The 70678-nt window shown below is 50.7% G+C and overlaps 1 protein-coding gene across 2 annotated transcripts; it reads left to right on the top strand.

The window, feature by feature from the left end:
• Positions 1 to 34512: 34512 nt before the first annotated feature.
• On the top strand, positions 34513 to 52322 carry MEOX1 (mesenchyme homeobox 1). Of its 2 annotated transcripts, XM_032615487.1 has the most exons (3): positions 34513 to 34981; positions 49233 to 49405; positions 50573 to 52322. In XM_032615487.1, exons 1-3 carry the CDS (start codon positions 34513 to 34515, stop codon positions 50693 to 50695), a joined length of 765 nt encoding a protein of 254 aa, XP_032471378.1. In that variant the 3' UTR covers positions 50696 to 52322. The 2 variants fall into 2 exon arrangements, with proteins under 2 accessions (XP_032471378.1, XP_032471379.1); XM_032615488.1 differs by lacking the exon at positions 49233 to 49405.
• Positions 52323 to 70678: the final 18356 nt, after the last annotated feature.

Genomic DNA, 70678 nt, shown 5'->3' with positions numbered 1-70678 from the left:
GCTTAGGGGCTCCCCTTTCCCACGATTGGGGCCTGGGGGAGGGGGGTTGGGGGACGATTGGGATTTCTAGCAGCCCATGGGAGAAGCAGCGAGAGTCAAGGACGGGGTTCTTAGAAACGGGGGCCGACAGGGCTGAGAAGGCTCTGGGGGTTTAATTCATACTTTTAGCAGAGGGACACCCTCCCTCCTCCCACTCCATGCGCTCAGAGGCTTCTGGATATCATTTTATTTTATTTTTAAAATTTTTTCAGATTTTTTTGACGTGGACCATTTTTTAAAGTCTTTATTGAATTTGTTACAATATTGCTTCTGTTTTATGTTTTGGTTTTTTTTGGCCGCAAGTCATGTGGGATCTTAGCTCCCCGACCAGGGATCAAACCCGCACCCCCTGCATTGGAACACAAAGTCTTCACCACTGGTACCGCCAGGGAAGTCCCCTGGATATAATTTTAGACTCCCAGGTTTTCCTCGTAACTTCTCTGATGGCAGGTGTAAATGGTACACTGAGCAAGCCGTAACTTTATTTTTGTCCCCCACCTTCTTTTAAATTTTCTTCCGTGAGAGAATCTCCCCTGTTTCTGAATGAAAACCCCCGCAGGCCCGATGAATTTTCTGTCCCTTCTTTATGTAAAAGAGAGTTCTGAGGTCACTTTAAGTCACTGACATGGTCTCAGTTCAGACACTGGAGTTTCTGGGTTCTGTGCGATATTACTGTAGCAGGAATGGTCCCCGGGAGTAACAATAACTAAAATAAGACGATGTCTACCTTTGTCTTCTGACACAATTCTCATTTACTCACTCATTCTGCAAGCTCTGATCCAAGGTCCATATGTGGTTGACACTGGCTGGGAATGTTCCAGAAACACAGAAGACAGCCTTGTCTGGGTGTTCAAAGACCTGCTCTCGGTCATGCACTCACAATGACCAGAAGTTCAATGACACCCCGAGTGAGGGAGAGCCATTTCTGTCCTGCTGAGGCAACAATCGGGAACCATGGTGCTCCTACAGTCTAGAGAATACTTTGAAAGACCACATCTCCTTTAACCTTCAGCAGTACCCATTTTACTGATGGGGAACTGAGCCTCAGAGAGATTAACTAATGTCCGTGATAATGCTGTTAGTAAATGGCAAGTTTAGACTCTAACCAAAGTCTTCTAGTCCCAAACTTGTGGACTCTCTGTGCTTCACCACCAACCTCTGGAGCATTTAGGGCCATGATCTGACTCTCTCATTTGTTACCTGTGTGGGAGAAGAGTGAGGCAGGGCATCTGCTGTCTGAGAACTAACCAGGGAGGAAGGGCAGGCAGGCTAAATCCTTCCCCACCAATCAGCAGAAAGCAAGCAGGGTTCAGATCGTCACTGTGGCCAGGGAAGCTAGAAGTCAAAGTCAAGCTTTTTTTTTTTTTTTTTTTTTTTTTTCCGTACGCGGGCCTCTCACTGTTGTGGCCTCTCCCGTTGCGGAGCACAGGCTCCGGACGCGCAGCTCAGCGGCCATGGCTCACGGGCCCAGCCGCTCCGCGGCATGTGGGATCCTCCCGGACGGGGCCGAACCCGTGTCCCCTGCATCGGCAGGCGAACTCCCAACCACTGCACCACCAGGGAAGCCCCAAAGTCAGCTTTTAACTCCATAAATTTGAGAAACACGTAAGCCCTTGAGTGCGTAATATTACTGGTGAAAGGAAGAAAGCAGGGAAAAATTAAGATTTGGAATTGTTCAAGGAGTGGAAACTCTCCAGAAGTTGAGGGAACAGTGGCTGTGGGAAGCTCCTGGCTCACATTCATTCTCCCAGGCACCCCATCGTTAGGAGAGGTTTTCTTTTCCGAAGAGTTCAGAGAGAGGTCCCAGAATAGATCCTCATTGGCTCTGGTGAGTTATGTGTCCCTCCCTACACCGACCACTATGGCTGGAGGATTTGGTGACCTGATTGGACGGGGCCCTGGTCACATGATTTGTCTGAGCCGTGGCCAGGCGGGGTCAGCTCCGCTGAACTCCGGTAAGGCAAGTAGGGAAAGGCTATTACCAGAAGAGGGAAAGAGGAAATGGGAAATTAGACAGGAAAGAGGGCTTTGTGTGACAGATTAGGATTTCTACTTTATAAATGGCAGTAAGAGCTAATGGATGGTATTACACAAGGGAAAAGACATTATCAGCTTGGGGTTCAGGAGGTGAGTCAGACAGCAGTGAAACTGTTGCTAGTCATGACTTTTAAACCATTAGGTGTCAATTTTAAAAATATAGTATCTATTAATGTAAATTACTTAGCAACATGGCATCCTGGGGAAGGGATTAAAACCTGGTTTTGTCACTACCATGACCTGGAGGAAGTTAAGTTCTCTATGCCTCAGTTTCCTCATTGGCAAAAGGGGTATAGTAACAATAGCTCTCTATGTTGTTGTGCCGATTTAAACGGATTTATACATGAAGCAGGAGGAGTGTTTGCTGAAGTACCAGGAAGCCGGGACGCCTCAGGTTCTGGGGGGGAACCTCTGGCTCTCACGGCACAGCCAGCCCGAGCAGTGACCCACTTGCTCACTGCCCTCCGCAGCCTCTCTTGGCTGACAAACAGGAAGGTGGCGGGGCTGCCTGGGTGCCCCACCGCCCCTCACAGCCCTGTGTCTGGCCCCAACCCTCCGCCTCTACCCGACGCTGCGGTGAACTTGGATGGTGCCACTCTCACCACAAGCCACAGCCCATCGCAAATTGCCCTGTGGTGAGTTGCAAGCACATTTATAATTGATGAAGTCGGGGTGGTGGTGGTGGGGCTCATTGCTGAGGTGTTTAGTAAACAAAACTCTGGGCCCTTGGGTGGGGATGGGGATGCTGAGAGAAAATGAGGGGACAGAAAAAGGGGGGGGCAGCCCCTCCAAGAGCACTGGAAAGGCTCCACCTTTTGTTTTTATTATTAAAACGTATTCTGAAATTGTTCAGTCCTACAGAAAAGGTGCAAGGATAGTATAAACTTCCGAACGCCTGTCACCTAAAATTCACCCAGTCTTAGCATTTTGCCGTATTTGCTTTAGTTCTTTCTCTCTGTACATATGTATATCTAATATAACAAAATAACACACTATTCTTCTTAGCTTTTATCTTGCTAAACCATTTAAGAGTAAGTCGCAGAGATCACAACCCTTCCCGCTAAATATTTCAAGGACATTTTCCTACATACCTACAGGAAAATGATCATCTCAGGAAATTGAATAGCAACACAACACTACGATCTAATTCCAATCCATTTTCTATTCCACTGACTGTCTAATACCCTTCCTTATAGCAAACTTCCTGTTTCAGTCCAGCCCGACAAAGTCTTCAACAGTCAAGGTCCCAGGAAACAGACCCCCTTTGCCCCTCGCCCCCACGGCTGGCCAGGACTCTGCAGTCAGATAGGAGGAATAAAGCCGTGATCAGGTCAGAACACAAGGCCAAGCATGGGATGGCAAGTGGAGCCAGACATAAGATCTGGCTAAGCTTGGGGAGCCCTGGAAGTCTTCCTCCAGAGGGTCCCACGGGATGGAGTCCAGGTGAGGCAGGGGAAGGGGCACCACTGGTTCTCAAAGGTACTTGGAGCCCAATGTGAGACAGGAGGCTCCCATGCCTCCTGTTACAGCAGCCAATTCCTAGGCCCAGGTAGGTGGGGGCAGGAGAGCTGTGTCAGGGAGATGGGGAGACCACCAACCTTTCAGGCACAGGAGCTGGGAGGAGAGGGACAGCTTTGTCATCTGAATGCTAAGTGGCTAGTTTGTATATTCATATCAACAAACGTTTATTACACCCTTGCAATGTACTGAGTACTATTCTAGGTGCTGGGGATAAGGCTGGATAGGTCCCCAGCCCCAGCCCTGTAATGTTTATGTTCAGCTGGGGGGATGTGATAGTTTTGGATTGTGGTATGGAAATAGTCACTCGCCCACCCGCCCCCGCCCACCCCCCACATCCACATTCACACACCTGTTGTAAGAGGTGTATATTTCCCCACTCTGCTTATATTAGACTTGGCCGTGATGCTTCTTGTTTTGTTTTTTTTTTAATGGGTCTTTATTCGAATATAATTGCTTCACAATACTGTGTTAGTTTCTGTTTTACACCAAAGTGAATCAGCCATGTGCATACATATGTCTCCATATCCCCTCCCTCTTGAACCTCCCTCCCATCCTCCCTATCCCACCCCTGGAAAACAGTATGGAGGTTCCTCAAAAAACTAAAAGTAGAACTAACCATATGACCCAGCAGTCCCACTACTGGGCACATACCCTGAGGAAAACCATAATTCAGAAAGAGACAAGTGAGCTTCTTAGCCAGTAGAATGTTAGCGGTGTGTCATGAGCATCCTTAAATGTGCTGCGAGGTTCGGCTTGGCTTTTTAAGTTCCTGCCATTTCTCCATGGAAAGAGTAAGTCCCACTAGTCCAAGGAAAATGAAGAAATACTTGGAACAGACCTACACTGAAGCCACTGCCTGGAGCTGCACTGCCTCCACTGACCCACAAACTCATACTAAGAAAAAGAACTGCTGTTGTTTTAAGCCCTGGGGTGGTTTGTTACACAGCATTATTTTCAGTAGTAGCTGACTAAGAAGGGCAGAGACAGAACATAAACAAGCCAACTAGCAAATGCATGAACGTCAGGTGGTGAGAGAAACAGAAAGGCAAAGAAAGTTGGAGAAGAGGAAGAGAGCGGTGGGTGCCGCTGAGATAGGGCAGCCAGGGAAGGCTGTCTGATAAGGGAGCTGAGAGCTGAAGGAAGTGGGGAATGAGTCATGTGTTTATCTAGGGGAGGGAATTTCAGGCAGCGGAAACAGCAAGTGCAAAGGTCCTTGAGGCAGGAATGAGGTGTCTGGAGGAGCAGGACCTAGCGGAGGGCAGGGTGGGCGTGATGCGAGACGGCTCCGGGAGGGGGCTGGGGCCAGACCCTGTGAGAAGGATGTGGAATTTTATTCACATCATCTAGTATAGCTGTTTCCAGCTGTCTGATGAAAAGAGCCTGAGAATGTGTGAAAAGGCAGAGGGGGGTTGGGGAGGCCACTGGCTGAGCCCCCTGCTTTGGGATCTGTAAGGAGAGGCCAGTGTAAGCCACAGTCGGGCCAGTGTCCCGGTGCCTTTTTCCAGCTTCATCCTCCTGCTGGCGAGGCTTTCCCACCCCTTGCCTCGGTGACCCCTCCCTACACTCACTCCCCTCCCACCTTTCCAACAGCCCCAGTGCCTTCTCTGCTCCCCGAGCCCCTCACTGGGCCTGCCCCACGCTCAGCCCTCAGCTTCTTGGTCCTCTCAGTCAGCCTGTCTCGGCTCTCGAGGGTGGGGGCGACTCCCAGCTCTCCAGCCCCACCCTGTCCTCTGGGACCCTGGGGCATTCTGTCAAGAGCTCCCTGCTTGGCTGTGGCCCCGGGGTGGCCTCTCACACTGGACTTGGCTTACAGTGAGCCCCATCAACGGGGAGGGGCTCTCAGTGGACTGTCTGAAACCCAGGAGCTCCGGAGACCCCCCCCCACCCCCAGAGTCCATTCAAGTTCACAGCTCAGCACCCCTGGGCCACCGGCTCCATTTTCTTCAAACGCTGATCCCAAAGTGTCGCTCCTCAGCTGCTGTGTTGGTGGCTGCTCTCCCCCTGCGATGGGGGAGCCCTTCAGGGCCGGCACTGAAAGGCTTCTCCGGTTGGGTCACAGCTGGCCTTTGCTCCCAGAGTTGACCCTCCCCTCCAGCCTAGCAGGAACCCCCCACACTCCGCCCCTGCCCCGGCCTCCAGCACACTTTGCACCTGGTCCACGCCTTGCCTCAGGTATTTACTGAGGGCCTACGTGCACAAGGCACTGTCCAGAGTACTGAGGGCAGAGGAGGTACCCGCAGAGCCTACAGCTCCTAGAGCCCCCCAGGGTGCCCCCACTGCCCTCCCCTGCCCTCCTTCCCACCCCCTCCTTCCGTGGCGGGGCACTCAGGGCCTCAGGTGACCAATGCCCCTCCTGCCACTTGGCCTCTTGGCACTTAAGCATATCTTGCCTTGGGTCTGATTGTTGTTTTAGATGAAGATTTCCTTAAAAAAAAAAAAAATTGTATAGCCAGGACATGGAAGCAACCTAAGTGTCCATCGACAGATGAATGGATAAAGAAGATGTGGCACATATATACAGTGGAATACTACTCAGCCGTAAAAAGAAACGAAATTGAGTTATTTGTAGTGAGGTGGATGGACCTAGAGTCTGTCATACAGAGTGAAGTAAGTCAGAAAGAGAAAAAACAAATACCGTATGCTAAACACATATATATGGAATCTAAAAAAAAAAAAAAAAGGTCATGAAGAACCTAGGGGCAAGACAGGAATAAAGATGCAGACCTACTAGAGAATGGACTGTGAGACATGGGGAGGGGGAAGGGTAAGCTGGGACGAAGTGAGAGAGTGGCATGGACAATATACACTACCAAATGTAAAATAGATAGCTAGTGGGAAGCAGCCGCATAGCACAGGGAGATCAGCTCGGTGCTTTGCGACCGCCTAGAGGGCTGGGATAGGGAGGGTGGGAGGGAGACGCAAAGAGGGAGGAGATATGGGGATATATGTATAGTTGATTCACTTTGTTAGAAAGCAGAAACTAACATGCCATTGTAAAGCAATTATACTCCAATAAAAAAGTTAAAAAATTGTAGAAGTATTGTATGCTTATTGTGGAAATATGGAAGATACAGAAAAAGATTAGAAGAAAAAAATCGCATAATCTAAGAACAGTTAAGTCTTCCCTTAAAAAAAGGTGTCCTTCATCTGCTGGTCTTCCACACCCCTTCCTAGCAGAGAAGGGCAGCGTGGATTTCCCCGGCAGGAGATGGGGCCGGCACTCGGGGACCCCACAGTAATTTGGGCGTGAGCTACGGTACCAAGCGACCAAATCAAATCCTTTTCTGGGAACGGGAAGAGTTTTCCAGGGGTGGGAAGAGAAAGAAAGAGCGTTAAGAAAATTGAGTTCTTAATGGAAAGTTGGGAGGCCCCACAGAGGGGAGACCCAGAGTCCAGGAAGTCCAAGAGAGCATGGTAGGGGCTTCCTGGCGGCGCGGGTGGTTGAGAGTCTGCCTGCCAGTGCAGGGGACACGGGTTCGTGCCCCGGTCCGGGAAGATCCCACATGCCTCGGAGCGGCTGGGCCCGTGAGCCATGGCCGCTGAGCCTGCGCATCCCGGAGCCTGTGCCCCGCAACGGGAGAGGCCACAACAGTGGGAGGCCTGCGTACCGCAAAAAAAAAAAAAGAGAGAGAGAGAGAGCATGTTAAAATGGAGACCAGAGCCCCGAAAAACACCAGGAGGACCTGGCTCCTTCCCCACTTAACTGACCCTCAGCCTCTCTGAGATGCAGTGTTTCCCTTGAGAATGGGCATCACCACACTTCATAGGGAACAGCACGTGCCCCAAAATCCCTTTGTAAAACTGTAATGTCCAGTGCACACGGGAGGGTGTGCTGCTATCCTGTGCATGTCCAGCTGGTCTGTGTCCCATATTTCAAGGACAAAAAACCACATTTATTCATATTTCTCCTCTGTGTGCCTTCGTGCCAGCACCGGGGAGGATGGGAACACAAACGTTTATTATGCACCTGCTGTGTACTAGACACCCTGAAGGGGTCTCACATGGATGGGTAGAAGGAACCTTGGGGCTCAGATCCACCCTCTGCACAGAAGGGGAAATCAAGGCTCACAGTGGTGACTCGACACTCCCAGGTAGTGACGGAGCTGGCACCTCAGGCCCTGAGGAATGAGGGAGGGAGGGAGTGAATGGAGCATGAACGAGAGTGGATCCATAGTGAGTCTTAACCTTGCCTTTTGCTTAGTGACCATAGCACTACCGCTGTCTCTCCCGGGTGTGGATTGCGTCAGTGGGCCTTGCCATGGGCTGCCCAGCTTTGTCACCCTGCCTCCAGGAGCTCCAGCCTCTCCCTAGGGCGCAGGACACCACCCCGGCCACTCCGGCCCAATTTCTTACAGGCTGCTCTGGGATGGCAGCGTCCCAGCACTGCTATAAATAGCATCTCTCCTGGGCCCCAGACGGCCAGTGGCAAACACTGTAATTTGCTGAAAGTTTGGAATGTGTCTAAAAATGAAGAAGGCAAATGAGGACCAGCCTTGAGGGGGTGCAGCCAGCGTTATCCATTTCAGAGAAGCGCTGAGCTCCCCTCCTGCCCCTCACCGACGTCTTTGTGAGGACACCGAAGGCAAGGCTTCAGGGACGGGGGACAGATGTGAGTCTAGGAAGCAAGTATTATCGTTTCCACCGACAGCGGCCACCTCCTGTATTGGCCTCACCCCTGACCTTCCTGTCTGAAGAGGGAGAGGGCGCTGCCACCACTGGAAGGGGGTTGCCATGGCTTAACCCTTTCTTGGACTGTGCGTGCTAAATCAAAGGGGAATGTGGTGAGCACGTAAGGATTATGGGAGCCAGAAGGAAACCCCCCAAATAATTTTATCCAGCTCCCCAGTTTGCAAATGAAGAAATGATTGGATAAATGCCAAAACAGCAAATTGGAGCAGAACCAGATTTAGGCCGAGGTCTCTGGGATTATGGTTTTGGTGCCAAGTCTTGGACCCATGGCCTCCTGTGAGGGGCCACCTCTCTTAGGGAAGGGGGAGGGGTGCAGGGGAAGTGTCCGTGGGCTCTCTGATCACACTGAACATTGACGAGTCCTTTCTGATGTTCTGGTCGGACTCTCACTGCACTCCTGGAAGTCACAGCCCCTGTTCTTCTCATGGGCCCCGGGGATGGAGATTCATCCTCATCCAACAAGCCAGAGAAAGGTCAAAGGGGAACTCACCATCTGTCCTCAAGCCAGGATCAGGGTTTTTCCCAACTCTGCACAGAACTCACTGACTCAAAAGCCATCTTTTATTGTTCTTTGTGCTACCTTCTGGGGTTTTGATTTTCCCCTGAAGGAAGAATCAGAGCATTGAAGATAGTGGTAGAACCAAGAAGCAGGAACTCTGAGCTGGAGCCCCAGATCCAGCAGCGTCTCAACTGCATCACCTTGCGCAAGTCACTTCGCTTCACAGAGCCTCAGTGAAACCATATATAAACTTATAATGACAACGAAAGCTTCCATTGATGGAGGCCATAACCATGTGCTTTACGTGCATTCATCCTCTTTCTCCTCATAACAACCATACACACAAGATGTATTCTTATCCCATTTTACAGATGAAGAAAGTGAGGCTGAGAGAGTATAGAACTTGTCCAAGACCACACCATTTATTTAAAAGTTTGAAACCCACTGCACTAGATGTTCTGAGGTCCCTTTCGAACCTCATAATTCTGCTTTTGGTGGCTCTAAACAAAATGGGAACTAGTAATAGCTCAGTTGGTAGCTCCCAGCTCTTGTCTGCTGAGAGGCTTTGGGGCAGGGGCAGCCAGGAGTTGGGACAGTTCACATCTGTGGAGAGGCTATACATAGCGAAGGAACCGGGATTACGAAGGCTTGGTCCTTCAGCAAAGGCCATGTCTCTGCAGGGTCACATAGTGGGGAATCGTGGCCGAAAAGCTACATCTCGTGGCCAGTTTTAGAACTGCACCCCAGCAGAACTCCCTTCTTAATTTCCAGGCGGGTCTAGAGGACAATGAAGAAGCAGGGGAAATAGTATATTATAAATATTATAGCCTAGGATGGTCATCTAAATTCTTTGTAGAGTTTTTTAAAACACAGGCTTCAGGGCCTCACCCCAGGCCTAGAGAACCAGAACTTCAAGATAAGGGAGCGGGGAGTCTGGTTTTTTCGGCTCAGGTGATTCTGCTCAGCCTAGCTGAGAACCCCAAGTACAGAGCAGTTAAGGGGGGTGCCACAGTGCTGGTCAGAAGACCTTCTCAGTTGCAGTGGTCCAACCTGTATTTCACTCCTTTCTGAGCCACTGGAATTTTCTAGGCTGCTGACAAAACTAATCCATTAGGTATTATTTACAAAAGGAAGTCTAGCTGCACCTTAAATGTGACTTGTGCTATACTAGGAAATAAAATGGCAGATAATAAAGAAAATGTTCATATGGAAATGGAAATCGGTCATTTTAGATCAACTTCAATGAATTTAGTCCATAGGCAGCAGATACAGAAGTCTTTCTTTCTTTCTGTCCTTTTTAATGTAGTGGTTCCTCAACTGGCAAGGGGTGGCTCGATGAGTCCTTCAAACACTAGCCACAACAGAACTCGCATTGTGGTTTATACTTTTTATTTATTTATTTATTTTTTGTGGTACATGGGCCTCTCACTGTTGTGGCCTCTCCCGTTGCGGAGCACAGGCTCCAGACGCGCAGTCTCAGCAGTTGTGGCTCACGGGTCCAGCCGCTCCGCGGCACGTGGGATCCTCCCAGACCGGGGCACGAACCCGTGTCCCCTGCATCGGCAGGCGGACTCTCAACCACTGCGCCACCAGGAAGCCCCGTGGTTTATACTTTTCAAAGCACTTTTCATGTACTTTACCTAATTGATTCTTCCCAATCGTCATGACCTCCCGTTAAACGCATAAGCCTGAGTTGAGGCTCGGGGCAGTTACGACCACCTCAAGCCACAGAGTAAGCTAACGGGAGCATCTGTTTTCTCATGTGACCTGCTGCCTCTCAGTTCCTCCCTCACCCCCGGTTGGATTGTCATCCCGCCCTTCCCTGCTCAGGAAGCTGCCCTGTCTACCCCAGCGATCAAGTCCTAGTGCATAGGCCTGGTTCAAGGCCCACACAGCCTGGAACGACCTTCTCTCCACCTGTATTTCCTGACTTTTCCCAGCTGGGCTCCTCCCCCTCCCCCCTCCCCCCCCTCCCCCCCACTGCTGATATTCAAGCTGTTCCCTTGTAGAGCACCCCTTGGAGGGAAAGATGACACGGAGAGGAATAGAGGGAGTGCTCTGCGGGGTCGGGGAGGGGGGGGATGCTGGCAGTGGGTCCCCTTCACAACACTCTCCAAATCCCCATGCATCACTTCTTTAGCCCCTACCAGTCCCTCCTCCTCCAGGAAGCCCTCGTGGCCCTGGTTGAATAACCACTGCCCAGCAGGGCATCACAGCTGCTCACGGCCTCCTATCTGCTCTCCCCCACGTGTATGTCACACATACAACCGCCATTTGCCCTTTCTGCCCAGCACCTTAATTTTTTTTGAGTTACTTCTCTTTGTCCCCTCTGTCACCTGAGGGGGTGGGTGGATAAGAGAGTGCCACCGTCCATGCTGGAACCCACTGTGGGTGGGTTCATGAACACAATGGGGGTGACTGACAGGGCCCCTCCCTCCTGCCACCCCGCATGTGGGGCATCGGCAGAAATCACTGCTGGCTACTGTGACCTCTAGGGCACTGGTCAGCACTACAGAGTGACCCAGGAGTCTGCTCTCTGGCTCTGGTTGTGAAATAATCAGAGCCAGTCTAGGGTCAGGAGGGCCAACTGGGAGTGGGGGGGCTGGCAATGGGGGAGGGGGCCGAGGGGAGTACTCTGCCACGTGCCACTCTCATGCCATCCTTGGGGCACAGAGGCAAAGATTTTTTACCAGTACAGGTGAGAAAACAGAGGCCGGTGAGGCAGCACTGAAATTCACAGGCAGCCCTTTCCGCCTTTAACACCTGAGCTTGGCCCTGAGGCCAGAGCTTCTCAGCCCTGGCAGTGCAGTAGAATCACCGGACGCCCTTTAAACACCCCAAGCCCCGGTCTGCACCCAGACCCTCTGTGGGTGGGACCCATGTGACAATATTTTTCAGGTCCCCAGGGGATTCCGGTGTGCAGCCAAGGGGAGAACGGACACTAAGGGCTGAGATAGCACTTTGCAAACTGTCCCTTCGCGTCCCTGTGTGGCCCCTCGTCCACCTGAGCCTCTTCCCTGGCCTGTGAAATGGGGATAATTGCAGTCCCCTGAGTTGACGAGTTGAAGTGCTTCCTCAGGTAACATCACGACCTGCACGCTTGGCTCCCTTTACCCCGCGTCCTCTTGCCAAAGCCCTTATCACATGCAATCATATCGTATTTTATATTTTCCGGAGTTATCATGTTCACACGTTCAAGATTGACACGCCTCTACCTCTGCTAGGACACTGTCCGCATCAGGGCCGGGATCTTCATCTTTGCTTCATTTTATCTTTTGCTGGATCCCAATCACCAAGCAACTCACACAGCACTCGGCACATGGTAAGGGCTCAATAAATATTTGTTGAATGAATGAATGAATGAATCACTGTGCTGGCACCACAGCCGGCCTCTAATAAATGTCACTGGCATCACTGCTGCTGCCATGGTCATGGCCACAGCCTTCCAGTCTGAACTGCTCACCTCCCGAGCTGTGCGCAATCCTAAAGCCGCCCAAAGTCAAGCTGACTGTCCCTTCCCCTAGAAACTAGCCTCTATGCCGTGCTCCTCAGGCCCCACCTTTCTGGGTACCACCTGGGAGGAGCAACAAAGTTTCAAGATTTCATTTGTAATTCTTCGTAGATGAAATGTCAGAAATATTGGAAAGGCAGAGTTATAAATCTATCCTAATATAGCATAGAGCTTATTAATGAAGAATAAATCACCGAGGGATACCTCGCCAGAGTACTTTGCCAGGGCCTGCAGGGAGGATGCATATTTATGTGCAAGTGTATCAGGTCTTTTACTTTCTCAGATATATAGCCAAGGCAGATAATTTGTCAGGGCAGTAGCCTTAACATCCACCAATTATATTTTTTTCCTAGTAAAAGTTAATCTATTCTATAGAAATCTCCTAAGCATTTATTGGATTAAGACCACATCCAAATGTAGAAAATTAAATGTACACACACGGCACGACACACAGCATTGTAGGATTTTGGCAGGCCTGGAAATAGAACGACTATACGCCTGGCCCCAAGAGGCTCCCCCAGCAAAAAAAATCAGGTTGAAGGAGCTGGAAGGGCCCATCCTCACTGCAGAGGTGGGGAAACCAAGGCCCAGACAGGGGACATGCCTTACTCATGGTCATGGTCACCAACTTGGCTAAGGCTGATGTGAGATGAGAAACCCTGGTCCTTATTCCCACCCCCAAAAGATGTCCACATCCTAGGGAATTCCCTGGCGTTCCAGTGGTTAGGACTCTGAGCTTTCACTGCCAAGGACGTGGGCTCCATCCCTGGTCGGGGAACTAAGATCCCACAAGCCATGTGGCATGGCCGAAAAAAAAAAAAAGTTCAGAAGATGTCCACATCTGAATCTTCTCAATTGCCCTAATGTCAATATGTTACTACACGGGAGGATAGACTTTCCAGGTGTGATTAAACCAAGGATGGGGAGATTATCCTCGATGGGTCTGATATAATCAAAAGGGTCCTTGTAAAGGAAAGAGGGAAGCAGGAGAGTCAGAGAAGAAGTGAGAACAGAATAGAGGCCAGAATAATGTGGCAGCTTCTAGAAGCCGGAAAGGGCAAGGAAGTAGAATCTTTCTTAGAGCCACCAGAAGGAACGCAGCCCAGCTGACACCTTGGTTTTAGGACTGCTGACCTCCAGAACTGTAAGATATTAAATCTATATTGTTTTTAAGCCACCAAACTTGTGATCATCTGTTACAACAGCAAGAAGAAATTAACACGGGGTTAAAGAGAAGCTCTGTCCAGAAAACTGCACTGGGCAGTGTGTGCAGACAGTGCTAGACAGGGGACCCCATCCCTTGAGGGTCACCCCACGTGATCCCCGGCAGCAGGTGACTCCTCCTGTCCAGAGCCCACGGGCCACTGCCTCCCATCTGCTCTCTGTGACACTCTCACCCTTCCGTGCTGGGTTGCAATGGGCTCTTTTCCCATTTGCTTGGTCCCTTGTCTGCAGCTTTTCTGCAGCCTGACCCGCCCCAATCTTGGGAGAGGAAGTCACTCCCCTCCAAGGGTTATCACTACGCTCCCCTCCTTTTCTTACCTCTGAGAAGCTAAGGAAACAGCAAGATTGTCCAGGGCATCCTTCCCCCAACCCCTGCAGCCTCTCTGTTCTCAGCTACCAGCCCTGCCACCCCTCACGGCCTCAGGAGCCACAGAGCCAGGAGGCCCCTTCTCGATGCCTCTCTGGGGACCTGCTCCAGTCTGGCGATTGCTCTCTCCAACCCTGGGTCCTCAGGGACAGAGTTGTGGCTCAGGGCTCCCAGGGGGAGCACCTGGGGAACAGACCCAAATGGAGGGGAAGAGGGAAAGTGGAAATTTGTGAAAAAGAGGTTGGCAGTGGCTGTGGTAGTCGTTCTCGAAGTCTGGCCGGTGGCCTGCCTAGCCTGGCTGGTGGCTTATTAGGGTGCATATTCCTGGACACCACTCTTTTTTATTAATTATGGAAAGGGTGTGAGGTCAGCCACTCCGGGCTGAGCCCTCCCAGTGTGCGAAAGTTAGGCAAGCTCTCCAAGTCCCAGTGTCTCTTCCATAAAGTGGGGGTTCTGATTTGCACATGACAAGAATTATGAGGATTAACATAAATACATAAAGCACAGAGGCAGAGGCTGTGGTTACCCTGCCTATATCTCCCAGGGCCCTATCATCTTTGAGCCCAAAGGACCTAACTTCTGACTGTCTGCGGGCCTGGAAGTGCCACAGAACGAATGCCCCCGGCCCACTCAGCAGGCTCACACAAGGACAGAATGGACTTGGTGTATAAATACCCCAGCTCCCTCTTCCCTCAGACAGATCACTCTGAGGTATGGCTCCCACACTGGCTCCCTAAGTGCCCCAGCGAGATTAAGCCCCAATCACTCACAGGGGTAACCTGCCTGGTAACACACCCCTTGTAAGCTGCCTTCCCTTCCCTGCCTCACTTCCCCACGCTGCTGCTGGAGCTGGCTGTGAGCACCTCTCGGATAAACAACTTGCCCTTGATTCCCTGTCTCAGGTTGGTGTCTGGGGAACTCCAGGCTGAGATGAGCCCTAGCACAGTGTCTGGCAGCCAGGAAGTGAATTCTGTTTGGCTCTCAGTGTGGAGATCAGGTTAGTCCAGATCTGCAGGGCCTTAGGTAGTGCTGTGGCCTGGAGAGGGTTGTGCAGTCACTGCTGTCCAGGAATCCGCAAGGATGGGCCAAATGCAAGAAAGCCATTGTGGTCCCAGGGAAGTCACTTACCCTTTCCTTTCTTAGATCCCCAGTTTCTGCTAGCCAGAGAGCTGAGCTATATTCCCAACTCCAGTAAGCCCATCTCCCTGATCCAAACCCTTCCAACTGGATTCACCCCTAACCACCACTGTCTCTTGCCCCATCTCGTTTCCCAGTTCCTCCAACAAAGCAAACACTCTTCAGAGACACCTTGCCTCTAAATCTTGAAAGTGCCGTGCGAAGCCCCAGCTGCCTGGACCCCCAGCCACATGAATTCTAGTCCCTAGGGGCATTGAAGTCACCTCCCCGAGAAATCCCTATGATTTCATCTTCTATTTAATCTTTATTTCGCCTCATACTTTTTAGAACTTCAAATAATTTCTCATTTGTAGTAACTAGGAAGCCATAAATCGCCCCTTATGTCTGAGGAAAATCAATTGTTATTTGACATTTTACCTTAATATTCCTGACTTCCTTCAACTGTAATAAAGCTTCCATCTGCCTTTTCTTTTACAGGCAATTAGTAAGTCACCTTTTAAAAATTTCTCCACATTTTCTATCAAATGAATGCCAGGATCGAAAGGCGAGAGCTGTTTTATGGATTGAACTCACCGAGTAGAAGGGGTTTATCTGTAGCTTTCGAGGGTACCAACACTCATTAATGGGTTTTATTGATTCGGGGGCTTTTTAAACCCTTAGCAATAATACAGGTGTCACCTGCCTGTGGCACTTGAGAGGGGGCAGGGATGCTGGGAGGGGCAGGGAGAAGCCCACAGTGTCCAGAGAAACCCTTTGAAATGTGATCACTCCCGGCCCAACTATACTCTCAGAGGTAAATCACAGGCCAGACACCCTCTTTTTCCAAGAGAGAAAGTTTGGGGATTTTTTTTTCTCAAATTACCCAGGGGAATGTGACACTGCTGCCCTCCCCCTGTGGGATCAAAAGAAGGAGGCCTGTTCTTGGGGTCTGAGGAGCTGGGCGTGTTCCCAGGGCTGCCTCTTTGAGCCTTGGGCAGGTCATTGAAGGAAAGGAAGGCTCAGTTTCCCCAGCTTCGAAGTGGGGAGAAGACTCTCCTCCCTGCCCCCACCCAGGGCTGCTGGGGTCTGCCTGCCAGACCACATTGTGAGAAACGCTTGGAAGAGCATGGAAAATGGAAGAAACTATACACGGAACTAACCAGAACTATGGCCAAGGGTAGAAATCTCAGTCCACAAACTCCAGAATGACACCTTCCTTGCTTTTCTAGAACTCACCCTAATTGGTTCTTCACCTCCACTCCACAGGGCCTTTCCCCAGCATGTTCTCCAGAACCCCAACTGCCTTCCCCCTCATCCACAACGCCCTTTCCTGCAGGCCACTGTGTGACCCCAGAACACAGGAGGCCTTTCTTGGTCCAGACAGCAGGGCTGGAAGCTTTAGAGAGGTTAGCAAGAGATGAGGAAGCAAATATAGGAAATGTTCTTGGTGGCAGGTGTTCTAAAATTCTTTCAACATTGCTAGATGCTTGAGAGTTTTGCATTAAAATGTTGCAGAGGAAAAAGGGCCCAGTCTGGGCAAATCTCCCCCAGGTGGAGGGCCCTGCCTGTCATGGGAGAAGGGAACTGGTTTTGAGCAGAGGAAGAGGAGGGCAAGGGCCTTCTGCATCCAGAGGAATCTGCTTGCAGGAACTGCTGCATTATTTGTAGGCCCAATGCAAAACGAAAATGCAGGGTCCCTTCTTCATACATGACTAAGAATATCAAGACAGCAATAGCAGAGCATGAAGCTATAAGTGTGAGGCCCTTTTAAGGCAGGGCACACCAACGAAGCCCTGTCTGCTTGGATGAAAGGTCTGTTTTGACCAACTCTTTCCCACGCATCTCTCTATGTCTGATCTTAAAAGATCAGTACTCTGAACCTAGCATCTGATGAAAGTGGGTAGGTTGGGGCCTCTTCTAATAATAATAAAAGCTACTACTTATGCAGGCCTTGCCGTGTGCCAGGCACTGTTTCAGCACTTGACATTGTATTAACTCATTTAATCCTCCCAACAACAGATGAGATTGGACTATTATGACTCCCATTTCACAGATGAGGAAACTGAGGCACAGAGAGGATAAGTCTTGCCACAGGTCTCAGAGCTGATAAGTGATAGAGACAGGCTGACAGTCTGGCTCCAGAGTCTTGCTTTTAATCACTCCTCTCTGCTGCCTCTCTGAAAAGATAGCCAGGAAAAGCCCGATGGTGACAGCCCCCTGGCTGGAATTTTTGCTTGTCTTCGGAGGGCCACTTTCTCATCATTTCTAGCTAAGTGCTTCTCAACTACAATGTTACCACACACCACCTTGAAGTATGTTATAGGTGTCATATTCCTAGTTTTAAAGTACCAAAGTCTGTGAAGAACTGAACTTGCCCTTCATGGTCCTTGAGGTAGATTCTCAGGGGAGTAGGGCACCAGCCAATATCATCACAAGGTGTGGCAGGGCAGGAGAAGCAAGAACTGCAGCTCTAACCTCATTAATGCAGGATTGGAGGAGTGCTGAGAGGGCCTCTCTCAACACAGCTGCCCTAGGGACACCATTGACACCTGGTGGCCACCAGTGGAATTGCAGGCCCAGTGTCTGGGAGAGACAGGGCAGGTTTGTCCTCCGTCTGCTAGCCAGGGAGAGGATCTATGTTCCCAACTCAATAACCCCATCTCCCTTAATCCCAAATCCCTCAGTCTGAAATTGTCACCAACCACTACCTTCTCTAACCCCATCCCCCTTTCCTAGTCCCTCAAATAGAAAGGAAATCCAGCTGTTTCCACTCTTCAGAGTCATCTTGCCTCTAAATCTTAAAGCCACCATGCCAAAGGGTAGTCAGTGCAGTCACAGAAGGGAACAGTGTATCAGCTGTGCTTGGGTGAGTCAGGAAGACCCCCTGGGGATGAGGCCCTTAAGGATGGGTAAGAATTAGCCAGGAAGACAACAGGGGAAGGACACTCCTGGAAGAGAGGACAGAACTGAGCCAGGCTTTGTAACAAAAGGATATAAGGCATGTTTGTACCAAGGTGCATGCCTATGGTTATTATTTCATTTCACCCTCACAAACAACCTTGCTCACCCTTTAATAGAGGAAATTAAGATTCAGAGAGATAAACTTACCTGCACAAAGTAATCAGATATCTAAGTGGCAGGGCCAGATTGTCTGATGTGAGTTGTGGAGGATTTGAGCTGGTACAGATCAGGAAGAACTCTAGATCACCCAGGAAAAATAATTAACATTCAGGGTGGCTTTCAAGCACCTTCATAGTCCTTGGTTCTGAAGCCTGCCCGGTCCTCAGGGGCACTGCCAGGACGATGAGGATCCCACCAAGGCAGCTGGCACTGGCTGGGCTCGGCTTCCATGCAGGACAGAGAAGGCTGCAGACATTGAGATTTATGATGGTTGTGGCCTTCATGACTTAATGGTCAGGAGTTGAGCTATTTCATCTCATCACACAGTTTTGCCTAGAAATAGCTGCAAACCTGCATTCCGGGATGGTTTTCAGTCATGAGAGGGTGACCTGTGTCTCTCCTAAATCATATTAATGCTCAAGGCAGCAGGCCTGTGCTTCCTTCCCTCTGCAGTATCTTTCGCCTTCCACCAGCCATATTCTTCTCTGAAGGAAAGTCTCTCTGGACCAGCAATGCTGAGGAACACAGAGGAGGGGCAGGAAGGCCACTCTGGTGTGACCCATCCTTGGGCCATCTGCCCCCAACACACACACAGACACAGGCAAACCTTCGAGGAGCAGCAAATTGGCTTGGCCTCCCCCAATCTCTCTCTCTGAGGATTAACATAAATCCCCTCCCCCACTTCCCTCCCTCTCTTCTTCCCTCTTCCCTCTCCCCCAGCCTCACCAAGCTGCCCCGCCAACCCCGCTCCCGCCCTCCAGGACTTGCTGAGCAGTTCAAATGAAGGCATGACCCCTTCCTCCCAGAGGACTCAGTCCTTGAATAAGACCCTCCAGAAGACCCTGTGTGTAAGGGGGTTCCCTGTGTTCCCCTGAGCCCCCCTCCCAAGTACAGCTCCTCTCCCCACCTGCCTAGGAGTCCAGGGACTTGCTTTAGGGCTCTAGAGGTCCAGGTAATGGATAGAGAGAGAGAGAACTTCCCATCCTGGGTGCAGACTTGGGGATCCAATGGCAGGTCCCTGGGCACAGACAGTGGGGCCATCTCGGCCGTGGGCATTGGCTGGTGATGACTCTAGTAAACAGTGTCCTTGCTGATCCTTTTCACTGTCCACTCACAAGCACTTCCTGACTCAGGAGGGTCCTTGTGAGCCACTTCCCCAGATCTGTCCCTAAGTCCACCCCCTTGCTTACTCCCCCTCCCCTCATCCTCCCCTGGGGTCCCACTCCACACCCTCTTGGACCTCCATGGAAAAAAACTCCTTCGCTTTTCTTTCACTATATATCTTGATGGCCCATTAAAAGCCAAAGCCAAAGCCAAATCATTAGCAACAGACAGTTGCCCTTCTCTAAAAGCAGGCAGGGCTGGTCTTCAAACCCTCCCTGGGAGGTGAGATTCGTTTGTATCCTACCTTGTTGGAGTCATGCCCTTCCTTCACCCTCAACTCCTAGAATGAGCAGTAAATAAACGGAAGAAAATGAAAACAGACCCGTGTCCATAATGAGACACAGGATGACTCCCCTGGGACCGGTGGGCACATCCCTGCTGATTTCTGGGGGGTTGCACCAGGCAAGGCGGGGGTGTAGCTCTGAGATCGGCCAGCAGGGGGAGATGGGAGGCTGTGGGCGGCCGGCCGAGCGGCCGTGGGACCAAGAGTCCGCTTTCAGCGCCCAGAGCAGGGACAAATGGGACCCGTGGCTCCTCTCTCCAAGGCTCCCTGGAGCCAAAATCTATGGGCAGGTAGGGACCAAACACTGCCAGGGCGTTTCTCTTGCATCGGGAAACTGGGAGTCCCTGGACAGCGCCACCGCGTTCCGGCCGGCTGCGGAAAACGGGAGATGCCTTCCCAGTGTTGCCTCCTGGGTTCTGGTCCCAGTCCGTGATGGAAAGGCTGAGGATTTCTCGGTGCCCCTGTTGCCCCATCTGTGAAATCTCAGGGTTAGCGCGCCAAAGATCCCTGAAGCCCCGAAGGCAGTGTGTGTGGAGGGGAGGGCGCTTGTCCTCAGCTATTTCAGAAACCCAATGGAGGACGCACATCTACCTTCTAGACGGCTGCCCAGAGTTGCCCAGACAAACCCAGGTGCCAAGGGCTGACCGCCCTGCAGGCACTGGTGCTTTCTGTCATTCTGAACTAGGAAATGTGCCTGATGATCGATATGAGAGATGAAAATAAATGCAAGTACATGCAGCTTCTTTGGTAAATAAGAATATCAACTCACAGAGCCCATAGGAATTGCGGGTTGGTGTTGATGGTCAGCCTTCCCTTCCAGCTCTCCCAACCCTGCCAGTCTTTCATGCTTTCTCCTCTCTCCCTATGGAGAAATTGTCACGAATCTCCTTAGCCTGGATGTTCCGTGTCCTCCCCACTCCCCCTTGCCAAAGCCATCAAACCTCATTACCGGAAACAGGGCTTTATTCTAAGAGGAATAAAGTGGGGCTGGAGGCTGAGTCCCCACAGGTTCTGTTTCCTCTGGAAAAAAAAAAGTCGGAGTGCTTGGGACACGGTGGCGAGGGTCCCCGTGGCAGTGACTTTGCCCAGCCTCCTCTGGTCGAGGAGGGATTCACGGTGCAAACTCTTCTCCAGGGCAGGGACAGGTGACCCAGGCCTGGAAGAGGCCAACCGAGTGCACAGCCGTGGGAGCCGGCAGGACTTTGTTGTGGCCTGGGATCTGGGAGCAGTCACCACCATGCCTTCCTTTAGCAAGGAAAGAGGCACAAACGTCCTCCACCCGACCCTGGGGCAGTGTCTGCGTGGCCTGCCTGGGGCCTCAGAGCCTCTGGAAGTGGAGCTGCCTGGGAATCTTGCTCACCCCAGGGCAGCGGCAGCAGCAGCAGGACTCATGACCTTTCACCTTGACCTTTCACCACAGCCTGACCCCTCTGAGGTGGGAGTGAGTGCAGGGGCACAAGGTGGGGGATGTCCATGTCAGAGGAGAAAGGGCTTTTAAACCAGAGAAGTTGGAGCACTGAAGACAGTGTTAGCAGCCGCCGCCTGGATTCGCGGGCTTACAGGAGTTAGGAGGCTCCAAGATGTCACCAGGCATGACCCTGGTCCCAGAGCCGGTGAGGGGCAAAGCCAGGCCTCGAACCTTCTTTTCTGATTCCCAAGTGAAGAAAGAAAAGCAGACGTGTTCGCAGCCAGAGGAGCACCAGGCCGTGCCCATCCTCGGGGTGGCAGTGGGAGGAGGGCCTGCTCTGCCCTCGGGCCCCTCCCACCTGGGATCTGATTGCTCTGCAAGTTCAGGGACCTGTTTAGCGACAATAGGCAAGGCGGGCTGGACTGCTCCGACAAATACGGGTGTGCCCCGCCCCTGAATTTATGCGACCCCCAGACCTGGGGGGCTTGTGGCAGTAATTCAAGGAGCCATCTGCAGCCCGAGGAGCATTCCAGAGACCTGTTGAATCCAGAGCTGCTTCCCCAGGGACCATTAATGGGCACAGATGCCTCCTGCAGAGTCCTCCGTGGCTCTGGCCTCCCTGCTGCCTTCCCCTCCCCCTCCTACAGCCTCTTTCCCCCTCCAGGTCCTGCCCCTAGCCCACCCTCAGGGCAACCCCATGCCCTGTGCAAACACTCATCTCCCCCACCCCCCACCCCCCACACACACAAACGACTTCAGCACCTTCCAGTGCCCTCTGACTCTTCACCCCGCATTCTCCATTCTGCATTCTGCCTCTCAGCGACCCTTCCAACGTCCTCTCTCCTTGCTTTCCACCAGAACCGCTCCCTCTGGCTTGTTCCTGTTCCCCACTGCTCTGACGTTAGGATGCCCCGTGGGGCCCCCAAGGACCCCCCGCAGGAGCTCCCAGGCCAGGGCCTCTTCTCTGATCTCCTAGGGAGGTGCTCAGTGCCTGTCTATGGGTTGACAAGTGTTCTTACATTTACAGTCGTCTTCTCTGAGCAGCGCAGGGAGAATGAGATGGGTTCTCTGAAATTTCCGCTCCTGCGTTTTGCAGGGACAAGCCTGCTTGGAAAGTGCATTGCAGGGGAGGCAGGCCAGGCCGCTTCATCCTGAGTGTGGACCCCAGCCCTGTCCTGCTGGGCCATTTGTCCTTCCACAAACCCCACTCTGCTCACCCATTCTCAGCCTCAAGTCCCAGTCTCTATCTGGGGTTAATGGATCCGCCATCTTCCCTTCTCTGGACTGCGAGCTCCTGGGCAAGCCTCCTATCACCACCACAGCACCCGGCCTGTCACTGTAGGCCCCGTGGGTGCACCACCTTTGCTCGTGGTGTAGTTACCATGCTGCCTTAAGGTTCAGAGAGGTTTGTGGACTCAGCATGGGTCACCCCGCCGGGAAGGGGCTCAACTGGGGAACAGTGCCTGGCTCAGTAAATACATGTTAAATAAATGATCGAGACACTTTCTATTGTTCCTGAAACGTGGCAGATTTTATTCTCAAAGTGACACTTCCCATCCCCTGCCATCTTTTGCCCAGACTGTGCCCCCTCCTGACTGCCCTCTCCCCTCTCCTCCATGCTGCCATGCCAGGCTCACACCTTCGTGTCCTCCATCATGACTTCTGGGACTACTCGGAGCCCAAATGACCTTCCAGGCCTCCAGTGCCTGTGGATGCCACACTGTTTGGTGTGCTTCTTATATGCTTGGGTCTCTTACATCCTTTGTTATTATTCATATGAATACGTCTCATCTCTGAAATCGGACTGTATGACAGGTGGAGGAAGGGATTTATCATTTTGTATCACCAAGTGTTCCGGGTGGTACTGAGTCCCTGCCAGTTTCTTCACGGAGAATGCCCAGAGCTGCCTTAATTTCCATTTTGGAACAAGATGGGTAGCAATGCGTAGTAGTGCGCCCCTCCTCCCCCCCCCCAGCCACGTCTCTGACTACATTTCTGACCACTCTCCATCTCGCTCGCTCTTTTCCAGCCTCCTTGCCATTCCTTGGGGTCTCCAAGTGCCCCTGTGCCTCAGGGCATTTGCACGTGCTGCTCTCTTGGCCCAGACTGTTTTCTGGATATCAGCACGCCCCCTCCATCCCTCATTTCCATCAGGTCTCTGCTCAAATGTCACCTTTTCGGAGAGGCCATGCCTGACCTTAGTAAGACAGGAATTCTTTTCTCCATATTAGAGATTCTGCCTGTGGCAGGTACTGTGCCAGGTGAATTTTTGGGCCCGGGCAGGTGAACAAGGCAGATGCAGGCCCTGATAGCATCTGCCTTCCAGTTCTGCCACTGGGTCTCACTGGAAGGGACACTGCAGGCCTGTAGTGGGGACAGCTGTCCACCCCACCCCACCCCCGGCTTTATCTTCCATTTAAAATCCAGAAAACAGAAGCTGGGACCGACATAAGCCTGGGGTGCTTTGGAGGGGAGGGGTTCAGTAAACAGCAAGTAGCTCTCTTCCCACTCTCTCTGTCTGCATGCAGCTGTGGGGCCACAGACACCACAAGGGCTTGGTACCCCATCCTTCCCCCACCATTCTAGGGTCAAAAGCAGGTCCTCACACTCTGGAAGAGGTAGAAGCTTAGACCTGGGTTCATTGTAGAATACGCTGCAGTTCTTCTTCTCACCACAAGATGGTGACTCAGGGCCCAGGGCCAGTCCTTAGCTCCAAAATGTTTCAACCTTAAACCCTGAACCCGTTTTTCTTACTCTTCCTTTCCTTGTATAATAGGTGGAAGCTCCTCCAGAGATTATAAAGCAGGACCCTTTGACCAGGGTGTGAGATGCTTTGAAGGTCCAAGAACTGGGACATTAACTGTTTGTGTGCTGAACGTGGGAGTTGGGTTGTGGGTTAAGCTGACAGAGGAGATGAATGCTGTTACTGTTTGAAAATGGAACCAGCAAAACTAACCCAAAGGCTGAGGACACGCGTCAGTGTGCGCATGCGAGTGTGCGTGCACGTGTGTGTGAGACCAGAGCGCCCATGTACATTGGGGTTTCAGAGCTCATCTCTTGTGTCAAGAGATGAGCTGTCTGAGAACTTGGACTGATAAAACCGTTCCTTAGAGGGTTGGGGAGGGTGAACATTCATATGTGTAGAGGGAGAGGGATGTGGGGACACTTCCGTCCCGACGTGCCTTCTAGTGTGTCTAGTTGTGTGTGTGTGCAGGTGGGAGTACCTAGATCAAGCATTTGTGGTTGTGCCGTGTGTGTCTGCCTCTGCTTTGGTATTTCTGCCCAGATGACGAGGGCTCTGCCCTAAGCGTGAGTAGGTCACCCAGTAGCTGCTCTGAGAGCATCTGCCACAGACACACATACAGCTTCTGGTGCGCTGAGCCGCTCTGTACTTGATTTTGCGTATGTGTGTGCTCTACGTAGGGACTCTCAGGGCCCAGGCAGGAGGTGTGCAGGTGTGTCCGCATGTTGATATGTGTGGCATACCCCTTGTGACATGCCTCCCCTGGGGCTCAGGCCAGGCCAGCTAGCTCTTTGGCTATTGTACTTCTCCATGACCCAGTGTCCTCCCAGGCTTCCCCCTCCTCAGTCAACATTGCCCCTGCCTTTCCCCTTGGCCAAGGATACCTTAGGGGAGATTGTTTATTTCTTCAATTAAAAGAAGAAGGGCCCTGGGAGGCTGCACACTCAAAATTACCACATTTTAACATGCTCTGACCTTCATGACCCCATACATCTCACAGGGGTGTCTCAGCTACCCTACCCCCCTAACCTGGGTTCCTCCCTGCCCTGAACTAAGGGGTTCACAGCCTCCCCAGAACTGGCTGGGGAGATCTGAGCTTTTCCTCTCTGTGGCCAGAGAGACCCCGTGTGTCTCTGTTTGCATGTGTAATTGTGTGTTAATCTTTCGGTTCCTACAGGTCTTTTCTGCCTCAATGTGGTATTCAGGAAAGTCTAGAAAGCAGAAAAACCAGATTCCAACACCCCCTCCCTGGCTGTGTGACCTTGGACAAGGCCCCTAACTTCTCTGGGCCTCAGACTCCTCCCTGGTAAAATGAAGCTGATGTACCCTATGATCGGAAACTCTTTCCTGCTCTGTTGCTGTGAGATCTGAGATCCTTTAAGTAGAACCTTATACAGTGAGTATAGAAGGAGTCAGCATCTTTCATCCCCATTTTACAGATGAAATGCAGCAAGATCTCTCCTGGGACACTGCTCTTTCCACAAGGCCACCCTGAAACAGGCACAGATGGAAAGAGCATCAGGAACACAGACACACGCTCACCACTGTGGGCTGCGATCTTTTAGAACACCCCCAAATAGCCAGGAGGAAATTGATGGGAACTTGTCTCACAGTCCTACACAGTAATTATCAGTGTTCGTAATGATACCCCAAGGCATTACACTCCCCTGAAATGCCTTCGGAATCATCAAAGAAAGATTAAGCCATGCCTAGTGTAATTGCTTTTTGAAATATCTTCTATTTTATTCTCTTGCTTGGAAAATTGATAACCTATGGATTTTCAATTAACTTTAAGTTACGAAGAACATTCAGTTTACCCAAGTATCCCATCCATTTTCTGTTCCCTTTTAGGAGGGGTTTATTATCCATCTCAGGCTGAATCCCCCAAAGAGGACAGTATTTTGGGGCTGGAAAAATCATGGATCGGTCATTGGAGGCCCTAGCTCTAGCCCTTTCTAAGACTGTTGACCCTGCAAGTCGCCTAGCCTCTCCCAGCTTCAGTTTCCCCACCTGTACAAAAATGGATTAATGCCAGCCCAGCTCCCTCAGGGTCATTGCTAGAAGCAAGTAGGTTATGGGTGTGTTTGTGAATGCCATGTCTGTGCAAATGAGAGATACATGGGAAGCACTTGAGAATTGCTTGATAAGACCTCGGGCTCAGCCAACAAAACTGCTAGCTTGGGGCTTCCCTGGTGGCGCAGTGGTTGAGAGTCCGCCTGCCGATGCAGGGGACACGGGTTTGTGCCCCGGTCCGGGAATATCCCACATGCCGCGGAGCGGCTGGGCCCGTGAGCCATGGCCGCTGAGCCTGCGCTCCTCAACGGGAGAGGCCACAAAAGTGAAAGGCCCGCGTACCGGGGGGGAAAAAAAAAAAAAAAAAAAAAACTGCTAGCTTGGGCAAGGAACACTGGACAGGCTTCCTGGACCCATGGTTTTCCCAACAGCAACCTGTGCAGCTCTGGGCAAGTCACTAGGCCTCCCTGGGCCTCGGTTTCGTCATCTGTAAAATGGGAGCAGGCAGACTTGGAGGAGACCAGAAATTGCAAAGTGGCAGTTCAAGAACCAAATTCTGAGGGACAAAGTGAGACAGTGGCATGCATATATATACACTACCAAATGTAAAATCGATAGCTAGTGGGAAGCAGCCGCATAGCACAGGGAGATCAGCTCGGTGCTCTGTGACCACCTAAAGGGGTGGGATAGAGAGGGTGGAAGGGAGGGAGAAGCAAGAGGGAGGAGATATGAGGATATATGTATATGTATAGCTGATTCACTTTGTTATAAAGCAGAAACTAACACACCATTGTAAAGCAATTATACTCCAATAAAGATGTTAAAAAAAAAAGAACCAAATTGTGCCCACGGGCATTTTTTTTTTTCTGCCGCACTGCACAGCTTACGGGATCTTAGTTCCCTGACCAGGGATTGAACCCAGGCCCTCAGCAGTGAAAACCCTGTGTCCTAACCACTGAACCTCCAGGAAATTCTCGGACTAGCAGTGTTTTAAATTCATTACCAATATTTAAAAACTGAGAGATCATACAATTACCACATCAGAAAAAAAAAAAAAAACAAGAAAAAAAACCTGATTAAAAAATCGGCAGAGGGGCTTCCCTGGTGGCGCAGTGGTTGAGAGTCCGCCTGCCGATGCAGGGGACGTGGGTTCGTGCCCTGGTCCGGGAGGATCCCATGTGCCGCGGAGCGGCTGGGCCCATGAGCCATGGCCGTTGAGCCTGCGCGTCCGGAGCCTGTGCTCCGCAATGGGAGAGGCCACAGCAGTGAGAGGCCTGTGTACCGCAAAAAAAAAAAAAAAAAAAATCGGCAGAGGATCTGAATAGACATTTTCCCAAAGAAGACACACAGATGGCCAACAGACACATGAAAAGATACTCAACATCATTAATCATCAGGGAAATGCAAATCAAAACCACAATGAGATACCACCTCACACCTGTCAGAATGACTATCAACAAAAAGACAAAAAATAACAAGTACTGGTGAGGATATGGAGAAAAAGGAACACTTGTGCACTGTTGGTGGGATTGTAAATGGGAGCAGCCACTATGGAAAACAGTATGGAGGGTTCTCAAAAAATTAAAAACAGGATTGCCATACAATCCAGCAATTTTACTTCTGGGTATTTACACAACGAAAATGAAAACAGAAATTCAAAAAGATATATGCACCCAATGTTCATTACAGAATTATTTACAATAGCCAAGCTATGGAAGCAGCCAAAGTGTCGATTGACAGATGAATGGCTAAAGATGTGAAATATATATATATATGTCATAAAAAAATGAAATCTTGCTGTTTGTGACAACATAGATGGCTCTAAAGGGTATTATGCTAAGTGAAATTAAGTCAGACAAAGACAAAACAAAATCTGTACAATCTCACTTATATGTAGAATCTAAAAATCAAAACAAACAAACAAAACAAAATGAAAAGAGACTCATAGGACTTCCCTGGTGGCGCAGTGGTTAAGAATCCACCTGCCAATGCAGGGGACACAGGTTCAAGCCCTGGTCCGGGAAGATCTCACATGCTGTGGAGCAACTAAGCCCATGTGCCACAACTACTGAACCTGCACTCGAGCTCACGAGCCACAACTACTGAGCCCATGTGCCACGAGTACTGAAGCCCACGTGCCTAGAGCCTGTGCTCCACAACAAGAGAAGCCACTGCAATGAGAAACCCGCACACCGCAATGAAAAGTAGTCCCTGCTCACTGCAACTAGTGAAAGTCCACGCACAGCAACGAAGACCCAACGCAGCCATAAATAAATAAATAAATGTATCAAAAACAAGAGAGAGAGAGACTCATAGATACAGAGAACAAATGGGTGGTTGCCAGAAATAGGTACAGGAGATTAAGAGGTACAAATCTCCAGTTATAAAATAAATAAGCATAAGGAATATATTCAATAATATTGTAATAACTTTGTATGGGGACAGATGGTTACTAGACTTATCATGGTGATCATCTCAGAATATATGCAAATGTCAAATCACTATGTAATACACCTGAAACTAACATAATATTGTACATCAACTAGATTTCCCTTTTAAAATAAATAAATATAAATAAATGAATAAAAATTGAGAGATTGCATTAAAAATCTAGAATCATGGTTTTGAAAAAAAAAAAAAGAAAGAAAGAAAGAAAAGGAAAGGTCTGGTTAAACCAAGCCAAGATCTTGCAAGGCAAAACTGGCCAGTGTCAAGCAGCTGTTGGGCCCCCCCTATCTCTCACTCTACCCCTGTGTCTCCCAGCTGGCTCTCCTAGCTTGTGTTTACTTGCCCACCCACCCCTCCCCGCCCCTGTGGGTTCATGACCCCTAGACCTAGAGGTCTCAAAGCCTTTAGGCCTTGACAGTCACAGTTCCCTCAGGGATGCTGCCCTTTGTCCTAAGGAGAAAGAGTGACACAGGAGCTGCCCAGGGCCACTCTTCTCACCTGGCCCCGAGCTCTGGAAGGGCACATTCCTTTTGCACCTTCCAAGCCGATGCAGAGCAAAGCACCTTTGAGGAAACCCCCACCCCCCCCCACCCTCCCCAGCCCTCACAGACCTCGCAGCCAGAGCCAGTAACTCACAGCTGTGGTAACCCGCGCGCTGATTTCTGTTTTAAAAAATACTGCTGGATAAACAGCGAGGGAAACCCGAGCTGTTCCCACACCACATAAATCCCCGGTTTGCTGTCCTATCTGGTTAGCTGGTTTTCCCCCAAATAATAGCACTGCTGCCTTGCATCAAGGGCTGGAAAAGTGCGTCCTGGGAAGTGGGCCTGGGAGTCTCCCAGGCTGGCGCCCGGCCCAGGCCTCCCTCCTTCTCTCTTTCAGCACTTCCTGCCCAGGGCACTCACCTTTGTCCTCACTCCCTTCACCTGCATGCCCTTCCTCCTCCCCCTCCTCCTGTCCGCTTTGTCTCACTCCAAAGGCCTCCATGGGAGACCTTCCTGGGGTACCCTGGGCTCCTCTTGCAACCAGAAAGCCCACAGCCAAAGTTAAACCTACCGGACCACCATCCCTCCCCCTGGATTGCCCCCTTGAGAGTTTCCTTCCAGAGCCTTCTGTCAAAGTGCAAATATCCTGGCTCAGAAAGTTAGGTCAGAGCCTTCTCCATCTTGAAGATTAGTTTTGCCTTAGATTAGGGTTTCCAGACCTAAGGGGCAGAAAAAGGCACCCAGTTAAATTTGAATTTCATATAAACAACAAATACTTTTTCAGCTTAAGTGTGTCCCCAGTATTGCATAGAACATATTTAACTGGGCTCCCTGTATTTTTTCTGGCTGCCCTAACTTAGAGCCTTCCCTTGAGATCAACGTGCCTTTAGCTCCTTCAGGCACAGAAGCTCTGGAAGGGGTGCGTTTACTGAGCACCTACTGCACATCGTCTATACAGCCAGCTTCCACTTTTCAGTTGAGGAAACAGAGATCATGTGACCTCCGGGAGCTGGGGTCCAGATGCAGGCCACTGTGTGCATTATTGTGCCTTCCAGTCATCTGCCCACAATCTTGGTAGCAGACAAGTGACGGTTGCACCAAAGGTTTAAAAAAATATGTACACAAGAGAGAAGTTTCATCTGAGGGAACTGTCTCTATTATTAACGCAGTATTTTCTGGGATTTAGGGGAAGACCCTGTCATCAGGTACCCCTGGGACATTCCCCTGAAATGTCTTGGAAGCTTCCTGGGAGCATCTGTGACCGTTGTGAGGACTGTATTCCGTAGTTTACTCAATTCCGACCTGTCCATCCAATTGGTTGAGCCTCACAAGAGTCCTATAGGTGAGTAGTAACCCTTCTGCCTCTCAAAGTTTTCTGAGACAAAAAGGACATATGCATTCCAAATAATTCCCAGGACCAGCAATAAACATTCTAGTCCAAAATGATTTCCGTCATATTTAAAGCTTGTCTGTCTCCCCTCCCATCCCTCGTGGTCTTGCTAGGGATCAGGTGTCTTATCTGATTCACATGTTCTGCTACATGAGCGAATGCTAATGACCTCACCTTGTCCCTCTCGGGTGGCCTTCTGCAGTTGTCCTCAAGGCAAAAACCTCAGGTATTTTCATCATCATCATCCAGACGTTACCACTAACCACTGTACACCAGGCTATAGCGCAAGATATCCTACATCACCTCACTCTCTTCTCAGCAACCCAACGGGGAAAGAAGAAAAAATTTATTCCCACTGTACAGATGAAGAAACTGAGGCTCAGGAATTCCCTGGCGGTCCAGTGGTTAGGACTCGGCACTTTCACTGCCGGGGCCCAGGTTCAGTCCCTGGTCAGGGAACAAAGATCACACAAGCCACTCGGCACGGCCAAAAAAGAAAAAAGAAAAAAGGAAACTGAGGTTCAAGTGATAGAGTTGCCCAAAACCATTCAGTTTATTAGTGGCCGAGGTAGGATTTGAACCCATGCTCTCCTGATTCCCAAGGCTATGATCCTGACCCTCTCTTATGTTACCATAGAAGAAAGTATGGGGTGAGGAGGCCACTAGGTTGGGCTGTCTTCACCCTCCATGGAGCCGTGACCTGCCCCGTAGTCCAGCTGAGTAAGGAAGGGGAAGACATAATAATTCCCCAGGTCCATCGCCCTTTACAGTTAGCCAGCTCTTTTCACAGACATCAGGTCATTTATCCTCATAACAGCCACAGGAAGCCAGTACTGTCATCTCTACTTGGCCAGCAAGAAAACTGAGGCTCAGAAAAGGGGTGTGACTTGCCTGAGGCCACAGAGCAGAAGAAGGGCAAGGCCACACCTCGAATCGGAGTCCCTGCCTCCAGGCCCCGGGTTCTCCCCTGACACCTCTTTAAGTCCAGGCACAGGTGCGGGGGGGGGGGGGGGGGACAAGAGCGGAAGCAGGTCTGCAGGCGCCAAGGGCACGCCTGCTTGTCGAGCACAATGGGGGAAATTCCGAAAGTTCCTTGGGATGGCTCAGGTCTGGCCAAGCCCACCGTCCTCCTCAGGGACCCTCCTCCTGATGCAGCCTTTTCCTCTTCCTCCCCTGCCTCCCCCAACAACAAGCCGAAATGGGGTCCCCTCCCTTCCTGTAAGCCCTGCTCCCCTTGGCTGCGCAGGGATCCTTTCTGCCATGTCCGTCCACCTCTGTCTCGCAGGCCTCGGGGCCTTGGCGGGGACACGCTGACTTGGAGGAGGTTAAAGGTGCCGGTGCTCGGCCTTCATCTAACAAATGGGTCGCCGTGAGGGGAGGACCATTGTTGTTCTTTCCTGGCCTCAGAAGAGGGGCCTGTCAGGAAGATGTAGAGGCCGGCAGGCCCCCCCCGCTGCGCCCCGCAGGGAGGCTGACAGACGCCAGCAGCTGTGCGGGCGCCAGGGTGCCAGGGCCCTGCCTTCTCAACACAGAGGGCCCCCCGTGCCCCTCCTGACCTCTCAGCGCCCCCCCACCCCCGCCACGACCCAGGGCCCACCCTTCCAGGGGCAAAGGGCCAGGCTCTGGGCCTCCCTGGGATGGGGTCCCTGGCCAGATGCGGAGGCCAGAACAGGAATCCGATTACAGCATGCGGGCCAGGCCCCCGGGAAGGCTTTCCTCCCTCCCAGCCCCCTGTGGATTCCTTCCAGAGCCCTCACAGCCTACAGCCCCTCGAGGGACCTCCCGAGGCTGTTTCTGTAGAATTTCCTCAGTGCCCCCCACAGTCGCACACTCTCCCTTTGGAATCACTGAGGTTGAGAACTAGATGTACTAGGAAGGGAGCCACATGTATCTATTACCTACTTCGCACTTCACATAAATGATTTCATTTCAAATTCTCCAGCGTCTGTGGGGTGGGCATTCTGATGCCGTGGGGTCAGGCTGCCTGTGTTTGAATCCTGGATCCTCCCCTTCCCAGCTGTGTGACCTTGTGCAGGTTACATAGTCTCTCTGTGCTTCAGAGTCCTCTTCTGAAAGATGGAGAAGGTGAGAAAAGCTCTTGCCTCCGAGGGCTTCTGTGGGTGTCCACTGGGGAATGTGTGTGAGGTGCTAAGATCAGGGGATGAATGGCAGCTTTAACTACCATCCCAGGTGAGGAAATGGAAGCTCAGAGAGGTGAGGTGACTTGCCCCAGGGCACACAGTTGGGAAGTGGCAAACTTCAGATTTGAACTCAGACCTGTCTAACCCCAAAGTCCGCGCTCCTTCTTCCTCTGCATCAAACTGCTCCAGACTGGACAGCCAGACACCTAAGGGCAATTCCTGCTTCTGCCATTTCTTTCTTTTTTTTTTTTTTTTGCGGTACGCGGGCCTCTCACTGTTGTGGCCTCTCCCGTTGCGGAGCACAGGCTCCAGACATGCAGGCTCAGTGGCCATGGCTCACGGACCCAGCCGCTCCGCGGCATGTGGGATCTTCCCAGACTGGGGCACGAACCCGCGTCCCCTGCATCGGCAGGTGGACTCTCAACCACTGCGCCACCAGGGAAGCCCTGTCATTTCTTAACTGTGTGATTCTGAGCAGCTCACATCATCTGTCTGAGCCTCCATTTCTTCATTTGTAAAATGTGGAGCGTAATTCTTACTTTACCCACAATAGGAGAGTTGTGAGATTCAGAGGAGAGATGTGTGTGCAACAGGTAAGTCCTGGACAAAGCGGAGAGGTGAGTGTGGTTTGTGGCTATGACCCCATCTCCTCTACCAGCTGGCAACACCCTGGCCACCTGTTCTGGAAGACAGGATGCCTATTTCATGAAGAACATGTGTGCAGCCTCCAGTCTGCAGAACCGAGACCTGTGGCCCCTTCTGGGGGAACCCTGGGCATCTTTGAAACAAGCCAGCGGGGACATTGTTTTTCTGGTCCATTCCCATTTCAATCCCAATCCTGCTGCACTGGGCCATGGAAATATTCAGTGGGAGAGGAGCTCTGGCCCCATGTGCTTAGAAAGTTTTCCTCCAAGAAATTATATTAACCCTCCAGAGAGGCCAGCAAGGTCATGGGGATTGAGTAGACTGATTGCCCAGTTGAAATGGCAATAGGTCCTTCTGTGATGGGCACCAGCCCGGAAGACCATGCAACCGTTTGCCGAAGAGAACTCCTTTGGGAATGAGAATCCCCTAATTCCTATTTCCATGCCCAGATTCCATGGAAACCTTGGCCTCTGGGGGTGGGGAAGGGGAAGCAGGTGGGTGAAGTTTACGGGACCAAAGAGCAGGCGGGGGAGGCCTGGAGAAACTTCAAGGAACTTATCTAAGTGTCTTTCCTTTGCCGTGGAGAAAAATGACTTGAAACGCCTCTGGAGAAGAGTGTGGCTAATTGGCATGTAAGTTGGGGGTTAAAGAGCGGAAGGAAGAATCTGATTGTTTTTTTAAGTTACTGAGAAAGTGAGAATGTCACTTTGGGCCGAGAGAAATCTTTTTTTCCTGGGGTGTGTCTTTCTACTACAGACCATAGTGGGCCGCTGAGACTTGCAAAAAAAGATTTCTTTTAATCCACCTTCCTTTTTGCAAGCAGCAGTAGAAGGGCCTTTAAATCAAATGCAATCAGCGAACTTGTCTCTTGCGCTCATTCCCCACTTCACTCCCTGGAACTTGATGGATTCTGGATATGACTTAAGTCTTTTTCCAAATCCAAGACTTGGGGAATTTTGTTAACAGTGCAATAAAATAACTTCATAGTGTTACAGGAGAAACATTAAAGAAATTGTGTGTGTGCTGCTCTCTTTCCTTAAAAAAAAAAAAAAAAATACAGACAATGTTTCTTTAAAAGACTCCATCTGCAAATCCCATTAGATGTGCATATAAGGTTTCTGATGATTAATAGTTGCCTACTCGGGTTTTGGTTGGAGGGGATCGTGTGTGTGCTGGTTAACCCCTCCCTCTCCTCTCTCACATTTCACTTCAGAAATCTGTCACTCTCTCCCCTACCGAAGGATTTAAAAGTGTGTCTCAGCAGCCTGGACCAGCTCTTTGCAGGCATTTGCTGCGGGCTCCAAGACAAGCACTCATCAGCTGGTGCGTCTGGGCTGGGACAGTGAAAATGTTTAGTGTCATCGGCGACAAATACACGTACAGGGGACCCCACTAGGCAGGTTGGTGTGTCGGAGGGGGGGACCAGGAAGCCAGGAACGAAGTCCAACATAGGTGCGGGCACACGTACGTGTGGCCAGACACATGTGTGCGTAGCTGTAAGGAACAACGTTAGCTTTGGTTTTTGTTTTGGTTCCTGGGGTGAATTTTCTGTTGAACCTTTTTCCCTCCTGTTAAAAAAAATTTTTTTTTTTTGCATTTTTAACACTTTGAATATAAAAAGTGTAAGACTCCAGCCTTTGAAAGGACTGAGGCGTGCATCAGACAGCAGATGGATCCAGTGGCCAGCAGCTGCATGAGGGGCCCCCATCCCCCGGCCCCGGTCTGGGGCTGCCTTCGAAACCCTCACTCAGAAGGCAGTGGGGCCTCAGGCCTCCCCCACTACCCGCCAACCCCGTTCTCCTTCCACCAGAAACCAGACTTCCCAGGGACGGCAACAGCAGCGTACCCTGACTTCTCAGCCTCCTGCCTAGCAGCCACCCCACACAGCCTGCCCCGGGAGGAGCGCGGCTTCACTGAGCAGCACCCCGCCTTCCCACAACCTCCCGACTGGCACTTTCCTGTCTCAGAGGCCCGGCATAGGCTCAACCCGGGCCCAGCAGGGGGCTCCAAGGAGATGGGGGCCAGCAGCCCAGGCCTGGTGGACACCACGGGAGGCCCAGGCGAGGACTACGAGGTCCTTGGGCGCACTGCCAATGGGACGGAGAAGAAGTCAACCAGGCGGAAAAAGGAGAGTTCGGGTAAGTGCCTGAGGAACAGCTGACCGTTCCTTTGCTGTGTGACCTTGAGGAGGTTGCTTGCCCTCTCTGAGCCTAGGTATCCTGACCATGAATGCAGAACAATATGATCTAATCTACCCAAAGGCAGGAGACTTAGAACAGTTACTTTTGGGGTTGCTTCTACTCAGAGTTCTAAGATTCTCTGGTGACGGGGGCTATGTCTGTGTCCTCAGCTCTCCTGGGCCTTGGGAAGGATGTGCCGGCAAGAGAACGAAACAGGATCCACAAAGATTTGAAGGACATGTGGGACAGAGCCTCTGGGTACAGGCTGGCAAGGGCTGGAGAGGGGCTTTCCTGAACCAGGCTGCCTCTGGGTCACGCTTCTCCCCACCATGCCCCAGTCAGCTCCAAATGGTCCCAGAGCCCCAGGGCTTGCTCCCCAGGGGAGTCAGCTGAGACCAAGGCTCGGAGGGCGAGGACCAAGGCTGGGACCCCGGGCAGTCAAGTAGAACCAGGACTCCGTGTCTGCAGGAGTCTAGAGGGAGAGAAGCAGACATAGCGCAGGGACGCAAGAGGCAGGCAGTAAGAATTGGGGCAGACTGCCCATGAGGTATCGCCCTCTGCAGCTGGGCTGTGCCCAGGCCAAGGAGCAGCTCAGCATGCTAAGGTCTGGGTGACCCCCCCAAAAGGCCACTCCTCTGAGGAGCCCTCCTGAGGGATCGCCAGTCTTGGAGAAAGTCGGGGAGGCAGGCAGCAAAGGGTAAGCACTGGACCCCAGAGTGCAGGTAAAGCCCTGCTTGGCACTGGAGGAGCAGAGGCCAGATGATGGAGCTGACCTGCTTGTTCAGGTCCCAGCTAAAGTCCACCTGTTGTTTCCTCATTTCCCCGTGGGACTGCCCCGCACCCCCCCCCCCCAGCTTCTCTCACTGCCCATTCACCTTTTGTCTGGTTTCCTGTCCCCACCTTGCCCGGAACAAGACAGTGCCCTTGCCTCCTGCCCCCACTGCCCCGCTACGTCCTCCTGACGGCCGCCCTTGGGGCACATCTGTCTGTCTGAACCTACAGAAGACCTTTCATGGGGCTAACAAGGGGCAGGCAGCAAATGAGAGGACCGACTAACCAACGAGAACACTCTCTGCTTTGCTTTACGAAGCACTTTCAGAGTAGCAGATTTCCCGAGCATCTTTTTTTTGGCCAAGCATTGGCAGAGGTCCTGGGACTGCAGAGATGAATAAGGTGGTCTCACCCCCAAAGAGTTCAGACCGAGAGGGAGGAGAAGCCAGCAGATACCTTTCCGGCAGTGGATGTGCTGTGATCTAGGGGGTTCGAGGTGCTGCAGGAAACATACGATAAGTCTTCTGAGTCCCACAAGTTTTTGAGTTTGGTACAGCAGGTCTTGTCAGTGACTTGATTCTTTACACGTGGAAAAGGAGAGACTGAAAAGTCTGAGGGGATCTCTGCTAGCATGGAGTCAAAACAGAGTGACCCACTCATCTCGACGTACCCAGGACTTTTCTGGTTTTAGCATTGAAAGTCCATTGTCCCCGGGACATTTGGTCACCCTAGAAGAAAGCTCAAACCCCAGACTTCAGACCCCGAATCCCACACCCTTCAGTAGATTTCAAGCAGAATCCTCATTTTGAAATATCTGGTCTCCATGCTTGAAGAAGCCCCTCATTGTGCTCACAGTGGATGATAAAAACCACAGCCTTCCTGGCTACTAAATACAAGGGCCCTTTAAATCCCCAGCCAGTCAAACCCTGAACTATTCCTAAGCCTGGATGGAGATTTGCAGAGAATGGGGTACTTTCTGCTTCTCCTCTCCAATGAGCTGTCAGCCACTTGGCTCTGCGCCTGGTTGAAGAGCTCTCCCCTCCTTGGCGCCTGCCACTGTGGTTCCTCCATCTCTGCCCACATCCACCTTGGCTGCATCCAGCCACTTTCCAGGGACCTGTGAGCCAAGAGCCTTGGGAAGGCATGGGCAAAGCCAAGGGCTGGGCTTAGGCAAAAGCTCATTCCATGTTTCAGCAAGACCCAAATGCACCATCTTTCCTTTTGGCGAGTGGCCCATGGATGGCGCTGCTCACTTGCCAAGCAGCTGGCCACCCCAGATCACCCTCTTCATAGGGTCAGCCTCTGGTGGGGGGAGTTTCCCACCCAGGAGGGAGCCTGGGCTCTCCCTCGAGGTCCCCTCAGAAGCAGCAGCAGGAGTAGCAGTCGCACAGGACAGGGCACAGCCAGCTGACTCTCATTCATTCTCTGGGGTTCCAGACCCTCTCTGGTCAGCATGGAAACCTTTTTTGCATGGCTGCTTGCATCTTCCTTCAGAATGTAACTGAAGGGGAAGGAGGCAGGAAAGATCAGTGTTGTAAGAGCCTAAAGAAAAGGGAAAGCGATGGACAAGGCTCACAGCCAACTCCAGGAGTCTGGAGTTCAGTTCACGAGAGACAAACCCACGAGGACCCCCGCCCCACCCTACCGATCCTGAGCCACTGGTTGCATTCTCTATTTTCAATTTTGACATTCTGCTCATTGTGGACTTTTGTATTAATTTTGATTTTTTAAACCTTTGCGTTAAAATATTCTTTCTCTTGATTACTGAGGTTTTTGGCACCCCTTGCATTTTGCATTCATCGTGTCTCACGCACCTCACCCTGGCCCCTGCTAAGCCGTCTCTGGAAGGTTAACCAGCATTGCCCAGGAGTGTGTTTTCCATCGTGCTTCACAATCAGGCAGTCAGGTTGCAGGGTCGGCACTGCCACTTTTGGCTGCTTGACTCTGGGAAAGGTCTTAAATTCTTGGAGTCTCTGTTTCCCCAGCTGTAAAATGGGACTATAACAATATCACTCTCCATATGGAATCACTGTGAAGGTTAAATTCTGCGATCTGTGAGATTAACACTGTGTCTGGCACATGAGTTCGATAAATAGCAGCTATGAATGGTCTTAGGCCCATATTTCCAGAACCAGTCTTCAGAACATAGAATCTGATAAATAGCCCTATGTTACGGGCGACAGTGGAATTGAATATTTCAAATACGCTGTCTCAGAAGTTCCTGAGTCTGGGGTATAAGATGTGGGAATTTCTCGCAATCGTTGTTGGTCCTGAAATCCAGTTGCCATTCACTAGGAGCCTGGAGCTCAGAGATCTGCCAGAGAGGCTGGGGTAGGGGGTGAGTCACGCCTGGTAAATGTGTCCCACACTGGCTGGCCTGGCCAGGCGGATCCGGTAACAGAAAGTTACTGAAAGTTTGTTTCAAAAGGAACGTTCTCTGCTCTCTCCTCTTCTTCCTCTGCCAGTCCCAGCTGCTCCCCCATCACTCCCCATTACTGGAAGCGGAGCCGATTTGCTCAGGGAAATGGTCAGGAAAGCAGGGGTCCTCGGCTCCTACCCTGAGACTTTCTGTTGGTTCACAGCACAAAACTGATTTAGGAGACAGCTGCGATAGTAACTCATCCCAACGGCTCCCGCCCTGGGGCCAGGGGGTGTTAAAGACCCCTGCTGGCAAGGACAGCTGCAAGGCCACTCTTGTTTGCGCCCAATCTGTCGTTGCTACCGTGGTCGTCTTTAATTTATGGGAAGGATTTCGCGGTGATTTCCTGACGGGGTTCAAGGGAAGGTCGCGCGTGATCAGCCCGGCTACAGGTGAATCTGATCGCCCGCCTGGGAGAATCGCGGTGCCCCGGATCAGCTCAGCGCCGCTCGCCGACACTCACTCTGCCTTCATCAGACTCGCTTTGCCCCATCCTCCTGCAGCTCCAACACGAGTGCCTCCCAGGGCTCCTCCTTCCCCGATTTCTCCCCTGCAAGATCTGATGTCCACCTCCCCGTGCCCAGCTTACGCGCACTCTCAATTTCCCCTGAGGTTGAAAAACCCTCCACAGATGACCTCTTTCCCTGCTTATTTCCCGCTACAGGCCACCCCTCCCACCTCCATCTTCACTCACCTTGCCACGAAACCATACCAGTTTACTTGTCTTGCAAAGGCACCCCACATTTTCTCCCCATGCCCCCGCCCCCCGCATTTGCTCAGTTCTTCGCCTTGCCTCAAAGACCCTTCTCTTCCCGGGCTCTTCTGAAAGCCACCTACTCCAAGGACCCTCCCTTTCTTTCTTTCCTTCCTTCCTTCCTTCCTTCCTTCCTTCCTTCCTTCCTTCCTTCCTCCCTTCCTTCCTTCCTCCCTTCCTTCCTTCCTCCCTTCCTTCCTTCCATCCTTCTTTCCTTTATGACTCCACTTGTACCTAGCATCATTTTCAGTGAAAGTTACAGTTTAGAAGTTTCAAACTATAGTATCGCTAGAACCTGTGCTGATTTTATAAATACAGCTTGTAACTTCATAAAGGAGCTCCCCTGCGTTTTCTTACCTTTGAACATCTTGCATTTGAAATCTGCTTTTTTAAAAATTGTGGTCAAGAACACATAATGTAAGATTTACCATCATAACCATTTTTGACCGTGCAGTTCGGAAGCATTAACTATATGTTCACTGTTGTGCAACAGATCTCTAGATCTTTTTCATCTTATAAAAGGAAAACTCTATATCCGTTGAAAAACAACTCCCCTTTACCCTCTCCCCACGGGCCCTGGCACCCAGCATTCTACCCTCCGGTTTCTAAAAATTTGATTACTCTAGATACCTCATGTAAGTGGAATCGAGCAGTATCTGTCTTTTTGTGACCGGTTTAGCTCAGCACAACGTCCTCAAGGCTCATCCATGTTGTAGCACATGATAGGATGTCTTTATTTTTTTAAGGCTGAATAATATTCTATTGTATGTGTGTGCACGTTTTCTTCATCCATTCATCTGTCATTGGACACTTGGGTTGCTTCCACCTCTTGGCTATTATGAATAATTCTTCAATGAACATGGGTGTGCAAATATCTCTTTGAGATCCTGCTTTGAATTCTTTTGGATATATAACCAGAAGTAGGACTGCTAGATCAGGTGGTAATTCCATTCTTAATTTTTTGAGGAACCTCCATGCTGTTTTCCATAGCAGCTGTACTATTTTACAATCCCACCAACAGTGCACAGAGTTCCAATTTCTCCTTTCTCCATATCCTTGCCAACACTTGTTATTTTCAGGGGTTTTTTTGATAGTAGTCATGCTAGTAGGTATGAGGTGATACTTCATTGTGGTTTTGATTTGTATTTCCCTAATGATTGGTGGTGTTGAGCACCTTTTCATATGCTTATTGGCCATTTGTATATCTTCTTTGGAGAAATGTCTATTCAAGTCGTCTGTCCAGGTTTAAATTGGACTGTTTGATTTTTGTTGTTGACTTGCAGGAGTTCTTTGTATATTCTGGATATTAATCCCTTATCAGACGTATGGTCCACAAATATTTTCTCCCATTCCTTAGGTTGCCTTTTTATTCTGTTGATTGTTTCCTTTGCTACACAGAAATTTTTAAGTTTGTTGTAGTTTTGTCTATTTTTGCTTTTGTTGACTATGCTTTTTGTGTCATATCCAAGAAATCATCACCAAATCCAATGTCATGAAGATTTCCCTCCATGTTTTCTTCTAGGAGTTTTCTAGTTTTAGGTCTTACATTTTTATGCCTTTAATGCATTTCGAGTTAATTTTTACATATGGTGTAAGGTAAGGATCCAACTTTATTCGTTTGCCTGTGGAGATCCAGTTTTCCCAGCACCGTTTGTTGAAGACTGTGCCTTCCCCACTGTGTAGCCTTGGCACCTTTGTTGAAGATCATTTGACCATCTACGTGAGGGCTTATTTCTGGGCTCTCTATTCTGTTCCATTGATCTAAGTGTCTGTTTTTTGTGCCAGTACCATAATGATTTGATTACTATATCTTTGTAATATGTTTTGAAATCAGGAAGCCTGAGGCCTCCAGCTTTGTTTTTCTTTCTCAAGATTGTTTTGGCTATTCAGGGTTCTTTGAGATCCCATGTGAATTTTTGGATGATTTTTTTTTTCTATTCTTGCAAAGAAATGCCATTGGGATTTTGATAGGGATGGCATTGAATCTGAAGATCACTTTGAGTAATATGGACATTTTAACAATATTAAGTCTTTCGATCCATGAACACAGGATGTCTTTCCATTTATTTGTGCCTTTAATTTCTTTCAACAATGTTTTGTAATTTCCATTGTACAAGTCTTTTGCCTCCTTAGTTCAGTTTATTCCTATGTATCCTATCCTTTTTGATGCTATTATAAATGGGATTGTTATCTTAATTTCCCTTTTGGATTGTTCATGTATAGAAACACAAATGATTTGTGCATGTTGATTCTGTAACCTGCAACCTTGTTGAATTTATTTATTAGTTCTAAGAGGCTTTTGTGGAATCTTTAGGGTTTTCCACATACAAGATTATTTCATCTATAAACAGAGATTACTTTACTTCTTCCTTTCTGATTTAGGTGCCTTTTATTTCTTTTTCTTGCCTGAGTGCTCTGGCTAGGACTTCCAGTATTATATTGAATAGAAATGGTGCGAGTGGGCCTCCTTTCCCTAGTTTCTGATATTAGAGGAAACTATTTCCCTTTTTCACCACTGAGTATGATATTAGCTATGGGCTTTTCATATACGGCCTTTATTATATTGAGATAATTTCCTTCTACTCTTAGTTTGTTGAGTGTCCAAGAATCCTTTCATGACCTCTCTCCCCTCACACATGGAGCATACCTTGCTGACATCTCCATCTTAGAATCAAACCACAGTTGGCCCATATCCAGAGTTCTAGATGCATATAGCTGCCTTTGTCCTTAAAATTGAAGTGTCTAGAGGGCTGGGATGCTATCTGATTCACCTGTGCAGTCTCCCTAGCACCTACTGAAACATGTGTACACAGGAGAAGCTCATTCAATGTCTGGCCAATAGCCTCTAGTGCAGCCTGGCATTCACTCATTCATTCTCTCACTTTCTCTCTGAGAGTGGCTCCACCGCCTGGCATGAGGGTTTTCACCATGCGCGATGTGCTTCTGGAAAATGCATCAGGATTTTTACAGTCTCACTCACAAAAAAGTGTGCAGAGAGCCAGACTTCAGTCATAAAACCAGCCCAGGGTCAGGGTGAGTGCTGGGTCAGAAAGATGTATAATATTCACACGCAGGTTGGACTTGCAGGAATCCGCTACAGGGTACCAGGGTTGCATCCCAAGGACTCCCATGGCTGGAGCTGTTGTGGCTGAGCAAAAAGGGGACCCACCACGGCCAGGCAGTTAGGGGGGCTCACGGCTGGGCAACGAGAGGGCCCAGCTGCCACATGGACAAGTGACTGTGCTCTCCAGTCTAGAGGAAATGGTACCTTTTTCTGATTTGCAGAGCCGTCCCTATGGCCTTGCATCAGCCTTGCCAAGCACCCCTCAATGGCCTTGCTCCCTCTCTCTCCTCAGTGATAACCACGGATATGGGGAGTTGGGGGCATCTTAGTTTGCTTGGGCCGCCATAACAAATACCACAGACTGGGTAGCTTAAACAACAGACATTTATTTTCCCACAGTTCTGGAGGCTGGAAGTCAAAGATCAAGATGATGGCAGGTTTGGTTTCTGCCGAGGCTTTTCCCTTTGGCTGGTAGACAGCCGCCTTTTTTGTCATGTCTTCACGTGGCCTTTCCTCTGTGTGTGCACATCCCTGGTGGCCCTCTGTGTGTCCTAATCTCTTCTTATGAAGACACTAGTCAGATTGGATTAGGGCTCACCCTAACCGCCTCATTTTAATTTAATCCCCTCTTGAAAGACCCTATCTCAAAATACAGTCACATTCAGAAGTACTGGGGGTTAGAATTTCAACATATTAATTGGTGGGGGGGGACACAGTTCAGCCCATAAACAGAGGGTACAGGGACAAAGTTCTAGCAGCGGGACAAATGCTCCAGTCCTGGGTCCGTTGGCCACTAGCGTTTGCCCATTCAGACAGAGCGTTGCTTCTGGCCACAAGCAGATGCCCGCATTCTTATCTTACTCCCATCAAGAGAGAAGAAAAAAAGTGGAGACTGTTTTACTAATGAATCTCTAAAAAAGCAGGCTGTTGGACAGAGGAAGAAGGAAAGGAGGTAATAACAAAATAAATGGACAACCTCAGTTGAGTGTCGCCTGGGTCACAAACGTGACACCGAGTATCAGGCTGAGCGATCTCAAATCCACACTCACCCCTTTCTGAGGGGCAGGACTCGAGGCCCCTGCAGACCCCTGGGGCCAGCTTCCCCAGTGCCCACTCCACTCACGGAATCAGGGTGCTCTGGCCTCTGGCCAGGATTCCTCTCGCAGTCCCCACCCCCATTCCAGACTCTTCTATGTCATGTTATCCTTGAACTCAGTGGTGGAGAAGCAGTGTGAGCAGTGGGCCCTGGGTCTTGAAGCCTACGCTTCCTTCGGTGACAGCTGAGCATGACACCTGGAACTGATAAACACAAACAAAGCCCAGCGCTGCTCTCGCCTGCCCCAACCGTCTCAGAAACTTGCTGCTGTTCCAGCCTCTCATTTCCACCGCCCCCGTACCCCCTCCACTTCTCTGCTCCCCTCTTTCACGGTCCCCACACCCCATCTCCTCACCCAGTCCATTCCACTATCCCTCATCACTGCCCATCCTCACCCACCCCCCGCCACCTGGGACTCTCAGCAAAGACGACTCTAGCCCCAGGTATTCCCCTCCCTGAATCCCCCAGCCCCACTGCTGGGCTCCTCAAAGAGGCTGGGAGCCTCACCAGGTCTCTTCAGGCCCCCATGGGAGACAGAAAGGGCCCGGACATTGAGGTGGGTCGGGACCCAGAGAGAAAGTCAAGCCAGTCCCAGGAAGCCAGGGAGGTCTGGATGCAAACGCCCATCTGGTCTTGGGACTGGCTCCATCCAGGTCTTGTCTATTTTCAGGGCTTTGACTCCTCCCTCTGAAGTTGAAAGTATCAAAACTAACGAGCACATTAAAGGTCTGGTCTGTAGCCCAGGAAGCTGTAGACCCCATTTTCAGAGGATCTGCCAAGGGGAGTCCCAGGGAGGCAGACCTGGACCCAGACCCAGACGCCATCCCTGGAGCGAGCACAGCTCCATACTCATCACCCCTGCAGTGCAGTGTGACGTAGCCTGAACTGGTCCCAGGGGACTTCTGGCAAGCCATTTAGTCTCTGGGTCTTAATTTCCTCGTCTGTTCCATGGGCTAATGTGTACCTTACCTACCTCACAGGATAATTAAGAGGACCCAGTAGGAAGCAGCCTAACAGTCAGGAAATAGCTTCCTATAAAGGAAATCTGGGTTCTCAGCCCAATTCTGCTGCTAACTTGCTGTGTGTCTTTAAGCAAGTTTCTTACCTTCTCTAGGCTCACCTGTAAGATATAAAGGCCACATCAGATCATCTCTAAGTCCCCTTCCAGGTCTACTATTCTATGATTCTGTAGTACAGAGGAAAACCCCAAAGAAGTTTATCTCTGGGGGAAAGAAATCCATTGTCAATTGTCAACTGCAAAGTGCTACCCGAATATGGGGCTTGTGGCTGTCTATCTGGTCCCGGATAGAAATTTATGTTAACTGGCTGTTAGAGTTGGGGAGTAGGAATACAGGACTCCAAAAAGGCACGTTCCCCAAGGTCTATCTGAACCTCCCCGTAGTTCCGATAAAGCTGTCTGCTAACTTTAAGAAGGTCTGCCAAACGTGACAGCTACTTATGAAATAATTTACCTCGGATGGTGTAAAAGCTCATGGTGGAAACCGCAATCACACACACATCCTGTTTGCATTTCTCTGGGTGCTCCGGACCATTCTATCATGGCCCTGCTCCCTCTGAGGGTGTGCAGCGGGTGGGGCGGGGCCGGGGGTCTCCTCCTTAACCACAGAGGCAGCCAGCTGAGCACCGGCCTCCTCCCTCTGCAGTCCTGGAAGAGGCACCCACTGGCCCTGAGGAAGAATCAGGACCAGGAGGACTGACGTGGATTGTCACGCTGATCAGTGCTAGTTACTGCGCCTGGAAGCAATAGAGACACGGATTCAAGTACAAATGTGCAAAAGTAGTGGAGAAGGGAAAACAGTTAAAAGGCCAGACGTTGAAAAGGCATCCCTTTCACACAGCTCTGGAGATGTGGTGCCTTGAGATGCACTGTGTTTTATCTCCGCCTGTGTCATCTCTCCAGCATCATCTCCAGTAGAACCTCTTCCGGTGGTTCTCCAAAAGGAGCCTCAGCTGTGTGCCAGGCACTGTGCTAAGTGTTAACACACATTACCCATCTCGTTTTACCTTCTCAGAAGTCTTCCGATCACAGGGGGTGAGGCTATTCTGTTTTACAAATGAGGAAGCTGAAGCTCAGAGAACTTAAGGGACTTGCCCAAGGTCAGAGAGCCCTTTCTTGGAGCCAACTAAGGCTCAGGCTCTCCAAGAGGTCCTCAGAAATCTCTGCAAACACAACTCCCTTCCACGCAGCTCCAGGCTTGGGGTGCTGTGCATGTCAGAGGGAGAGAGAAATTCCCCAGCATAGCCCTGATCTTTGGGCTGAGGGCCTTGGGAAGGCTGCGGAGGGCCTTGGGACAGAACACACAACACACTGTTCCTTCCTGCTGACTGAAGGGTGTAACCTGGGGCCAAGACAAGAATCTTTGAAACTGGAAAGGACCTCAGATTCCAGGCCGGGGTTTCTCAACAGAAGAGGGAGTAGGGAGAGAAGAGAGTGCCAGGGTGGCGTATTAGAAAAGAACTCTGACAACAGCTCGCCCAGGGAAAGAAGGCCCAGCCCAATCCCATATTTCTACCCGTGGGGAAGCTGAGGCCAGAGAGGGGAGGGAGGCTCCCCAACAAAGGGATCAAACCATCTTGGGGGTAGCGTGCATAGGAACTGTGCGTGTGATCCAGAAGAATGGACACCCCCCCGCCAGAAACGGTATAAAAGTACTTATTTTTCTTTGTCTTTTCCTATCTTGATGAAAATGTTACCATTTTTTATACTATTGTAGAACAAAGAGAACCATAACTTCCACTTTCGTTTTCATAGCTAACTTGCCATACTTCTGACCCCTTTGTCATTTCTTTCTTTTTTTTTTTTTTTGCGGTACGCGGGCCTCTCACTGTTGTGGCCTCTCCGGTTGAGGAGCACAGGCTCCGGACGCGCAGGCCCAGCGGCCATGGCTCACGGGCCCAGCCGCTCCGCTGCATGTGGGATCTTCCCAGACCGGGGCATGAACTCGTGTCCCCTGCATCGGCAGGCGGACTCTCAACCACTGCACCACCAGGGGAGCCCTGTCATTTCTAACAGTGATCAAAGTTCTTACCCCTCTGGGAAGCTGATGAGGGACAAAGGTTCTTCCAGTGTCAGTTGCCACCCCCTCTAGCGGGTGTTGCCCCGAGGTTCACACAGGGGCTCAGACACTCAATTCCCAGCCCAGGCTCCTTTGTCTTATTTCTTCTTTCCCATCCTGAGGCCCCAGTGCCTAAATCAGGATACTAAGAGGTGAGAGAGGACAGTGGATAGGGAGGGGTTTGGCCTGGTTGACAATGGTCAGCTGCCCCCATAACCAGTCCAAGACCAGCTCCAAAGGTCTCCTCCCTTTATCTCCCTTCTTCTGTCTAGGAAGGATTATGTGCAGAACTCTGTGTATGTGGGGGGGGGGGGGGTATTTGGGGGGTTTCCATAGGGAACCTGTGCACACCTCAGCAGGCCTGGGAGAAGGGGAGGGTGGGTGTGGGCATCAATCCAGGGCCCACAGGAGCCCTGGAGGTGGAGACGAGCAGAACTGCGATGGTCCAGGTCCAGCTGCCAGCCAGCCGACGCAAGATGGAGAACCTGACGCCAGGGTTGATGGCCAAGGCTCTAGTCAGGTGGATCTGGATTCGAATCTCGGTTCTGCGGCCCAAAAAGCTGCCTGGCACACTGGGCAAGTTCCCGGGCCTCTCTGAGGCTGCTTCTGCCTCTATCTACTGAGAAGGATTTAGCAAACATTTAGCAAGAACCTCCTAAGTGCCAGGTACAGTAGCAAGTGAGAAAAAGCAGTTACATCCCTGGGGAGAGAGCGCTATTAATCAAATTATCACACAAATCCACACGACAAAGCTAAAGGGATAATACTACTACCTACTCCTACGTGTGGTGTATGGGGAGGATTAAAGCAGTGACTGCGTTTTAGCACGTGGAAGCCTTTAAGAAACAGTAGCTATTACCCCAGCCCCTCAGATGGCGTCTCAAGGAATTGAAGAATCGGAAGAATACTTTATATTTGTCCACAGCTTTAGAGTTTTAAAAGCATTTTCCACACACAGCAGCTTGTCCAAGCTTCCCAAAACCTCTGGGAGGTAGATTTCTGGATGAGAAGCCCAGAGAGGTTAAGCGACTTCCCCAGAGGCTCCAGCAAGAAGATCCAGGATTCAAACGTCGGGGCAAGTCCTCTGGGTTTAACACCCCCGCTGCTGCGAAAGCTTAGAGCTGGGACATACTGAGCTCCAGGACAGGAGCGGATGGGAAACAATCCAGGTTTCCCAGCCTCGCTCTGGGCGCGCAGGCGAGGATGTGCTCCGGAATGGGCGTCCCTCCGCGGCGTGACTGTGCCCGCCCCTCCCTCCCGGGCTCCCGCCAGCCAAGGCTGAAGACTCCTGGGGGACCCCAGCCAGGCGGCGCGTCCTTCCCCGCCAGCCCCGGCTCTGCTTCCGGAGGGGTCTGGGCAGACAGCCCGGCAGGAGAACTCGCCCCCTTCCTTCCCGCCCCCGGGCGCGCCTGGCAGGCGGCCCACCCGGATCCGGCACGGGCAGCCGAGCATCGTGGTTGCGGGGACCCCCGGTGGCGGCACCCGGGCGGCGGACCCTCCTTCGCCACTTCTGCTTCCCGGGGGACGTCGGGAGGGGACGGGCGGCTCCCCCTTCTATCCGGCTCCCGGAGGCGTGGCGCGGGGGCGGAGGACGCGCAGACAGAAGTGCAAGGGGGACTGCGTGGAAAGCGCTAGAAAGAACCGGCGGGCTGACGTTCCCATCGGGAACGTGGAGTGGACGAGGGGGCTCCACATCCCCGTCCCGCTCGGCAATCTGGCCGCTTGGCCGGGCTGCCTGTATGTACAAGGGCAATGAAGTGAAAGACTTCTAACTTTTAAAAGCGCTGCAGTAAAACGTGCTTCCTGGAGCCCTTCCCGGGCCACGTGGCACGCGTTGTGTAGGTGTGTCGGTCTGCTTCCTGTGTGCTTCTCCATCCACCACCGCCCCTTCCCCTGTTCAGATCACGATACAGTCCTTTCTGGGTGCACAGTACTTTACAGTTTGTAAAGCCTTCCTACATATATTTCATTGGAACACTGTGTGAGTCAGACTGCCTGAGTTGGATTCCTGTCCCCACCACTCACTGGCCAGATGAACTGGATGAACTTGGACAACTTGCTTCACTTCTCTGTGCTTAGTTTTCTGGTCTATAAAATGAGTCTCATCCTAGAACTCGCCAGGCTGAATTAAGGATTAAGTGGCTGATGCATGTAAGGTGCTTGATTCCTGTACCCGTTACCAGCTATGGTTGAGCCCCTGCCCTGTCGAACTCAGAGCCTTCTTCGTAAATGAACTTACCAGACCTGGCCCCTCCTGGTGTCAGAGCGTTGGGGGGCAGCGGGAGAAACTTAAGGCAGCACTTCTCAATATACGCGTGCACACGCCTCCCCTGGGAATCTGGCTGAAATGCGGGCTCCGATTCAGTAGGTCTGAGGATGGAGTGAGGTGGAGCTCCTGCAAGTCTGACAGCTCCCTGGCCACACTACTGCTGCCACCAGGCACCTCTGAGTAGCCAGGTCTTAGAGCAGAGGTTTGTAACCATGACCATGTGTCAGACTCATCGAAGGCTTGTTAAAACAGATCACTGGGAAAAACAAAAACCAAAAAAACAGATCGCTGGGCCCCACTCCCGTAGTTTCTGATTCAGCAGGTGTGCGGTGAGGCCCAAGGATCTGCATCTCTAACAAGTTCCTAGGTGATGTTTCTGTCGTTGAGGACAGAGAACCTCAGTTTTAGAGCATCCTGCCCCACAAGCTTACAGCCACTGCTAATGTCAAGCTGTGGGTAGGTGGGGACTGAGGTGGGGTGGAGATCATTAAAACAGCCAAGGGCAGTTTCTTGTGCTTTGGGAATTAAAAACAGTTGTGGGGGAGGTGTGCCTGAGGTTGATATCCAAAAATCTTTCCAGTTCTCTGGGGGTGAAGACGCTAGAATGAATGATAAAGGGACACCGTGGGTTCTTTCTCAGCATCCTTTCAAAATAAGAGCAACAGGGAAACGCTGCCCCGCTTCTGCTTGAGGACAAAAAGAAAGGGAACCAAGGCCCTTGCGGCTCACTTCCTCCTGTTTGGGGCCCTCTCTCCCCAGACAACCAGGAGAACCGAGGGAAGCCAGAGGGCAGCAGCAAGGCCCGCAAGGAGCGGACGGCCTTCACCAAGGAGCAGCTGCGGGAGCTCGAGGCCGAGTTTGCTCATCACAACTACCTGACCCGGCTCCGGAGATACGAGATAGCCGTAAACCTGGACCTCTCCGAGCGGCAGGTGCCCCTCCTCTTCTGGCCATCCCTCCTTTCCTGTGCTCTGTCATACCCCTCTCTTCCCCCGCTTCTCCCAGAACCTCCTTCGTCTTCTCCCTCTGCCCCAGTCCAGTGGTCCTCAACTCTGGCTGTACCTGACAATCACCTGCGGAGATTCTAATAACACCAGTGCCTGGGCTCCACCCGCTAGAGATTGTTTTCATTGGTCTGAGGTGAAGTCCAGGCATCAGAATTCATCGAAGGTCCCCGAGGTGATTCTCACATGCAACCAGGGTCGAAACCTCTGATCTGGTTATCCCTAGACTTGAGTGTGCAGTGGAATTATCCAGGCCCTGTTTAAAACGCAGCTTCCGGAGCTCCACAGAGCGATTTTCCAGTAATAATGAGTGGGGCCAGGAATCTGCATTTCTAGTAAGTTCTCCAGGTGATTTGGATTTGCAGCTGGTTCCTGGACACACTCTGAGAAAAGCTTCCTAGCCCTTTGTTTTGGGCTTTCTCTCAGAGCATTCCATCCATACCCGTGCTCTGACATGGAATAAAATATTATTATTATTATCATCGATTGCAGCTTTCAGTTGAGAGAGCATCTGCCAAAATGCTGGATTTAGAATCAGAGGACTTAGATTCAGATCCCGCCTCTACCCTTTCGTAGCCCTGAGACCTCTGGGACATGTCTTCTCCTAACCTCTCTTGGTCTCCATCTGTAAGGCAGTGTCATAACGCCACCCTGCAGTTTTACCTGCAGGTAAATGCTGAAGCTCAGATGAGAAAATGTCCAGACCAGACCTATCTAAGCTGAAAAGTGCTTTATAAATGTGCCTAAGGGTGAGGTTGGTGATCCTGTGTTCCCAGATGCTTGGGTAATAGAAGCTACAGGGAGAGGGTGTTGGCACAGGAGGGGAGGGGCTTGTGAAAGGGGGTGGGGCCAGTGTGACTTTTAGAACTGGTTCTTCTGTCGGGCTTTCTTTATCTGGAGACATAAGACAAGCCTCTGGGCTGATTGGTGGGTCTTCCCTTTCAATTCCTGGAGCCTTTGGAGGCGTGGGGAGGGGCAAGCAGAATTTGGAGCTGGGGGGTCCCCAGAGCTGCACCCCAGGTAGCTTCAGCATCAATATGAGGAAATGGTCACACCTGCCGTGAAGCGACCAGGCTCCTCTGCTTCCTTCATCAGGTCAAAGTGTGGTTCCAGAACCGAAGGATGAAGTGGAAGCGCGTGAAGGGGGGTCAGCCCATCTCCCCACATGGGCAGGACCCCGAGGATGGGGACTCTGCCGCCTCTCCAAGTTCAGAGTGAAATTCTCCAGGGAGAAAAAAAAGACTGAGGACTGAGCCCCATACCAACTACCCCCACCCCAATCCTACCTTCACCTTCTCCCACCCACCCAGGGCAGCCTCTCCACATCTCGCAGTGACTCTTGGATAGGAAGCTGCCCAGGGTTCCCGGGAGCCTTGAAGTTTCCCAGAAAGCTCTGTCCAGCATTGCTCTATCTTAGCAGCCCCTTCCCCAGGGCCTTTGCTTCTCACATTTCTCATGGAGTCAGTCATACAGCAGCCAGAATGGACCCTAGTGAATCCCGGGAATAGCTCCAGGGACACTGTTTCTCGGAGTCTCAGCTGCCACTCATGAACACAGATGCCCCCAAAGAAAGGAAAGGAGACACACACACCCTAGACCACCCTTCCTTTCTGGGCTCTATATCTGAGGCTTTGGGGGACCTCAAAGGTCCCAAAACCCGAGGGGAAATCAATGTGAGGAAGTTGAGGTCAGAAACTTAGCTGCTACAAATCAGAAGCCATCCCTGGATCCAAATTTGCTGGTGAAATGGGAAAGTTCATGATCACTAGCTAGAAGCAGTCAGCCAGCAGAACAGCCTGGTGTAGGTCTCTGTGGTCCCCACGCAGGCCTTTCACGCTGGCTTGACTGGGTTAGGAGCATGGACCCAGGACAGCACCTGCTTCTTCAAAATCAATTCAGGGATACACGCAGGACAGTTGAGCAGGATCCCCAGAACACCGGAACAGCTATTCCTTTTAAATCTATAATTTCTGGATTGAAAACCTATCCAGATGCTCACATTATTGGGGTGAGGGCTGGAGAGGGTCCCCTATATTCTACGAATGAAGTGATCACTTCATGAAGTGATTGAGGTAAAGGCTGCTGGGTGAGGACCTAGAAATGTGGAACCCTGTTAAGAAAGTTTCTCCAGCTGCAATGTCCTGTGCTTTCAAAGAACTCTGACCGCAAATAAGGACCAAAAAAAGTCCCCCTATCTCCATGGGATGCATCTGAGGCCATCCAATGTGTTCCACAAATGTTGTTATGACCGGAAGAGCTGCCACGTTTATGTGTGTGGACTGCCCAGATGCCCTGGGACTGTTGGCCAAACAACCTGGGGTGACTGACGCCTTGAGAGAGACCCCCTGCTTGCCTCAGTGCTCTGTCGCCCAACACCACCTGGTGTTGCAGAGGGAGGTCAGTAAGAGTTTGGAGCTCTTGTATGTAGATGTAATCATTCACGTGTAAAAAAAAAAAAAAAAAACTCACCTCCCCATCCCCGAAAGGACAGACGCTGTGGAAAATGATTGCCAAATGGCTGGTTAGAGCGTGTGTAATTTTTTCTAAAGCATACTTCATCTATTTTCTTTAGATTACATCAAGTTAACTGTGTAAGGTCAATTCACTTAGTAAGAAAACTCTTCGAGAAATAAAATCAATAAGAAAAAGCCAGGCTCCTCGCAGAACTTTTTCCTGGCAGAGCTAAGAACCACAGCTCTGTGCGCAGTCCTCTGACGCTCATGTGATGATTGGCCAGACAAGGTCTAGAAGCAACGAAGAAATGGAAGAAATCCTCTGGACCAAGGTATCCCTTGGTTCCTCCAAAGGTGGCGGTGCAAATGTAATTGATGTAAAAGAAAAAAGCATCTTGTCTTCCTTGCAACTGTGTAGTCTGCATTTCCCATTGAAAAATTTTAGCTTTCAGTTTCTCTAACCCATGGCTTATCAAATAGACAGTGTTCCGTAAACAAAAGATGAACTCTTTTGTTAATAAAGGAATCTTGACCATAAACTAACCAACCCTAATTTTTAAATTCAAAGTTTGAAGATTTTTGTTTTTCAGGGTACAACAATATACACCAACGGTAATAAAAAAAAAATGACACAAGAAAAAATGTCCTCAATTCTGTGTCTTTTTAATGAAAAGAGATTTGTCTCACCAAGATGTCAGCCATGGACGAAAGAAGACTGGCTAGAGAGGAGGGGAGGGAGGGACCTCGGAGAAGAGACCTGGCCAGGATTTGGCATTGAGGCAGTCTGGGCCTGGTGTTGGCGGTGACCAGAAATGATACCATCAGGAACTGGCAGAGGAAAGCAGACCCACCAAAATCAAGGTGCCAAAGGGAAGGTTCAGGTTCAAAGCCAAGCAGAGCAGACATCCTCAGGCACTCCAACACTCCCTCCTAACTCAATTCCTGTGGCTTCGGAGGACATCAACCTCTCTTGGTTTTCTTGTGTGTCTAGAATGTTCCTTCTCTGTCTCCCAAGCAGACTTAATCTCCCTTTCGCAATGCTTTTGCCCCCACTGGTGGTTCCCAAGTTTTCCACTTTCTGCCCACCACCCTCTTCTCCTCTTCTTGCCCTCCCCAGACAATCCCATCCACCTACATTTATAAAGTGTTTACTCTGTGTCTGACACTGTTCTAAGCGCTCTACGTGGACGAACTAAGTTACTTCCCTTAACAGTCCTAAGAGGCAGTACTGCTATTCCTGCCTTACAGATAAGCTAAGCAAAACAGAGAGAAGGTGAGTAAATCCCCAAGGTTTTATAGCCCATTAGTGGTTGTCATAGGTCATATGGTTGGGCCCAACGATTTTCTTTTCTCTCCACTAGATGAATACTGCTCCCCGACCGTTGTCATATGCTGTACCTCCGGTGGGAGGAGTGTATGTCCCCATCTGGCTGACTTCAGACTTGCCCATGTGACCTGCTTCGGCCAATAGAATGTGAGCAAATGCACCGAGTGCCCTGTCTATGCAGAAGTTTTAGGGTCATCTCATGGCTCTGCCATCGCTCTTTTCCTTCTGCACGAGGCTGGGCTGAGACGGGGGTTCCACCATCACCCTGGGTTCCAGAATGAGAAAGACGTGGAGCAAAGCCAAAGCTAGCTCCCAATTTTCATCTATGTCAGTGAGGATATAACAGCTCACTGTTGTAAGCCACTGGGATTTGGGGGTCATTTGTCACTGCTGCACCACTTTGTGGAAACTGACCGCTCCAGTGATGACACTGGGATTTGCATCCCAGCGTGCTGGTACCAGACCAACATTCCCCTACCCCTGATGTGGGAGCTTAAAGTTTCATACTCTGCTGCCTACTGCCCTTTGCCACCTAAATGGCTACAGGCACGTCAAACTCAAAATATCTGAAGGGGAAACCTCCATTCCCCAGCTTAGGCTAGCTCCTCCGCCTGCATTCTGAATCATCTATTTTAGTTGGCGACACCACAACCTACCCGTTCACTCATGCTAGAAACCTGGGACACATCCTTGATACTACCTAGCTGCTTTGCAGAACCAGTCGGTTACCTGGTCCTGTTCATTTCACTTAACTCGTAGGTATCTCTCACACCCACGCGTGCTTTGTCTTCGAACCACCATTGCCTTTGCTCAGGCTGTCAACATCTCACAGTTGAATTAGAACCTCTAACAGCTCTCAAAGTCCATCCCCTACAGCAATCACACACACACAAATTCAACCTTGTCACCCGATTTAAAACCTATCAATGGCTTCCTATCACCTACAAAATAAAGTTCGAAACCCTTTATACGCCTCCAGGTTCCCCATGCTCTGGCCCTTGCCTAACTCTACAACCTCGTCACACCAACCCCTGCCACAAAACCCAGCAATACCAAGCCACTGGCCCTTCCATATACAGATACCACGTGATTTCTTACCTACATTCCCTTCTGTTTGGAAAGATCTCCCAGACCTGGACCTGCCCCCCAAGCACTTAGGCATTCTACTGGCACTTAAAGGGACGACTTGAAAGGCACACAGAGGAAGTTTTAATGGGTCAGTGTGGCCCCGTTTTCAACAGGAGGCCGATGCCTGACATCAGGCAGCAACATTATCCACTTTCTAAAGTCAATAGAAGAAAATCTCTTTCAATATGAGAATTTTAATTTCTCCAATAATAGTTAATAAATCCTTGGAGGAGAGTCTGATAATGAAATTAAAGGTGCACGTACATATCAGCCAAGTTTTCTGGTTTCTTTTGAAGAGTCCCTGACTCTTCCCACTCTTCAGTGTTGGCATTTGACGGAACAGTGCTAGGTCAACAGTAGCTGGGACCAACTGCTCCTCAAGCTGGTAAAAATCTTCTGCTTTTTCTCGGGTGCAAAGCTGTGCGAGGGAAGCAAGCCCACTCACTGGCGACTCCCTGATGGGAACCAGTGACTGTGATCAGAGATGGTGGCTTGGTAGGAATCCAAACAGCCAAGAATTCTCCGACAGTAACTTTTCAGTAATGGGTTTCTCCATCCTTCAGAGAGCGTTGAGGACAAGCAAGTATGTAGCTGCCCTTTGGAGAGAGGGAGAGAGGGGAAAGTAAGACGAAGTATGCAGAGAATCCATTTCCAAATGCAAGGGCCTGGAAGGACTCAGGGCTTCAGAAGTCTACCCCCTTGCCTGGGCCAAACCCTGTGGTGGATGCATGTGTAACAGCTCTTCTATTCAAAAAGGAGAATCAGTGTCAGGCAGGAATCCACTCTTTCCTGTCTGGACCCCCAAAGTGCCACAGCTCCAATAACCAAGAAAACCCATGGTGGATGGCTTTCTTTCCTTCCATTGAGTAGAAACGTTTTCCACTGAGAGCTATATATTCTTCAGCCAAGTAGAAGGGCCTGTGCCAGGTAATCCCATACAACTACCAACATAGCAATTACAAGTGGTGTCCTCTCTTAGCCACCATGGCATTAGGCTCTCACCACGTTCCTTCTCTCACGGGTTGTGCCTTCTCAGTCCCATTTGCTACAAACCATGAATAAACCTTCAAAAAGTATCTCATATCCATGCCCTTCTCTGATGCCACCATCAACCCTGCCCACTACTATCCTTTGATCTTTGTCTTCTCACCTTATGTGTGTTCCTTTATGGCTGTTACCACAATTTATAGTTCTTTTATTTGTTGTTTGCTTATTCATTTGTGGTCTGTGTTCCAAGCTGGAGGGAAGAAAATGAATTATGGTTCTCTGACCATTTTATTCCCAGCTACTAGCATGACGCCTGGAATATAATAAATGTTCAATAGATAGTTATTGCATGGATGGATGGATGCAGGGATGGATGGATAGATGGATGGATGGACAGATGGATAGATGTATGTATGTATGTACGGATGAATGGATGGATGGATGGACAGATGGATGGACAGATGGTTAGATGATGGATGATGGAGAGATAGATGGATGGCCAGATGGATGGATGGATGGGGGAATTGTTAAATTAGTGGTGTCAATTGGCTTCTCAGCTCACAGTTGCCCATTGCTGGCCACGCAGACCACATAGGGGAATCTCTGGCCAAGATGCTGGTTAAACTGGCTGGCTTGATGCAGTCCAGGCCTTTACTGCCCACCAAGTTTGGCAGGCCATGCCCTTGCCAAAAAAGAGGGCATCGGACACCCACCCTGTTTCTGTGGCTCAGGGAAACTGTCTCTGATTCTAGCCACAGGACCAAACCAAGATCCTCTGTCACTCCCCACCTCACAGCCCTGGGCCCTGAGGTCTAAAAGAGCCGCTTCCTTTGACCTGCAGTGGACAAAAAATTAGTGTCCAGGGTCGACCACCGACAAGAGCAAGACTCAGAGGTAAACCTGATAAAAGCTTTGTGAGATCCTCTTTCAAGCCTCTAAGGGTGATGCTGAATAGCTCAAAGGTGACATCAGGGTCAGTACTAATATGCGACTGAACGGGAAGAGACATGACCTAACTCGTCTCTCACCATGGGCCTGGCTGCGAGAGCTTCTCTTTCTTTATTAATATCCTAATTGGTGCTGCTGGCTCAGGACTCCACCCCGTCCCCAGGGCTAGGGCCCACGGCTGGGCTGAACTCCAGCGTTACTGGGAAGGGCACAGGCTTAGCCAGGTCTGAGAGCCCCTGTGAAGGGCGTCCACTACCCAGCCTGTGCTCATCTTGCCCAGAGCCCGATGCTTGGTTTTCTCTCCGATCCAGCAGATTTACCATACTTTGAGAAAATCCAGTAGGACAATTTTAAATCTCTAAAGAATTCTTGATGGTACCAAAGAAAAAATGGCTGCAGCCTTTCCCAGCACCTGTAAAGGTTGGTTTTGTTTGTATTTTTTAAAAGGATTTAAAACCAGTTTTCCAGGAACACAAATCCTTTCGAAGGCACCCAGCACACCTGACTAGGGAGCTGCAGGTCTGTGTCTGAGCTGGCCGGCCGCCTGTATCGTGGGACCAGGCTTTCTTCGGGTTGTTTTCTCCTAATATGCTCTGCATTGCAGGAGGAGAAATCCCTTATTCCTTATAACCTTCCTTCCCCCACCTCCACCTCCCCCCCCCAACACACACACACACACACACACACACACACCATGTTCTAGACAGAGTTTTCTTCTCCTTCTACAGGGAGGCTGCAGTGTAGCAACAACAAAAGCACAGAGCAAGAAGGAGGCCTGGGTTTTAGGATCTGCCGTCCTACTCATTTGCTGTGTGACTTTAAGCAAGCCACTTACGCTCTGTGGGCCAATTTCCAGGTGTGAAAAAAAAAAAGCAACCTTATACCTTGCTCTGCTTTGAGTATAAAAGATACGCAGACACCCTGGGCAGAATGTTTTCAAAGCACCAAGCTGTCCAGATAAGAAGCACTGCTGTGGGGCAGTAGGGGATAGTGATCAAGGTCAAGTGTTTTCAGGATTCTGGGGCTAGATCTGCTTCTGATACGTTAGCCCAGAACAGAACCCCTGCCCACTGCCACACTATGGCCTCACACCACAGCCCCCAAGAGAACCTCCTATGATAGCGATTTAGTTATGAAAGCTTCCTTACCCCTATACCGCCCCCAACACATACCCTCCACGGGAGGCATCTATCAGACCTTGACCCAGTAACCTGGCACCTGGGGTGGAGCAGCCTCTTCAGAGGTGTCCCTGGAGGGAATTAGAAAGTGGACGCCCAGGCCCCTGCTGAACGGTGTTCTCCTGGGAAGTGGCTCTCGGCCCCATAAGTCCTCTCTCGCCAGCCCACTCTCCCTTCCTTCTGTCTTCCTTGGCACTGCCCCCCAGGACCCCACTTTCCCTCCCCAGAATGTCCAACCCATGGAAACTCTAGAGCAGGAAAAACCAGACACAACTGCCTCTTCCCAGCAGCCTGCCTGGCCTTCTCCCCTCCATAAAGGAGACCAAGGGCTAAGGGCTTTTCTTATGGGAGAGGGTGGGAGGGCTCCTGTCCCCTTAAAATGCCTTTTCATCCTCAGTCACCACCTCTTCAATGGTTTCCTCACCCATCTTGTCCCTGAAAGGCCTGAGGATAAGCTTCTCTAGAGCCCTGGGGCACCTGGGAGGACTGGCGGGAGGGTGGGAGTGCTGCGGACGCTGAGGCCTGCGAGGCTGGGGGACCCTTCAGCCAGGACCAGGTTCTTTCTGCTCAAGAATCCGTGGCCCTTCTGTGGGCTGCAGCTCAGGACGCGGCGCCTTCATCCCCCAGATCCCCTCTGAGCGTGCCCCCTGTCGGATCTCTGTGGAGCAGATGCCAGGGTGTGGAGGCAGACACAATGGCCCTCTTTGTGGGGGGATCTGAGCCGGCAGGCAGGGGAGGAAATCAGACAGCGCTCCTGACAGCGGGCTCTGTCTGGGGTGTCTGTGAAATATGGGCCAGAGGGGCTCCTTCCCGAGACCAGTTCAAGGCTGCCGAACACCCCCAAGCCCGCTTTCGGCAAGGCCACTGCCTGTTTGGAGAGAAATGATATACGACACCCAGCTTCCTTCCCTCCTCCCCTGAGGGGCTTAAGGGAGCTCACAGTCTCTCCTGGGAGGTGTGGATGGACATGCATGTGTGTACACACACGTGCACGGGTGTGTGTATACGTGTGTGTGTGGCTGCATAAGTGTGCATTGTGTGTATGTTTTCTGTGTGTGTGCGTGTATGTGTCTGCTCATTCCATGGCCAGAGGAGAGAGTTCAAAATGCTGGGCCTCCACAAAAAAACAGCCAAAAAAAGTGCTGGCCAAGATGGCCCCCTTTAGCCGGCCTGATTTCGCCCAGACCGGGAGGAGGGCCCTTAGGACCCAGAGGCTGAGCAAGCTTAAAGAGAGTCGTGCTGTGAGGAGAAGGGCAGGCGTCTTGCTGAGCCCCTGCCCCCTGATTTCATCCTCCAAGTAACCACCTCAGTATAGGAACTGTTTTCAAGATGAGCACAGCACCCGCCTCACGGAGGCTCCAGGAAGGCTCCCAAGCCAGCCACAGCCTGCAGGGTCTCCAGTGGCCCATTGAACCATTTGTCTTCAGGGGAGGAAATGGGAGGATGTCCCCACCCACCCACCTCCTCCATGGCCAGCCAGGCCTCCATATCTGGGCTGCAGCTGGCTGCTGAGCTGCCCTTACAGGCTAGCTCTCTGTAAATGACAAGAAGACAGAGAGCTGTCAGCAGAGGGCTCTGAAAGTCACCACAACTCCTCAGCCAGCTGGGAGCCATAAAAAAGCAGCCTCAGGGGCTTCCCTGGTGGCACGGCGGTTAAGAAGCCGCCTGCCAATGCAGGGGACACGGGTTCGAGCCCTGCTCCGGGAAGATCCCACATGCTGCGGAGCAACCAAGCCCGTGCGTCACAACTACTGAAGCCCACACGTTCTAGGACCCACGTGCCGCAACTACTAAGCCCACGTACTGCATCTACTGAAGCCCGTGTGCCTAGAGCCCGTGCTCTGCAACAAGAGAAGCCGCCACTCACTGCAACTAGAGAAAGCCTGTGCGCAGCAATGAAAACCCGACGCAGCCATAGATAAATAAATAAATAAGTTCATTACAAAAAAAAAAGAGCAGCCTCAGTTTCCCCATCCTGTAAACTGGGGCCAAGGGCAAAGGGCAACCCTGCCCTCTGAAAGGTCTGCTGGGAGAATTAAAGAATATAAGGTGTGGAAATATTCAGTAAATTCCAAAGGTCTGTCCAAATGATGGTGACTAATTTATACCCAACAAATGTCTACCAGCTGTGGGCTACAGGTGTCCCTGGGATGGGGGCTGTGAGAGAATAAGAAAGATGGTATATTTTACATCAGAGCCAGTGAAGTCTCTTCACTGTTGCTGCCTGTTGAGGTGGGTGGGGGATCTTATGCCCATCGTGCAGATGAGCAAACCGAAGTTCTGATTGTTGGAGGAACTCGCCCAAGGTCACAGATCTACTCTGTGTTGGAAAAGATGGCACCTGGCCTTGTGTCATTTGGGCTGTTGTGTGGGACTCATTCTAGAGGCTTCTCTGGTAAGCCAACCTGGTCAGTGAAGCTGGCCACGACCTGAGATGGGGAATGCAACAGGCGTGAAATCATATGCAGGGAGCCCAGGGCTCAAATTCATTACTGTCATGTCCCAGTCGATTTCTGAGACTTGAGAACTTCCCTTCCCCGTCTGCCAAGGAGCTAGGCCTTCAAAGCAAGACCCCACGTTTGCCTACTCTGCCATCCTGCCCCTTCTGTCCTCAGGTTGCCTGGAGCCTCACCCAGGAAGAACCCAGATGGCTAGGTGACACAGGAAGGTGATGTAGTGAAGAGAATCTGACCTTCAGAGTCAAACACACCTGGTCTGAATCCTGGCTCCGCCTCTTTCTGGTGTGGGAGCTTGGCCAAGCCATGGTTTCTAAGCCTCAGTTTCCCCATCTGAGATGAGACTTATCCGTGGCTCTGAGCTGCTGAGAAAATTAAATGAGCTAATATGTGGAAAAGGGCCAGCTTAGTCAGTGCTTAGGGGGGATGGATTGCCTTTCTCTTTCCCCAGGGAAAAAGTGACAAAAGAGAGACAAGATGAAGTGAGTCCAGGGTAGGAGGAAGGTGAGACCTCATGGGCTCTGCCAACCAAGGGGAGAGGGCTAGAGAAAGGAAAAGGAGTGATGCTTCAGTGAGATGAGCCTAGAAAAATGGCAGAGAAGACTTCTGGCTAGGGCTGTGAGTCACCGGGAGAAACAGAGACTATGTGTTTCCTCCCTATTGGAGGAATCCTATGAACAAACACCACCATAGGGCAGAGTTGACAAGACCTTGGAGACCAGTTCATCCAGTTCCTTTGATCCACAGGGAAACTGAGGCCCAGAGAGAAGGGACTGGTTCAGGGTCATACAAGGCATTCGTCACAGACTCCTGACTCCCTCCAGTGCTCAGCTAACCTCCCAGGAGGCCTTGGGCGGGGGGCGGTGGCAGGTCTGGGGAGATAACGCGCTCCTGTGAGTCGACAGTCAAGAGGGACAGGAGGAAGACCTGGGCCAGAGAAAAGAGCCAAAGGCTGGGCTCCTGCCTTTCTGTCCAGGGCCTGATGTCCTCTTGACAGGTCAGATCTGCCCACGGAAGCTGGCTGGCCAGCTCTGGAGGTCCCTATCTGTCTAGACTGCTTGCTGGCCCATCCCACCGAGAAACTCGACTCAAGGCAGGCTGGGGCAGGCGGGATGGCCTTGGAGGTCCCCGACAGCTCCGGAAGTCTGCACACAGAATCTCTGGAAGACTGAGAGGTGTTGTCTCTGCAGAAAAGCCGTCGGACATTTCTGTGTGGCGGTGACACAAACCATTCCTTCCTCCATAATCACCCTCGCTGCAGTGCTGGCTCAGGGCAGACAGCCTGCCGTGCATGGGCTTTATTTTCAAATCCCTCTTGCTTTTTAAAAAATCCCTGTGAATGCCTGAACGCCCAGGGCAGAGGAAAACACTCAAATCTGTCCTTGAGTGTGCTGGTGGTGACGTGATGGCTCAGACGGGACCCTCCGAGCTCTGCGGTAAGAACAAACCCCCTGCTGATATAATTTAAAAGAATAACCTCCCAATTTTCTCATCTCCCTTGGCTGGATACACCTTATCAAATGACAAGAGAAGCCAATGTTTGGTTAAATGGTTCAGAGGTTAATACTCAACAGATGGAAGACTTTTTTTTCCCTTTCTTTTCCCCCCTTCCAGGAGATCTGGTCTTGTCCTCTTGCTGGATATATGAGGCTGGGGGGACCCAGGGGCATTTCTCCCATCATGCCCTTCGAGGGAGCCCATCTCCCACCAGCCGCCGCTGGTCCTCAAGGTGTCTCAGGCTGTGTCCACAGCCTCCACAGGGTCTCAGCCCGGGGCAGGGCCAGCCCGGGCTGGCTGAACTCGGGAAGCAGAACAGTCTACGCTACGAGGTAGCTAGGTGGGACAGGAGGGCAGGCAACAAACCAAGTTCCCCACCACCAGGGGAATGCTGTTTTCCTGGTTTAAAATAAATAAATAAAATTTAAAAGTTCAGGGGGTTGGAAGCAGGTGGGAGAGAACATTTACCTCCTGCACCTGGTTCTGTTCCAGGCCTGCTGGGGGACTGTCAGCAAACCTCAGCCCAGCTCTGAACCCCAGCATCCTTTCTATGGAATGGGAAAAAAAAAACCTTCTTTTCTTCCTGGCTTCACTGAAGTGGAGAATGAAAGAAGCCCCTTTCTGGGGCCTCGTTCTCGCAGAAGCTGACCCTGGAACGAGGCTTTGAGGGCAAATGGTTTATTTGGGAGTGAGGCCAGGAAGTACCAGTAGGGAAGGGGGACTGAGGCAGGGAAGAGAAAGGGGTCCCTGAAGAGTGTGTCACAGCATGTTGCCCACGGTGGGCAATTGGGGCCCAATCACATGGGCGCACAGGGAGACTTGTATGGGTCTCAGCGTCCCAGGCAGTACCACCGGCCACTTGTGACAACTGGGCACTTGAAACATGGCTAGTCTGAATCGAGAGGTGTTGTGTGAAATACGCACCAATTCAAAGACTGAGGACAGAAAAAGGATGCCTAATATCTCATTAATAATTTGTTTTAGGGCTTCCCTGGTGGCGCAGTGGTTGAGAGTCCTCCTGCCGATGCAAGGGACACGGGTTCGTGCCCCGGTCCGGGAGGATCCCACATGCCGCGGAGCGGCTGGGCCTGTGAGCCATGGCCGCTGAGCCTGCGTGTCCGGAGACTGTGCCCCGCAACAGGAGAGGCCACAACAGTGAGAGGCCCGCGTACCGCAAAAAAAAAAAAAAAAAAAAAAACTCATAGAACTGTACACCCAAAGAGCCAACTTTAATGTATGATTTTTTAAAAACCTATCTACCCATCTAGAAAGAGAGGGAGAAAGTGAATGCGACAAAATGCTGACTACTGTCAGGTCCAAGTGGCGGGATACCAGTTGTGTTGTACAAGTCTTTCTGTTTCTCTGTACCTTTGTTATTTTTCTTAATACAGAGGAAGAAGAGGTGGAAGTTTCCCTCTAAAGAGCCTGCCTGGGTCTGTCCCTCTGAAGCACTGGTTCCCTCTCCCCCGGAAGCACAGGGGAGGCAGCCACTCTGCTCGAGGCCTGAGTAGGTATGATGTCTCACCCATACCTCCTCGGCCCCCAAGAACTGACAAAGTGCTTTCCAGGTCAGCCCCCAGCCAGGCTGCTCAGTGTCTGATCCGAATCTTCTGTGGCCGATGCCTGCCTGGTACAGGCTTCAGGAGAATGAGTATATCTGGCCCCTTACTCTTTTTTTCTATTTATTTGTTTTTAATTTTATTGAAGTATAGTTGATTTACAATGTTGGGTTAATTTCTGCTGTACAGGAAAATGATTCAGTTATACATATGTATTTGCTCTTTTTCATATTCTTTTCCATCTTGGTTTATCACAGGATATTGACTATAGTTCCCTGTGTTATACAGCAGGACCTTGTTATTTATTCATCCTATATATAATACCTTGCCTCTGCTAATCCCAAACTCCCAATCCTTCCCTCTCCCAACCCCTCCCCTATGGCAACCACAAGTCAGTTCTCTATATCTGTGAGTCTGTTTTTGTTTCATAGATACGTTGATTTGTGTCATATTTTAGATTCCACATATGAGTGATATCATATGGTATTGGTCTTTCTCTTTCTGAGTTACTTCACTTAGTTACTTTTTACATGCTCATTCCAGAGACCAGATAGATAAGTTCAGGACCCCTGCTCGGGGGTGGTGCTCCCTCAGGACCCCCCTCCTCCAGGTTCCTGTTTCACTGCACACATAGGTGCCTATGGCATTTCTCACACCTCAAGGTCACTGTCTCTGGAACAGGAAGGAAACATCCTTGTTCCATGAGAGGGGCTGCCATCTGAGTGTGCACTCACAAGGATTGGGCTTCCCAGTGTGCTCTGGGGCCCACCTGCCTCAGAATCGTCAGATGCTGATGAAAAGGCAGCTTCCTTGTCCCTGCCCTGGACCCATCTGGAATAAGGCCCAGGAGTCAGCATTGGAACCAAAGTCCCCTCACAGAAATCTAAGAACCACTGGCCCAGGAGATCCGTTCAGTTCCTCTACAGATGAGAAATGCTCTTCTAATGGGTGCATTAGGTTGGGGAAAAAAGCTTCCCCCTCCCTCCTCCCTATAACCCCCACCCAAGTCCTAGCCCACATTAGAGGTCAGAAAACTTTTCTTTCAAGGGCCATATAGTAAGTACTGTAGGCTCGAGGGCCACAGAGTCGCTGGTGCAACTATTCAACTCTGCCCTCCTAGCACAGAAAGCAGCCCTGGACAATTACATAAACAAATGAGTGTGGCTGTGTGCCAATAAAACTTCACAAACATTGAAATTTGAATTCCATGTAATTTTCACATGTCACGAAATCTTCTTTTTTGATTTTTTAAAAACCACTTTAGGGGGCTTCCCTGGTGGTGCAGTGGTTAAGAATCTGCCTGCCAATGCAGGGGACATAGATGCGATCCCTAGTCTGGGAAGATCTCACATGCCGCAGAGCAACTAAGCCCACACGCCCCAACTACTGAGCTTACGTGCCTCAGCTAGAGTCCACGCGCCACGGCTACAGAGCCCACGCGCCCTGGAGCCTGCACACCACAACTAGAGAAGAGAAAACCCACACGCCACAACTAGAGAGAAGCCCACGCACCACAACGAAGAGCCCACATGCCTCAGCAAAGATCCCACGTGCCACAACTAAGACCTGACGCAGCCAAAAATAAATAAATGAATAATAAATGTCTTTAAAAAGGTAAATAAATAAAATAAAATAAAAACCACTTTAAAATGTAAAAAGTATTCTTAATAGAGATAGAAAGTAAATTAGTGATTGCTTAGGACAAGGAGGATGGGGGAGTGGGGGGCGGGGACTGTGAAAGGGTATGGGGTTTCTTATCGGAGTGATGAAAATATTCTAAAATTGACTGTGGTGATGGTTGCACGTATCTGGGACTATACTAAAAACCACTGACATACACACTTTAAATGGGTGAATTACATGGTATGTGAATGCTCTCCCAATAAAGTTATTAAAAATATATATATGTATATATATATACATATATTTTATATATATATATATATTCTTAGCTCCTAGACTGTGCAGTAACAGACAGCAGGCTGGACTTGGCTCCTGATGTAGCTTGCTGATAGATAGGAAAGATTTAGCCTAACAAGATTTAAATGCTCTGCATAATAAGAAAACACTATGGGATGGGGACCTGAGGGTAGGTGGAGAGGAGACGGGAGGAAAGGTCTGGAGGAGACAACTTGAAGACAGAGCAATGCCTACACCTGAAAGCTAGTTATAGAGGCAGGGAATGGCTGATGGACGTCTAGCCCAAGGGTCACAACCTACGGTCCATGGGCCAAATCCACCTGCCACCTGTCTTTGTAAGGCCCATGAGCTAAAACTGTTTCCTACAGATGATCATGTCAGTTTGATGATGGGGAACACTAACTTTGAACCAACTAAGCAAAATGTTATATCCCCCCCCAAATAATTCCATTCTTCTCCTTAGTAGACCTGTGTTACAAAGAAATGTACTCAATTATTACTATACATTGAATTTCATTAATAAAAAATTTATGGAAATTTGCTTTCTCTGGTGTTATATAAGCATACTATACATAATATGCTTGATTTTGCTTGCTGGTCCATAAGCCTAAAATATTTATTATTTGGCCCTTAACAGAAAAAGTTTGCTGACACCCGGTCTAGCAATAGATGATTTTCAATTTCAAGTGGCTTCCTGTCTGGAAACCCCATATTATCTCAAACCTGGAGTGAAATTCTATAAAACACACACCAGCCTATGTTAGGGGAGCTCTGATGACCAGCAGCAAGTTGAACGAGGCCCCAGAGAAAACTGGGCGGGTTCAGAGAGGTGGAGCCAGGTGAGAGCTGAGAGAGAAGATACACAGAGAACTGAATGACCCAGGAGCCCAAGGGAGAATATTCTCCCTGAATATTCTAGAGGAAGTTGGTTCTGGAGAGAGGAAGGGAAAGGACTAGGTCCTTCTGTTACCTAAATGGGAACAAACAGTTAATTACTTCCCCACCGGGAGGTCAGTCCCCCAAAAGCGGGAACTGTGTCCTATTGATCTTTGTTTTCACCCTATGCCCAGACTGGCATTTAATAAACGTTTGATGAATGAATGAATGATCAGACTCAATTGGCCTGAGTGAAGAGGTTGCTCTAAGGGTGACTTGGACTAACCTCTGATATGTGCTCCTGTTACCGGTCAGGGTTCTTGGCCTTTCCCCAGTCAAGAGAATGACTAGAGGCCAGACAAGAAATTCAGGCAAGGCTTTATTGGGGCCCCTGCTGCGACAGGCGGGAGTGAAAACAAGTAGCGGGTTCCCTTGCTTGTAAGGAACAAGGAACCAGGAAGCTGGTTCCTCACATGAGGTGAGGGTAGGGGTGTGTCCAGGGGTCAGGCCAGAGGGGCGGCTCAGGGGGTCTGCCCACCCCTTTGGTGGTGTTGAGTGCAGGGGGCATGTGCAGTACCCCGCTTCTGCTCCCGGCTCTTCAGAAGTGGCAGTTGGGTTTTTTTTGGTCTTTTTGTATCTTGTTGTCCAGAATTTGCCCTGACCAAGCACACACGCAGTTATTTGTAGCCCCTTATAGTCTCTTTGTATTTTATTGCTTTGGTCCAGGTGCAAGCACTGCAACAGAGGGTCCCAGGTCCCAGCCTGCCTCACTCCCACCCCACCTCCCAGCCGCTGGCAAGTTTTAACAGCATTGCCCAAGCTATGTTGCCTCAAGCTGTTTAAAAGTGAGAGGGGAAAAAAATGTCTCAGAGATAAATCTGTTTATAAAATGCTGCCAAATGAATCCCATTTGTGGACGGTCTCTCAATATAACTGCACATCAGCTTCTTAAAGACCCTGAGAAGTCCTGCACCACCAGCTGTTCAGAGTGCGGGAGGGACCTGGGGCTGTTTCTCAGATTTCCAACCCATCCGCCTGAGTAGAGCACTCACCCATCTCCCCAGAGGATCCAGAGGTTCCCCGAGGCCACCATTCCTGAAATTCAGGGCATGAAAATCAGATGGGTTCTCAGCTTTCCCCAGGACCGGGGTAAGATTAAGTTTTCTTCTGTCGCATATTGTTTTCCTCTCCTGGTCTTCTTGTTCTTGTGGATTTATGCCTTTAACAAAAACCCAAATCCGTTGTTTCCATGGGATTTGGGTTTGGGAGGGAGCAAAAGTTGATATGCATGTTCATTTGCCATCTTTTTTTTTTTTTTTTTTTTTGACCACACAGCAAGTCTTGCGGGCATCTATAGTTCCCCAACCAGGGATCGAACCTGGGCCCTGGCAGTGAAAGCACCGAGTCCTAACCACTGGACTGCCAGGGAATTCCATCACTTGCCATCTTTCAACACAAGAAAAGAAAGGCTCTGCAGTGGGGTCACGTCGGGCAGCAGAAAAAGACGGGGAGCAGGTAAATGAGAGATGGGGTTTGGGGGTAGAGGGCTTGCCTGGCTTCCCCGAAGGGGAGGCTGATCGGCCAAGAGCTTTGCCAGGGCCTGGAAAAGCAAAAATGTAAAAATGTGGAGAAGATTCCTCCTTCGAGGGGCTTAGTGGGCGAGAAGTAAGTAGATGATTAGAAAAACAAAATGTGGTAGGACACTGTGACAACGGAGTTTGGAGAGGATGCAGGGGGAGGACAGCAGGGCTTTGAGTACCACCTAGGAGCTTGGGCTTTATCCTGTGGGTGATGTGGAGCCTCTGAGGCTCTCTTGGGCAGCTAAGTGGAGGATGGGCCCAAGGTAGACGGCACTGGAGCCTGGGAGGCCACTTAGGCAGCTGTTGCAAAATCCGGTGAGGAATGAACGATGAGGCTCACGCTCAGGCAGCGAATGTGTTCGTGATGGAGCACTGGGGACAGAGTCAAGGAGGTGAAATCAGTGGTGCGTGGGCTGGGGCGGAGGGAAGGGGAGGGTGGCCTCCTGGAAGTCTCCCAGGTTTCCAGCTCTGGTTGGCGGCTGGGGGAGGGGATGGATGAGCCCTTCCAGCTCCCCTCCCTCCTGCCCAAAGCCCAGAATGTTCCCCCACCACCACCATGAAAAAAGTGTTGGCTCCCCTCCCTGCCCCACCTTCCCTCCTCCAACTGTTTGCCTGGAGCCCCCAGGGAGGAGAGAGAGCAGGAGATGAAATCATGGAACAAAGAGGATTAGAGACGCATTTCTTCCCTCCTCTACAATGGAAAACTCTCAGTTTGTTGAGAGAGGGGAGGCTTTAGGGGGGCGGAGGGGGAGCTTGATGAGGTTATGGTTTTGAAATAGGAGCTGTGGGGACCTGCCAATCTGACAGGAGACAAGGTTCTCATTTTTCTTTCTTCTAAGTGGGAGCTCTACTTGGTTGACCCCAGTTTAGAGCCTCCTCTGCTGGGGTGAGACTGTCCAGTGTATTCCCAGCCTGTGTGTGCCCCCTTCCACCTGGCTCACCACTCAGCCTGGGCCCCCACAGAGAAGCAAGACACCACATCCCAAAACAGAAGCGGCTCCCCATGGCAGGAAGGAGGTCCAGGCAGTAGGAAGAGCCAGCAGTGGAGTTGGAGGGTTTGATTTCACCTTGAAGTTCTGCCATTTTCCAGCTATGCAGACTCAGGCCAGTGTCTTAACCTCCCTGAGCCTCAGAGTCTTCATTTGGAAGTGAAAATGATCAGACCCAGCTCACAGGCTTAGAGGAGACCAGAGGTGTTTTGGAAACCAGGCCCGCCCCTAACAGTGGCAGGGCCTGGGGCCACAGTACAGATAGGGGCTCCTCTGCGTGTGTCTAAATCCTTGGGTTAAAAATCAAGTCTAGGGCTTCCCTGGTGGCGCAGTGGTTGAGAGTCTGCCTGCCAATGCAGGGGACACGGGTTCGAGCCCTGGTCTGGGAAGATCCCACGTGCCACGGAGCAGCTGGGCCCGTGAGCTACAGATACTGAGCTCTGCGCGTCTGGAGCCTGTGCTCCGCAGCAAGAGAGGCCGCGACAGTGAGAGGCCCGCGCACCGCGATGAAGAGTGGCCCCCGCTTGCCGCCACTGGAGAAAGCCCTCGCACAGAAACGAAGGCCCAACACAGCCAAAAATAAATAAATGAATAAATAAATTTATAAAAAAAAAAAAAAAAAAAAAAAATCAAGTCTAGGGCTTCCCTGGTGGCGCAGCGGTTGAGAGTCCGCCTGCCGATGCAGGGGACAGGGGTTCGTGCCCCAGTCCGGGAAGATCCCACATGCCGCGGAGCGGCTGGGCCCGTGGGCCATGGCCGCTGAGCCTGCGCGTCCGGAGCCTGTGCTCCGCAACGGGAGAGGCCACAACAGTGAGAGGCCCGCGTACCGCAAAAAAAAAAAATCAAGTCTAACAAACTCTTAGATGAAATATGTGTTATCCTCCAAACTTGACAAATATTCTATGATAATATTTAAGAAAATATCATCATCTGGAAGGCCAGGTCTGAATTCAGAGTTCCTGGACTCCTTGGAGTAGAACTTGGAACACCACAGCATAGGGAAGCCCGCCACAGCCCACAGCCCATTCCCCCTTCCCTTCGCAGTGCGGCTCCATCCTGCAGAGCGAGGGCTTCATGCAGATGCAGGAGGACGCCCAGCCCTAACCTCTAACCTACACGTACATACACACATTGCAAACAGATATGGACCTAGAGGTCCACACTCTGAGGGCGTCTGGGGAGGATGGATTTGGGGAAGAAGCCCACGCAGATCCTGGGAGAGGCTCAGACGTTCCTGGGTCCCAGGTACACTCAGCATGGTGTAGAAGGGGGGCATTGGTGCTAGTGGGTGCATCCCCTTGGCCTTGCACACTGCTCGGCCCATGGAGAGGGATGTGGCTGGAGGAGGCTGAGCACACAAATCAGGAGCCCCTTTTGCCTGGTCTAAGGTGCTAGGTACTGCTCGAAACTCTAACGTGATCACAGGTAGGAGGGATTATTATTCTCTCCCCCAGGTTTTGGTATTTCCTTCCTCTCTCTCTCTCTCTGATTCCCCACTCCTCTCTTTTCTATTTTCCTTGGGAAGAATTGGGAGATAATTTACACGCCAGCTGGTCAGAGAAGTGGGAGAGCAGATGCCTTAGGGGACAGATGAACCAGGATGCCAGGAACTCTTGGGTCAGGTCCAAATCTTCCTCGGGCCTCGGTGTTGCTGAGTTTCTTCCTCCCCAGATCTCTGGAATACTTAGAGGCTTGTAATTTATTGTCTGAAAACAGAGAATCTTTAGAGCCTTAGACATGAGCATGGCCAAAAACCTGGGGGGAGGAAAAATGCTCCAAGCACTCACCAAGCACCATGAAATATGTAGTGCTGAATGAGGACATTTGGAGAGACTCAGTGACACCCACCTGGACAGGAGATCCAGGGGGAAGGCTGAACTCAAAGCCTTCCTCTCCCTGCCCCCACATCGGGTGAGCCAGCGCACCCAGGCCCTCGTGAGCCTGGAATCGAGAGGAAGAAGCCACAGGAAGTAACACAGGAAAGATGGAGTCTGGACCAAGAATCAAGAACCAAGTGCCTGGGCCTGGATGAAGGGCTGATGGGCATTCTGGGGAAGAAGAACATGGACTCCAAGACCCCAGACCTACGACCAGTGCAGCTAATCCCACCTACCAGCAAAGTCCCTTCCCTCTCTGAGCCTCAAGTTCCTCATCTGTAAAATGGGGTTCAGGGTGTTTTCACCACAGAGTGGCAGTGAGGATTTAATTAAAGCATGAGATATGCTTAGCTCCGTGCCTGAAATGGAGAAAAGGATCAAGACATGTTAACCACGTGATTGTTACTATGAGCTCGGCGCCCGGAA

Source organism: Phocoena sinus, chromosome 20 (assembly GCF_008692025.1).
Source record: "Phocoena sinus isolate mPhoSin1 chromosome 20, mPhoSin1.pri, whole genome shotgun sequence".
NCBI classification, from domain to species: domain Eukaryota; kingdom Metazoa; phylum Chordata; class Mammalia; order Artiodactyla; family Phocoenidae; genus Phocoena; species Phocoena sinus.
This window is presented reverse-complemented; position numbering and strand designations above follow the sequence as displayed.

What these genes read in the sequence shown, in the direction of transcription:
- MEOX1 (XM_032615487.1), top strand. Translation starts at nt 34,513, where the DNA reads ATGGATCCAGTGGCCAGCAGCTGCATGAGGGGCCCCCATCCCCCGGCC. An exon ending in GCGGAAAAAGGAGAGTTCGG is followed by an intron (nt 34,982 to 49,232) that starts GTAAGTGCCTGA and finishes CTCTCTCCCCAG; the next exon opens with ACAACCAGGAGAACCGAGGG. An exon ending in TGGACCTCTCCGAGCGGCAG is followed by an intron (nt 49,406 to 50,572) that starts GTGCCCCTCCTC and finishes TTCCTTCATCAG; the next exon opens with GTCAAAGTGTGGTTCCAGAA.